Source organism: Triticum urartu, chromosome 3A (genome assembly GCF_056163025.1).
Source record: "Triticum urartu cultivar PI428250 chromosome 3A, HENAU_Tu73, whole genome shotgun sequence".
NCBI classification, from domain to species: domain Eukaryota; kingdom Viridiplantae; phylum Streptophyta; class Magnoliopsida; order Poales; family Poaceae; genus Triticum; species Triticum urartu.
The window spans coordinates 608030924-608101876 of NC_141875.1; the positions used below are offsets into that span (position 1 = coordinate 608030924).

A 70953-nucleotide genomic window follows, 5' to 3' on the forward strand; every position below is an offset into this window, starting at 1 on the left:
ATCATAAAGATCTAAATACTCCGAATTTTTGGAACGCCTTCTAGGTAAAGGAAGATCATATTCAGTTTCATCAAGATTCATATTGCAAAAAAAGATTTGATAGGGGACACATCAATAACTTTTAGATCTTCATCTTGATTTTCATAAGAATTAGAAGAACGCGCTTTAATAAAGGCATCTTTGGAAGCACGCATCCTAGCGGTTCTTTCTTTACACTCATCAATTGAAATTCTCATGGCTTTTAGAGACTCATTAATATCATGCTTAGGTGGAATAGATCTAAGTTTCAAAGCATCAACATCAAGAGCAATTCTATCAACGTTCCTAGCCAAATCATCAATCTTAAGCAATTTTTCTTCAATCATAGCATTAAAATTCTTTTGCGAAGAAATAAATTCTTTAATATTAGATTCAAAATCACAGGGCATCTTATTATAATTTCCATAAGAGTTGTTGTAGGAATTCCCATAATTATTAGAAGGATTACTAGGATAAGGCCTAGGATTAAAATTCCCTCTATAAGCGTTGTTACCAAAATTATTCCTACCAACAAAATTCACATCCATAGATTCATTGTTATTCTCAATCAAGGTAGACAAAGGCATATCATTAGGATCAAAAGAAACACTCTTAGTAGCAAATAATTTCATAAGTTCATCCATCTTTCCACTCAAAACATTGATTTCTTCTATCACATGCACTTTTTATTAGAAGATCTTTCAGTATGCCATTGAGAATAATTAACCATAATATTATCTAGGAGTTTAGTAGCATCTCCTAAAGTGATTTCCATAAAAGTGCCTCCCGCGGCCGAATCTAAAAGATTTCTAGAAGCAAAATTCAATCCGGCATAAAAATTTTGTATAATCATCCACAAATTTAAACCATGAGTAGGGCAATTACATATCATTAATTTCATTCTCTCCCAAGCTTGTGCAACATGTTCATGATCAAGTTGCTTAAAATTCATAATATCGTTTCTAAGAGAGATGATCTTAACCGGAGGAAAATACTTAGAGATAAAAGCATCTTTGCACTTGTTCCAAGAATCAATACTATTTTTAGGCAAAGACGAAAACCAAGCTTTAGCATGATCTCTAAGCGAAAAAGGAAATAGCTTCAATTTAACGACATCGTTATCGACATCTTTTTTCTTTTGCATATCACATAAATCAACGAAGCTATTCAGATGAGTAGCGACATCTTCACTAGGAAGGCCGGCGAATTGATCTTTCATAACAAGATTCAACAAAGCAGTATTGATTTCACAAGATTCAGTATTGGCAAGAGGAGCAATCGGAGTGCTAAGAAAATCATTATTGTTGGTATTGGTGAAGTCACACAATTTGGTAGTATCTTGAACCATCGCGACAAACAAGCAATCTAACACACGAGCAAACAAAAGCAAATGGGCAAAAAGAGGCAAATAGAGAGGGAGGATAGGGAGAGAGAGGGCGAATAAAACGGCAAGGGTGAATTGGGGGAGAGGAAAACGAGAGGCAAATGGCAAATAATGTAATGCGGGAGATAGGGATTGTGATGGGTACTTGGTATGTTGACTTTTTGTGTAGACTCCCCGGCAACGGCGCCAGAAATCCTTCTTGCTACATCTTGAGCTTGCGTTGGTTTTCCCCGAAGAGGAAGGGATGATGCAGCAGAGTAGCGTAAGTATTTCCCTCAGTTTTTGAGAACCAAGGTATCAATCCAGTAGGAGGCCACGCGCAAGTCCCTCGTACCTACACAACACAAAGAGCTCAACGCAACCAACGCGATTAGGGGTTGTCAATCCCTTCATGGTCACTTACGGAAGTGAGATCCGATAGATAATATTTTTGGTATTTTTGATATAAAGATGCAAAGTGAAAAGTAAAAGGCAAAGTAAAAACAAAACAAGATTAAAGTGATGGAGATTGATATGGTGAGAATAGACCCGGGGGCCATAGGTTTCACTAGTGGCTTCTCTTGAGAGCATAAGTTTTCTACGGTGGGTGAACAAATTACTGTTGAGCAATTGACAGAATTGAGCATAGTTATGAGAATATCTAGGCATGATCATGTATATAGGCATCACGTCCGTGACAAGTAGATCGAAACGATTCTGCATCTACTACTATTACTCCACTCATCGACCGCTATCCAGCATGCATCTAGAGTATTAAGTTAAAAACAGAGTAACGCTTTAAGCAAGATGACATGATGTAGAGAGATAAATTCATGCAATATGAAATAAACCCCATCTTGTTATCCTCGATGGCAACGATACAATACGTGTCTTGCTGCCCCTTCTGTCACTGGGAAAGAACACCGCAAGATCGAACCCAAAGCTAAGCACTTCTCCCATGGCAAGAACTACCAATCTAGTTGGCCAAACCAAACGGATAATTCGAAGAGACTTGCAAACATAACCAATCATACATAAAAGAATTCATAGAAGATTCAAATATTGTTCATAGATAGACTTGATCATAAACCCACAATTCATCGGTCTCAACAAACACACCGCAAAAGAAGAAGATTACATCGAATAGATCTCCACGAGAGAGGGGGAGAACATTGTATTGAGACCCAAAAAGAGAGAAGAAGGCATCTAGCTACTAACTATGGACCCGAAGGTCTGAGATAAACTACTCACACTTCATCGGAGGGGCTATGATGATGTAGAATCCCTCCATGATGATGGCCCTCTTCGGCGGAGCTCCGGAACAGGCCCCAAGATGGGATCTCGTGGATACAGAAAGTTGCGGTGGTGGAATTATGTTTTTGGCTCCTGTTCTGATTGTTTGGGGGTACGTGGTATATATAGGAGGAAGGAGTACGTCGGTGGAGCACTGAGGGGCCCACGAGGCAGGGGGCGCGCCCCCTACCCTCGTGACCGCCTTCGGTACTTCTTGGAGTAGGGTCCAAGTCTCCTGGGTCTTATCCGAGAAGAAAATCACGTTCCAAAAAGGATTTTTCTCTTTGTACTCCGTTTGATATTCTGTTTCTTCGAAACACTGAAATAGGCAAAAAAACAGCAATTCTGGGCTGGGCCTCCGGTTAATAGGTTAGTCCCAAAAATAATATAAAAGTGGAAAATAAAGCCCAATATAGTCCAAAATAGTAGATAATATAGCATGGAGCAATCAAAAATTATAGATACGTTGGAGACGTATCACTCAGTTGAGAGGGGCTAAGGCCCGAACTGCAAGATATATGCGGTGGTTATTCTCTCAGAAAGAAAGATAGCATACCTTTACTATTTAAGTATTTTTGATCACTTACAACTCGTTGGAGGGCTGATCCCCCCGCAGACTTTGTGCGGCAAAAGCACCCCCCGAGACAGGGCCCTCTGTGGGAGACTTCTTCTCCCGTTTGGAGGCTTCGGCTTTCGGATCCTCGGAAGCAGTCCTTTCCCTCCCCCTGTTGTCCTCCTTTATGGAGACGCTCGTTCCCTCGGTTGAAACAGGCAGCGATGGGGGCCTGCGTCCGCCCATATTATCCCCCCCCCCCCGGTATCTTCCTTCAAGGGCTCCGGGCAAGGTGCGACCTCGAGCATCTTTTCCAATACCGGATTTTCCAAACCCTCAGGGAGGGGGGCCAAACACCGAATCATCTTCGCCTTTGTTAGCTAGTCCTGGTCAAAAAGCGAACTCTCAGAAATAACTTCAAATAAAAGACAGTGTGTTCGGCTAGAGGATTTCTTACTTGTTCGGCAGCGCGGTTACTGCTCAGGCCCACGTCCTCGGTAATATCCGGACATTCTACTTGAGGTCCGAAGAATGACTTGTACATCTCCTTGTGCGTCAGGCCGAGGAAACTTTGAATGACACATGGTCCCTCTAGGTTGAACTCCCACAAGCGAAGGGGCCGGCGTTTGCAAGGCTGGACTTGACGGACCAGCATAACTTGTATTACCGCAACCAAATTAAAATCTCCCTCGAAGAGATCTCGGATGCGGCTTTGCAGTATAGGCACGTCCTTGGTTGGACCCCAACTCAGACCTCTGCTAATCCACGACATCAGTTGTGGTGGGGGGCCCAAGCGAAAAGCGGGGGCAGCCGCCCACTTGGCACTTCTGGGAGCTGTGACGTAAAACCACTCCTGCTGCCATAATTTGGGCACCTCTAGGAAGGAACCTTTCAGCCATGGAGCTCCTGCCATATTGCCTATTGATGCACCTCCGCACGCTGCATGTTGCCCCTCGACCATCTTTGGCTTCACTTCAAAGGTCTTGAGCCACAAGCCGAAGTGAGGGGTGATGCGGAGGAAGGCCTCGCACACGACAATAAATGTTGAGATGTGGAGAAAGGAGTCCGGAGCTAGATCATGGAAATCTAGCCCGTAATAGAACATCAAACCCCTGACAAAGGGATTCAAAGTGAGGCCTAGACCTCGGAGGAAGTGGGAGACGAACACGACTTCTCGTTGGGTTCGGGAGTAGGGACGATCTGCCCTCGAGCAGGCAGCCGATGCGAAACCTCGGCGGTCAGGTATCTGGCCTCCCTCAACTTCTTAATGTCCTCTTCTGTAAGGGAGGAGGGCATCCATCGGCCTTGAAGGCTGGATCTGGACATGGTTGAAGATCCGGAGCACCTAACCTAGGCTTTGGGTGTTAGAACTCGAAACGGGGGAAGGGTTCGATTGAGCACAAGAGGGAAAAAGCGAAAACCTTGTCCCTTTATAAAGAGGGTGAATATCAAGCGTCCTCTCCGTAGCCATTTAGGACTTGCCTATAATCTAGGAGTCCTAGACACGGTTGGGTTACCCACGACCGCGTTAATGAGAATCCCGTAATTGAGGGAACACGATCTCCGCTTCGGCAAGACGTGTCAAGAAACCGCCTCGCGTTATGTGTGGAGAAACGGTTCGAATAATCACCGGGCCATGACATAACGTCATGCTGCCAAAACAAGCCAGCAAATTAGATCTGCGAAAATATTATTCTCTCTGCGGTGGAATGTGGAACTTAATTTGCAGGGTCGGACACTATCCTCGTATTCAAATTCTTCTGGTGTATTCGGAGAAGGAACCCGCCTTGCAATGCCGAAGACAATACTGCGCGCCGGACTCATCGTCATTGAAGCCTGGTTCAGGGGCTACTGAGGGAGTCCTAGATTAGAGGGTCTCCGGACAGCCGGACTATCTCCATGGGCCGGACTGTTAGACTATGAAGATACAAGATTGAAGACTTCGTCTCGTGTCTGGATGGGACTCTACTTGGCATGGAAGGCAAGCTAGGAAATACGGATATGGATATCTCCTCCTTTGTAACCGACCTTGTGTAACCCTAACCCTCTCCGGTGTCTATATAAACCGAAGGGTTTTAGTCCGTAGGACAACAATCACAATAACAATCATACCATAGGCTAGCTTCTAGGGTTTAGCCTCTCTGATCTCGTGGTAGATCTACTCTTGTACTACCCATATCATCAATATTAATCAAGCAGGACGTAGGGTTTTACCTCCATCAAGAGGGCCCAAACCTGGGTAAAACATCATGTCCCCTGCCTCCTGTTACCATCTGGCCTAGACGCACAGTTCGGGACCCCCTACCCGAGATCTGCCGGTTTTGACACCGACACACCACGTGATGATCGGGTGTGATAAGCTCTACGTTCACATACAACGGGTGCAAGCCAGTTTTGCACATGCAGAATACTTGGGTTAAACTTGATGAGCCTAGCATATGCAGATATGTCCTCGGAACACTCAGACCGAAAGGTCGAGCATGAATCATATAGTACATATGATCAACATAGTGATGTTCACCATTGAAAACTACTCCATCTCACGTGATGATCGGACATGGTTTAGTTGATTTGGATCACATGATCACTTAGATGATTAGAGGGATGTCTATATAAGTGGGAGTTCTTAAGTAATTTGATTAATTGAACTTTAATTTATCATGAACTTAGTACCTGATAGTATTTTGCATGTCTATGTTGTTGTAGATAGATGGCCCGTGTTGTTGTTCCGTTGAATTTTAATGCGTTCCTAGAGAAAGCTAAGTTGAAAGATAATGGTAGCAACTACACGGAATGGGTCCGTAACTTGAGGATTATCCTCATTGCTGCACAGAAGAATTATGTCTTGGAAGCACCGCTAGGTGCCAAACCTGCTGCAGGAGCAACACCAGATGTTATGAACGTCTGGCAGAGCAAAGCTGGTGACTACTCGATAGTTCAGTGTGCCATGCTTTATGGCTTAGAACCGGGACTTCAACGACATTTTGAACGTCATGGAGCATATGAGATGTTCCGGGAGTTGAAGTTGATATTTCAAGCAAATGCCCGGATTGAGAGATATGAAGTCTCCAATAAGTTCTATAGCTGCAAGATGGAGGAGAGTAGTTCTGTCAGTGAACATATACTCAAAATGTCTGGGTATAATAATCACTTGATTCAACTGGGAGTTAATCTTCCTAATGATAGTGTCATTGACAGAATTCTTCAATCGCTGCCACCAAGCTACAAGAGCTTCGTGATGAACTATAACATGCAAGGGATGGATAAGACAATTCCCGAGCTCTTCGCAATGCTAAAGGCTGCGGAGGTAGAAATCAAGAAAGAGCATCAAGTGTTGATGGTCAACAAGACCACCAGTTTCAAGAAAAAGGGTAAAGGGAAGAAGGGGAACTTCAAAAAGAACAGCAAGCAAGTTGCTGCTCAAGTGAAGAAGCCCAAGTCTGGACCTAAGCCTGAGACTGAGTGCTTCTACTGCAAAGGGACTGGTCACTGGAAGCGGAACTGCCCCAAGTATTTGGCGAATAAGAAGGATGGCAAGGTGAACAAAGGTATATGTGATATACATGTTATTGATGTGTACCTTACTAATGCTTGCAGTAGTGCCTGGGTATTTGATACTGGTTCTATTGCTAATATTTGCAACTCGAAACAGGGACTACGGATTAAGCGAAGATTGGCTAAGGACGAGGTGACGATGCGCGTGGGAAATGGTTCCAAAGTCGATGTGATCGCAGTCCGCACGCTACCTCTACATCTACCTTCGGGATTATTTTTAGACCTGAATAATTGTTATTTGGTGCCAGCATTAAGCATGAACATTATATCTGGATCTTGTTTGATGCGAGATAGTTATTCATTTAAATCAGAGAATAATATTTGTTCTTTATATGAGTAATATCTTTTATGGTCATGCACCCTTGAAGAGTGGTCTATTTTTATTAAATCTCAATAGTAGTGACACACATATTCATAATATTGAAGCCAAAAGATGCAGAGTTGATAATGATGGTGCAACTTATTTGTGGCACTGCTGTTTAGGTCATATTGGTGTAAAGCGCATGAAGAAACTCCATTCTGATGGACTTTTGGAATCACTTGATTATGAATCACTTGATACTTGCGAACCATGCCTCATGGGCAAGATGACTAAAACGTCGTTCTCTGGAACAACGGAGCGAGCAACAGATTTGTTGGAAATCATACATATTGATGTATGTGGTCCGATGAATATTGAGGCTCGTGGCAGGTATTGTTATTTTCTCACCTTCACAGATGATTTGAGCAGATACGGGTATATCTACTTAATGAAGCATAAGTCTGAAACATTTGAAAAGTTCAAAGAATTTCAGAGTGAAGTAGAAAATCATCGTAACAAGAAAATAAAGTTTCTACTATCTGATCGTGGAGGAGAATATTGAGTTACGAGTTTGGTTTACATTTGAAACAATGTGGAATAGTTTAGCAACTCACGCCACCCGGAACACCATAGCGTAATAGTGTGTCCGAACGTCTTAATCATACTTTACTAGATATGGTGCGATCTATGACATCTCTTACTGATTTACCGCTATCTTTTTGGGGTTATGCTTTAGAGACAGCTGCATTCACGTTAAATAGGGCACCATCGAAATCCGTTGAGACGACACCTTATGAACTGTGGTTTGGCAAGAAACCAAAGTTGTCGTTTCTTAAAGTTTGGGGCATCGATGCTTATGTGAAAAAGCTTCAACCTGATAAGCTCGAACCCAAATCAGAGAACTGTGTCTTCATAGGATACCCAAAGGAAACTGTTGGGTACACCTTCTATCACAGATCCGAAGGCAAGACATTCGTTGCTAAGAATGGATCCTTTCTAGAGAAGGAGTTTCTCTCGAAAGAAGTGAGTGGGAGTAAAGTAGAACTTGATGAGGTAACTATACCTTCTCACTTATTGGAAAGTAGTTCATCACAGAAACTGGTTCCTGTGACACCTACACCAATTAGTGAGGAAGCTAATGATGATGATCATGAAACTTCAGATCAAGTTACTACCGAACCTCGTAGGTCAACCAGAGCAAGATCCGCACCAGAATAGTAGGGTAATCCTGTTCTGGAGGTCATGTTACTTGACCATGAGGAACCTACGAACTATGAGGAAGCGATGATGAGCCCAGATTCCGCAAAATGGCTTGAGGCCATGAAATCTGAGATGGGATCCATGTATGAGAACAAAGTGTGAACTTTGGTTGACTTGCCCGATGATCGGCAAGCCATCGAGAATAAATGGATCTTCAAGAAGAAGACTGACGCTGACGGTAACGTTACGTTCTACAAAGCTCGACTTGTTGCAAAAGGTTTTGGACAAGTTCAAGAAGTTGACTACGATGAGACCTTCTCACCCGTAGCGATGCTTAAGTCCGTCCGAATCATGTTAGCAATTGCTGCATTTTATGATTATGAAATTTGGCAGATGGATGTAAAGACTGCATTCCTGAATGGATTTCTGGAAGAAGAGTTGTATATGATGCAACCTGAAGGTTTTATCGATCCAAAGGATGCTAACAAAGTGTGCAAGCTCCAGCGATCCATTTATGGACTGGTGCAAGCATCTCGGAGTTGGAATAAACGTTTTGATAGTGTGATCAAAGCATATGGTTTTATACAGACTATTGGAGAAGCCTGTATTTACAAGAAAGTGAGTGGGAACTCCGTAGCATTTCTAATATTATATGTGGATGACATATTATTGATTGGAAATGATATAGAATTTCTGGATAGCATAAAAGGATACTTGAATAAGAGTTTTTCAATGAAAGACCTCGGTGAAGCTGCTTATATATTGGGCATTAAGATCTATAGAGATAGATCAAGACACTTAATTGGACTTTCACAGAGCACATACCTTGACAAAGTTTTGAAGAAGTTCAAAATGGATCAAGCAAAGAAAGGGTTCTTGCCTGTGTTACAAGGTGTGAAGTTGAGTCAGACTCAATGCCTGACCACTGCAGAAGATAGGCATTCCCTATGCTTAGGCCATATGTTCTATCATGTATGCAATGTTGTGTACCAGACCTGATGTGTGCCTTGCTATTAGTTTAGCAGGGAGGTACCAAAGTAATCCAGGAGTGGGTCACTGGACAGCGGTCAAGAACATCCTGAAATACTTGAAAAGGACTAAGGATATCTTTCTCGTTTATGGAGGTGACAAAGAGCTTGTCATAAATGGTTATGTCGATGCAAGCTTTGACACTGATCCGAATGACTCTAAGTCATAGACCAAATATGTATTTTTAATGAATGGTGGAGCTATCAGTTGGTGCAGTTCCAAGCAAAGCGTCATTGCGGAATCTACGTGTGAAGCGTAGTACATAGCTGCTTCGAAAGCAGCAAATGAAGGAGTCTGGATGAAGGAGTTCATATCCGATCTAGGTGTTATACCTAGTGCATCGAGTCCAACGAAAATCTTTTGTGACGATACTGGTGCAATTGCCTTGGCAAAGGAATCCAGATTTCACCAGAGAACCAAGCACATCAAGAGACGCTTCAATTCCATCCATGACCAAGTCAAGGAGGGAGACATAGAGATTTGCAAAGTACATACGGATCTGAATGTTGCAGACCCGTTGACTAAGCCTCTTCCACGAGCAAAACATGATAAGCACCAAGACTCCATGGGTGTTAGAATCATTATTGTGTAATCTAGATTATTGACTCTAGTGCAAGTGGGAGACTGAAGGAAACATGCCCTAGAGGCAATAATAAAGTTGTTATTTGTATTTCCTTATATCATGATAAATGTTTATTATTCATGCTAGAATTGTATTAACCGGAAAATTAGTACTTGTGTGAATACATAGACAAACAGAGTGTCACTAGTATGCCACTACTTGACTAGCTCGTTGAATCAAAGATGGTTAAGTTTCCTAGCCATAGACATGAGTTTTCATTTGATTAACGGGATCATGTCATTAGAGAATGGTGTGATTGACTTGACCCATTCTGTTAGCTTAGCACTTGATCGTTTAGTATATTGTTATTGCTTTCTTCATGACTTATACATGTTCCTATGACTATGAGATTATGCAACTCCCGAATATAGGAGGAACACTTAGTGTTCTACCAAACGTCACAGCGTAACTGGGTGATTATAAAGGTACTCTACAGGTGTCTCCGATGGCACTTGCTGAGTTGGCATAGATCGAGATTAGGATTTGTCACTCCGATTGTCGGAGAGGTATCTCTGGGCCCTCTCGGTAATGCACATCACTATAAGCCTTGCAAGCAATATGACTAATGAGTTAGTTGCGGGATGATGCATTACGGAACGAGTAAAGATACTTGACGGTAACGAGATTGAACTAGGTATTGAGATACCGACGATCGAATCTCGGGTAAGTAACATATCGATGACAAAGGGAACAATGTATGTTGTTATGCGGTTTGACCGATAAAGATCTTCGTAGAATATGTGGGAGCCAATATGAACATCCAGGTTCCACTATTGGTTATTGACCGGAGACGTGTCTCGGTCATGTCTACATAGTTCTCGAACCCGTAGGGTCCGCACGCTTAACGTTCGGTGACCATCGGTATTATGAGTTTATGTGTTTTCATGTACCGAAGGTAGTTTGGAGTCCCGGATTTGATCACGGACATGACGAAGAGTCTCAAAATGGTCGAGACATAAAGATTGATATATTGGATGACTATATTCAGACACACTACTAGGGAAAACCTTATACACACAATCTTAGCAGCAGCGTGGTCTAAAAATAGACGCTACTGCTAATTAGCAGCAACGAGCTTTAGAAAAGAGCGCTGCTAATGACTGAGTAGCAGTAGCGCTCTAGGTGAAAAGAGCGCTACTACTATAATTGCCACGGTGTTGCCTCCAGTCTAGATATAGTAGTAGCGCCCTTCCCGTGGACGCGCTACTGCTAAAGAAATTAGTAGCCGCGGTTTTGCTCAAAACTCGCTGCTGCTAAGTATGACCGCAACTAATTAAGTTTAGTCCCATACTGCTAAGCGAACAAGGTGTTTACCACCTTAAATATGTTGCTTCTCAACCTATCTCAAGCACTTGGTCTTCATTGAACTATATGTGTATGATTTGTGGTTGCAATATGAATCATCGCCTGTACCTATACAGGTACAGTGAGGATTCATGTTGACTATTTAGATTATACACAAAAAGATCAATGATGACCAATGTATATTTTTGATGTTTTTACTAAACAAAAGAAATAACTGCTTCCATTAGCAGTAGCGGTTTTCCCTAAAACGCGTTGTAGATAAGTTAGCTATAGCGTGTTTTCTGTACGTGCGCTACTGCTAGTTCGAGTTAACCACCCCCCGCATCAAAATTTCGCTAAGTCCTCCTTCCCCCCCCCCCCACAGGCCTGTTCCCCTACTCCCTGTCGCCGCCGCCCGAGCCCGAGTGCGCCTGCGCCCTCTGACGAGGACATGTATTGGGGGTAGGGTAACAGGCCTGACCTAAAGGCCCTACCCATGGACACCGTATACTCTGTACTGGGCCCCTGGGCCAGATCGCCGTCCAGATGTACCACAACTTGAAAATCACTCGGACGGCGACAACCACTCGGAGCACGACACTTCACTCGGCGAGCTCATTCCACTCAACCGTGTAACTCACTCGGATATGCAAAGATCAATAGTCAGCATGACGGTTTGTAGCTAGTGGGCAGGCATTATGGCATTGATGCTCCACCGTGTAACATAAGGGGTGAGGGGGTGGCGCACTCTATATAAGCCACCCCCCACCACTAGACTAGGGGGCTCTTTTCTTCCATCTCTCTCTCTTTTTCACCATTAGTCTCAGGACTACAGGGATCTGTTCCCCTCTCATTGTAATCTCCGGATACATACTAAGATAAAACAAAGCCTCTCCGGAGCACGAGACGTAGGGTTGTTATCTCCACCGTGAGAGGCCCAAACTCGCTAAAACCACCGTGTCACCCATATGCATCTCGATAGATCATGCTTCTTTATCCTACCCCTCTTTTATTGTCAGAATCGTTACCACGATAGTTGGCGCCCACCGTGGGGCATGGCATCTATCGAGCCATGATGCCGATGGTTTTTTCATTCATCTATGTTTAGTTTTATGTTCATGCTTATCATATTGTTCGTCTTGCGCAGTACGTAATTGAAGCATCTCAAAAGAAGGGGAGAAGATACATCTTCACCTGACGCTACATGCGTGCATGACCGTTCACAAACGGATCTATCAGGAGATTTCTTTCTGTGCTATCCTCTTATGATCTAACAATCGTCGTGGATCTAAACAAGCCCGTTGTTGTCTTCCCTGTACGAGCAGGCACCCATCCGGATCAACAACAAAAGCTTACTATGAATAGATCAGACAAGAGACGAGAAAGGGACTATGGCAAGGACGCTCTGCGCCAAGGGTTGCAGCCATCGTCCTCACGCACGGCCGCCAGTGTGCCGACCTGCTTTCTCCTCTCCATCGAGCTCGGCCCGCCCGGACTACAGGCGTTGGGCGGTCCCTCTGGCAGCGCTGTAGCTCGCCTGTGGTCGAGGCGATGTGGGCGCAGGACTGGCACAACAACGGCCACCTCATCTCTGCGACGGCCTGACATGGCGCGTTGCAGCGGCGTCCCTCGTCAACCGTGCGGCGGCGACCCCCGTGGTCGATGCGCGGGGTTGTCCACGTCAATAAGATGGGAGCCGCCGGATCGACTAGGCAGTCGGCACCACCTCGACCTCCGCCCGCACGCAGACTCTCAGGAGAACGCCATCCCACGCTCGGACTTGTCGCGGGCCGCCTCACCTCGTGCTGGGTCCATGCAAAAGCCGCCGCCGTCGCCATGGCCGACCAGGGAGCTCTGTGCCCCGCCTTTTGATTCTTCTAACCTTAATTCTTTCCCGATTTATTTCTTGCATGCAGGGGATAAATGTCCATGGGAAAGGGAAACTTCCCTTGCATGCATGGACGGCCTTAACTCCTGCCTAATTATCGCTAATTAACGCTTCTTGCATGCACGTATAGGTTTGGATGTGGGCAACCTCATCAAGCATCGTAACGGCAGACGTTGACGAATCCCTGTGGACTCATGGCCTCCGGCACGACGCCCTGGCGGTTCCTCGGTCCGACGTACAGCAAGAGCTCGCTGATAACCTGTACGATAGAGTCAACAGCACACTGAAGCATCCAATGACGGCAACACCGTCTCAACCGTAAGCTGGCTCCACCCTCACACACGACAACGTCTCCCGCGCTGGAGGTACAAACCCGACGCGGCGTGGGGACCAGGAGTTGGCCATGCCGCCATGCTCAGCAGCTTCTCCCTCCGACCGTCCGACGTCGATGGTTCAGCGTCAGTCTGCGGGCGCTCGGCAGCTTGTCCCTTATGTATCGTCTGCCTCCCTCCGGCATCATCCAGTGGGCAGCAACTCTCTCCAGTCGGCATGGTCGCTCGGATGGGACTAGCTCACTCAGACCAAACCGGATCACTGGCGCTCGGCCGCCCGTGTGTCCTCGCTCGGTTGGACATGTCCGCATCGCTCGGCTGCCCTGCACGCGGTGATGAAGCTGCTCGCGTCATCATCAACTTTACCGACTCGGACGTCTCGTGCGTCGCCACTCCGCGGGACGCCTCTACTTCACTCGGACGCCCCACGCGTCACCACTCCGCTGGATACTTCATCATCAACTTGACCGACTCGGTCGTCCCGCGCGTCGCCATCGGTTGGTCACCTCATAACCACTCAGCCGCTCTGTGCTTCGCCAATCGGTTGGTCACCTCATAACCACTCGGCCGCTCCGCACGTCGCCAATCGGTTGGTCACCTCATAACCACTCGGCCGCTCCGCGCGTCGCTAATCGGTTGGTCACCTCATCACCACTCGGCCGCTCCGCGCGTCGCCAATCGGTTGGTCACCTCATAACCACTCGGCTTCCCCGCGCGTCGCCCTCGGTTGGTAACCTCATAACCACTCAGCCGCCCCGCGCGTCGCCCTCGATTGGTCACCTCATAACCACTCGGCCGCCCCGCGCGTCGCCATTGGTTGGTCACCTCATCATAGGGATGAAAACGGAGCGGAAACGGACGGAACTGAGTGCTATCATATTTGTTTTCATATTTTTTTGCAGAAGCGGAAATGAATACAGAAACCCTGGAAATGAATACGGAAACAGATACTACCGGAAACAGACACGGAGCGAATACAAAGCGGATACGGAAACAGAAATAGACATTGATCGGAACTTAAAAACCCCTTGAATCATAGAGAAATACACACAAAAATAAACAAATTTAATGAGTTGCTAACATGGCTACAAAATAGTATCATTATGTTAGCAACTTAGTGTAGTATTGTAGTAGTACCGGACAATTGTGTATAGGGTCAAGCTGAGTACATGTGTGGTAGTAGAAGTTGGGCCTTAGATCCATTCTACTAATTGTGCCATTGTGTTCTCTTTGGTGGTTGGGCTACAAAGCAGCTATAGGTCTATAGTAAAAACAGAAATTCCATATTCACGGAAACGGAAAGTTCCATTTCCATGCATGTTCCACCGGAAAACACCGTTCCGTTTTTGTTTCCGTTTCCGCATAAAAAATTCCATTTCCGCTTCCGTTTTGCAAATTTCCGTTTCCGTTTTCATATTTCCTCTCCGTTTCCATTTTTCCTCCGGAAAAACGGAAAGTTTCCGCTCCATTTTCATCCCTACCTCATCACCACTCGGCCGCCCTGCATGTCGCCATCGCCAAAATCCCCCAGTGGGTGACTTAGCTGCGAATCTGTTTCGCCTAAGTTCAAGAAATCCTACCGAGTGGAGAGCAAACCTCCCACTTGGGGGCTTAGCTGCAGTTCAAGGACTCGCCTAAGTTTGAAAAAAATCCTACCGAGTGGAGAGCAAACCTCCCACTCGGGGGCTTAGCTGCAGTCCAGTACTCGCCTAAGTTTGAAAAAAATCCTACCGAGTGGAGAGCAAACCTCCCACTCGGGGGCTTAGCTGCAGTCCAGTACTCGCCTAAGTTTGAAAAAAATGCTACCGAGTGGAGAGCAAACCTCCCACTCGGGGGCTTAGCTGAAGTCCAGTACTTGCCTAAGTTTGAAAAAAATCCTACCGACTGGAGAGCAAACCTCCCACTCGGGGGCTTAGCTGCAGTCCAGTACTCGCCTAAGTGTTTGAAATCCTACCGAGTGGAGAGCAGGCCTCCCACTCGGAGGCTTAGCTGCAGTCCAAGGACTCGCCTAAGTAGCCAAAATCCGACTGAGACAAGAGCAAACCTCTAATTCAAGGAGCTGCATCACAAGTATAATGTGCGCTCCATCCCTATCCGGAAGGACACCGAGACGAAGGTCGACTGTCACCATCGCCTCGTCTCACCACTCGGCCACTCGCTTGCCTTCAAACAGCTAAGTCATTTTACATTCTGTTATTTCCGTCTTTCCGAGTGTCCCATAATTCACACATCACGTTCACTTGGAAGCCACGCCACCGAGTGTACCTCTACGCTCGGCTGCTTATTTTCACATACTTGCTTAGTACTGGTTATGAGACTCACGAGTCCATCTTCCATTTTTTCGCATACATCATTCACGAACACCATGTGTCGTTCTTCATTTCAAATTTGCATCAGTCCTCTGGGGCTGCAACTCAGTCGAAACACTACACTTCCACTTTATTTGAGCCAGTATTCCAATGAGTTCCGTCGGATCCGTCGCTTCGACAAGTTCGAACGGATCCTTCGCTCTTTCAGACTCTTGCTGGTTAACCAGCAAGCCCCTTGCACTCCCAGCGGGTGTCTATGGGTGTTATAAACACAAATCATTTCAGCATTCTGACCTCGGGTGTCTATGGGTGTTATAAACACAAATCATTTCAGCACACATCAAATTTCTTCGAGAAATTATTCCGTTGGCTTGCGCCATTTTTTTACACAAGTTACGCGATCACTTGACGGCCTTATGGGCCAACTTCATGCTGCTCGGACTCGGTCACCGTACCGATCCTAGCGCACCACAACACCGACCTTGTCACTCTGTTGACTTCAAACACATCCAGCCAACCCCTCTGTGGAATCCTCTTCATCGTATCAATGATATAGACCTCGTCAGGCATGAGACAGATAAGTCCCTTTTATAATTAAACTTCACACACTTCACTCTTTTGCGAGTTTGCCTCTTTCGAGCATCACTCGGAAGCTTCTCCTCATCTTTACCCGAGTCCGACTCGATGAATTGCAAATCATCCATTCAAAACTATATTTCTCGTATTACGACATGTCCGTTTGTCGAAGCTTGTAGTACGCTCGGGGGCTACGCCGCAATCGGGGGCTGCATCTCATTTGGAATTACACTCTTCTGAGTAGTCGAGTACTTCATCACCAGTCAGATCCTTCACTGCAATAAGTACATTTGATTCGCCACTTTGACAAGTTTTATAACCACCCAGACGCTCTGCACGCCATCTTCATTCCTACTCAGACTCAGTTGTCATGCCGGTCTTGTTGTGTCGCAACCGCACTACGCCGACCTCATCGCTACATTAGCTTCGAAAGCATCCGGCCAAGTCCTTCGAAGACCATTTCAGCCACTTGGCTGGACACTTAGTCCTTCACTCTGCCACCTCGCGCATCCTCACTCGACCGCTCCGTGCGTCGCCACTCGGTTGTGCACGTCTTCACCACTCGGCCGCCCCGCGCGTTGCCACTCAGTTGTGCACGTCTTCATCATTCAACCACCTCGCACATCATGACTCGGCCGCTCCATGCGTCGCCACTCAGTTGTGCACGTCTTCATCATTCGACCACCTCACACATCTCGACTCGACCACTCCGTGCGTCGTCACTCGGTTGTGCACGTCTTCACCACTCGACCGCCCCGCGCGTCGTCACTCGGTTGTACACATCATCGCCCCTCGGCCACCTCGCGCGTCGCCACTTGATTGGTCACCTCATTATCACTCGGCCGCCCCGCGCGTCGCGTATCGATTGGTCACCTCATCACCACTCGGCCGCCCCGCGCGTCGCTACTCGGTTGGTCACCTCATCACCACTCGACTGCCCCGCGCGTCGCCATCGGTTGGTCACCTCATCACCACTCGGCCGCTCTGCGCATCACCTCTCGGTTGATCACCTCATCACCACTCGACCGCCCCGCGCGTCGCCATTGGTTGGTCACCTCATCACCACTCGGCCGTCTCGCACGTCGCCTATCGGTTGGTCACATCCTCGCCACTCGGCTGCCCCGTGCGTCACCACTCGGTTGAACACATCTTCACCACTTGGCCACTCGCGCGCCTTCAGACAGCTAAGTTGTTTTATAGCTAAGTCGTTTACACCCCTAGCACAGGAACGACTAAGTTACTCATATGATCAACTTCATATCACACTCTGTAGCAAGCTTACCTATTTCGAGCATCACTCGGGGCTACGCACAGCCGTTGGCCATGTTTCCCTCAGGGGTTATGCCCATTCGATCAACCCATTGATCGCATCAGGAATATCTTTCTGACCATACATGCTCGTTCCGCCGAAAATCTATAATGGTAGTACTGTCCACTCGGACGATCGCCCAAATCATTTCTTGAAGTCATCTTCAGACTGCAAAAGGGTGAAAATGACACTCCTCTACGGATACACTTGGCCCTTATCCTAGGCCCCAAGGCGTCAGTTTCACAAACTTGGACTCAGAGATGGCATGTGCTGGTGTTCCCCTGGGATAATGAGTGGCATCTCTCCGGAGAGTCAGCCCACACACTAGCCTCGCCACTCGGGTTTCATGGCACGTCCATGTCAGACCACTAGTCTATCTCCTCTGGGAGACATACGAGTGCCACCAAGTTTTTCCTTGCAGTCAACATACCCCGATGAGTTGGGAAGCACGTCCACTCGGACAAATACCCCTTTCACGCAAAAATTTAATAGTCAATATAAGAAGTACTACTGGAATGATTACTCCCTGGAGTGTCCAGCTTTTTTCTACAGTCGTCAGTTTCAAAGCCGATTTCATTCACCATGTTGAGAGCACGAAGATTCAGCTGCTTGACCGAGTTCCAAGCTGAATTTATTCCATACCGAGTGCACGAAGATCAGTCCGACTGACTCAGCTCTAGGCTGAGCTTACTTACCATGTCAAGCGCCTGAAGATGCATCCGATTGACTCAATTTCAGACTAAAAAGATATTTACCGTGTCGATTGCGTGGAGGTTTACCAGGACACTTAAACCCTCTGCCAGGCTCATCTAGTCCGACAGAGGCTCGGAGACTACACCCAGTGGGTGCACTCAGCGTGCCCCCACTGGAAGAGAACTCGGAAAGGAACACTTTGCTCGATGCAAAACCAGCTCCAGAATTACTCGACCTTCGAGTTAGAGAAGAACAAGTTCGATCAGTACCAGCTAAGAAGATTTTTAGTTCTCTCAGACCCCCGCCGACTGCCCGCAGTCGACGGCGGTCTCAGGGACTACACCCAGTGGGTGCACTCAGCGTGCCCCCACTGGAGTAATCTCCACTCGGTACGGCCTGACCAGTTCGAGTGATGAACAACAACAAAAAGGACAGGCTCTAAGACTCCCGCCGACTGCCCGCAGTCGACGGCAGTCTCGGGGACTACACCCAGTGGGTGCACTCAGCGTGCCCCCACTGGAATGGTATCCACTCGGAATGGTCCGCCCGGTCCGAGTGACGGCCAAACAACAAAAAAATACACGTTCCAGGCGTGAAGAAATTCTGAGTAATCAGTTACTCAATGTAGGACCAGCTCCAAATCACTCAAAAAAATTGCTATAAGGTGAGCTTAACGCTCCTCCGCGGACCCGTTTGAGCTCATTTCACTTGGACACCATACAGTCTGGAATCCGTCAAGGCAACATGCGCAGATAAGATCGCCGGGTGACCAAAGGGAGTTCATAAGTGCCTCCGTAGCACTCGACTCATCTAGGAATTCACCTCGACTCGACCCGCTCAACCTCGACCGATTCGGGGGCTAATGACGAGGACATGTATTGGGGGTAGGGTAACAGGCCTGACCTAAAGGCCCTACCCATGGACACCGTATACTCTGTACTGGGCCCCTGGGCCAGATCACCGTCCAGATGTACCACAACTTGAAAATCACTCGGACGGCGAAAACCACTCAGAGCACGACACTTCACTCGGCGAGCTCATTCCACTCGACCGTGTAACTCACTCGGATATGCAAAGATCAATAGTCAGCATGACGGTTTGTAGCTAGTGGGCAGGCATTATGGCATTGATGCTCCACCATGTAACATAAGGGGTGAGGGGGTGGCGCACTCTATATAAGCCACCACCCACCACTAGACTAGGGGGCTCTTTTCTTCCATCTCTCTCTCTCTTTATTTTTTTGGACTCGACTTCGGCGGGCCGGTCCCATCATACCAGCACTAAAGCACCGGATCCCATCAGAACTCCGAAGTTAAGCGTGCTTGGGCGAGAGTAGTACTAGGATGGGTGACCTCCTGGGAAGTCCTCGTGTTGCATTCCCACACCCGGTGGGGTCAGAACCAGTGGGGGCACGCTAAGTGCACCCACTGGGTGTAGTCCCCGAGGCTATGGTGGACTGCTGGCAGTCGACCGTAGTCTTAGTATTTATTGCCTTTGTTGTTTTTCGCTGTAAAATAACTTCTCCCCTTTGACTTCAGAAATCTTGCGATCTTGGAGCTAGCTTTGATGACTTGGAGAAGCAGCAGATTCAACTGAACCTTGATCTGGAGCTGGCCAGGACAGAGCTGCAAAAGGCCAGAGACGGCGCCGCAGGTAAGACTATTTTGTCGACTGGTTAGTTTTAGGCTTGAGTACCCTTCTGCTATTTCTGAATCAATCATCATTTCTTTGCAGAAAAACTGAGAGAAGCTCTAGCGAAAAAGGATCAGGACTTGGCTGCTGCCCGTAAGGAGGCTGACGACAAGACCGCTCTGGCCGAACAGAAGCTGGCTTCGGTCGGCCAGTTAGAAGAAGAGAATACCAGGCTAAAGACCGCTCTAAATGAAGCCAACAGGGAGTGTACATGCTGGAAGAAGGATAACCTCAACCTGAACGAAAAGATGGAAGGCATTGCTCGCAGGAGGGACGATTTGGAGAGCTACTTGAGGAGCCTTGCCAAGAAGTTGTATATCAAGCTTGAAGGTGCACATTTAGTTCCGACTGATTTTTTTTGTGTCGACTCAGTGTATGAAAATTGACTTATCCTTGGATCGTGAATGCAGAGTTTTGCCGGAACTTTGAAGAGGAGACTGGGCGGATCGAACCAGGTTTGGATCCAATCAACTCTCCCATGAAAGATGAAGCTACCATGAATTTGCTCCGACTGGAATCTCGCATTGACGGTGCCGTGGACTACTTGGCTCGACTGAAGGTCGCCATGTCATGGATCGACCCGGCACTTTGGCCAGAGGCTACGCTCCAAAATGATCTCAAGTCTCTGATGACTCGCCTTAACGGAATCCCTGACCGAGTGTAGGAGTGGAAGAAGTCTTCTGCTCGGTGCGGCGCTGATGTGGCTCTGTCTTTGGTTCGTGTCCACTACAAGGAGGTGCGACAAGACAAGCTGGCAGCAATCAAGGTCGCCAACACCCAGAAGCATGACTTCCAAACCTTTATGGAGACTTTCATCGCTGCAGCCACTCGGATAGCCGACGGCGTCGACCTGGATGAGTTCGTCGAGCCTGCCAGCCCTCCTCCCGCGGAGTGAACAAACTTCTTATGTCCCACCTTAAATTTGCCTCAGAATGCCGAGTGGTTTTTGTAACTGTTAAACTTTTTCGGGTCGCATGCCCGAGTACCTCGATCCGTGATCCAGAACCTTTAGGATTTTATCTGAACTTGGTTTACCGTTGAATATCTTTATGAATCTCCTGCTGAGTGAACCCAACCTTTATTCGAGACAACTTTCTGTATTCGCAGCACAGCTCCGAAGGAGGGGGAAGTAGTCGACCCATGCCTTGTATTTGTGGCGAAGCTCCCTAGGGGCGGGCGGCGGTCGACCCACACCCTGTTACTGCAGAGTGGGATGGAGCGCACATTGTATTTGTGGCGAAGCTCTCCAGGAGAAGGGTGGGGGGCAGTCGACCCGTACTTCGTTACTGTAGAGCGGGATGAATCGCGCATTGTATTTGTGGCGAAGCTCTCTAGGAGAAGGTGGCAGTCGACCTGCCCCTCGTCTTCCTTGAGGATTGAGATGTGTTTGGGAGAACTTAGGCGAGTACTGGACTACAGCTAAGCCCCCGAGTGGGAGGATTGCTCTCCACTCGGTAGGGTTTTTTCAAACTTAGGTGAGTGCCTGACTGCAGCTAAGTCTCTAGGTGGGAGAACTTAGGCGAGTACTGGACTGCAGCTAAGCCCCCGAGTGGGAGGATTGCTCTCCACTCGGTAGGATTTTTCAAACTTAGGCGAGTGCCTGACTGCAGCTAAGTCTCTGAGTGGGAGAACTTAGGCGAGTACTGGACTGCAGCTAAGCCCCCGAGTGGGAGGATTGCTCTCCACTCGGTAGGGTTTTTTCAAACTTAGGCGAGTGCCTGACTGCGGCTAAGTCTCTAGGTGGGAGACCTTAGGCGAGTACTGGACTGCAGCTAAGCCCCCGAGTGGGAGGATTGCTCTCCACTCGGTAGGATTTTTCAAACTTAGGCGAGTGCCTGACTGCAGCTAAGTCTCTGAGTGGGAGAACTTAGGCGAGTACTGGACTGCAGCTAAGCCCCCGAGTGGGAGGATTGCTCTCCACTCGGTAGGATTTTTTCAAACTTAGGCGAGTGCCTGACTGCAGCTAAGTCTCTAAGTGGGAGAACTTAGGCGAGTGCTGGACTGCAGCTAAGCCCCCGAGTGGGAGGATTGCTCTCCACTCGGTAGGATTTTTTCAAACTTAGGCGAAACAGATTCGCAGCTAAGCCCCCCGAGTGGGAGGCTGGCTCGCCACTTGGTAGGAAACTGTTTTTACAAACTTAGGCGAAGCGGATTCGCAGCTAAGCCACCCACTGGGGGATTTCTTACGCAAACTGAATCAAGTCTCTGGCCTTTTGTAGCTCTGTCCTGGCCAGCTCCAGATCAAGGTTCAGTTGAATCTGCTGCTTCTTCAAGTCAGCAAAGCGAGCTCCAAGATCGCAAGATTTCTGAAGTCAAAGGGGAGAAGTTATTTTACAGCGAAAAACAACAAAGGCAATAAATACTAAGACTACGGTCGACTGCCAGCAGTCCACCATAGCCTCGGGGACTACACCCAGTGGGTGCACTTAGCATGCCCCCACCGGTTCTGACCCCACTGGGTGTGGGAATGCAACACGAGGACTTCCCAGGAGGTCACCCATCCTAGTACTACTCTCGCCCAAGCACGCTTAACTTCGGAGTTCTGATGGGATCCGGTGCTTTAGTGCTGGTATGATGGGACCGGCCCGCTGAAGTCAAGTCCAAAAAAAAGAGAGAGATATGGAAGAAAAGAGCCCCCTAGTCTAGTGGTGGGGTGGCTTATATAGAGTGCGCCACCCCCTCACCCCTTATGTTACACGGTGGAGCATCAATGCCATAATGCCTGCCCACTAGCTACAAACCGTCATGCTGACTATTGATCTTTGCATATCCGAGTGAGTTACACGGTCGAGTGGAATGAGCTCGCCAAGTGAAGTGTCGTGCTCCGAGTGGTTGTCGTTGTCCGAGTGATTTTCAAGTTGTGGTACATCTGGACGGCGATACTGTCGTGGTAACGATTCTGACAATAAAAGAGGGGTAGGATAAAGAAGCATGATCTATCGAGATGCATATGGGTGACACGGTGGTTTTAGCGAGTTCGGGCCTCTCACGGTGGAGATAACAACCCTACGTCTCGTGCTCCGGAGAGGCTTTGTTTTATCTTAGTATGTATCCGGAGATTACAATGAGAGGGGAACAGATCCCCATAGTCCTGAGACTAATGGTGAAAAAGAGAGAGAGAGATGGAAGAAAAGAGCCCCCTAGTCTAGTGGTGGGGGTGGCTTATATAGAGTGCGCCACCCCTCACCCCTTATGTTACACGGTGGAGCATCAATGCCATAATGCCTGCCCACTAGCTACAAACCGTCATGCTGACTATTGATCTTTGCATATCCGAGTGAGTTACACGGTCGAGTGGAATGAGCTCGCCGAGTGAAGTGTCGTGCTCCGAGTGGTTGTCGCCGTCCGAGTGATTTTCAAGTTGTGGTACATCTGGACGGCGATCTGGCCCAGGGGCCCAGTACAGAGTATACGGTGTCCATGGGTAGGGCCTTTAGGTCAGGCCTGTTACCCTACCCCCAATGCATGTCCTCGTCATTAGCCCCCGAATCGGTCGAGGTTGAGCGGGTCGAGTCGAGGTGAATTCCCAGATGAGTCGAGTGCTACGGAGGCACTTATGAACTCCTTCTGGTCACCCGGCGATCTTATCTCCGCATGTTGCCTTGACGGATTCCAGACTGTATGGTGTCCGAGTGAAATGAGCTCAAACGGTTCCGCGGAGGAGCGTTAAACTCACCTTATAGCAATTTTTTTGGAGTGATTTGGAGCTGGTCCTGCATTGAGTAACTGATTACTCAGAATTTCTTCACGCCTGGAACGTGTATTTTTTTGTTGTTTGGCCGTCACTCGGACCGGGCGGACCGTTCCGAGTGGATACCATTCCAGTGGGGGCACGCTAAGTGCACCCACTGGGTGTAGTCCCCGAGACTGCCGTCGACTGCGGGCAGTCGGCGGGAGTCTTAGAGCCTGTCCTTTTTGTTGTTGTTCATCACTCGGACTGGTCAGGCCGTACCGAGTGGAGATTACTCCAGTGGGGGCACGCTGAGTGCACCCACTGGGTGTAGTCCCTGAGACCGCCGTCGACTGCGGGCAGTCGGCGGGGGTCTGAGAGAACTAAAAATCTTCTTAGCTGGTACTGATCGAACTTGTTCTTCTCTAACTCGGAGGTCGAGTAATTCTGGAGCTGGTTTTGCATCGAGCAAAGTGTTTCTTTCCGAGTTCTCTTCCAGTGGGGGCACGCTGAGTGCACCCACTGGGTGTAGTATCCGAGCCTCTGTCGGACTAGATGAGCCTGGCAGAGGGTTTAAGTGTCCTGGTAAACCTCCACGCAGTCGACACGGTAAATATCTTTTTAGTCTGAAATTGAGTCAGCCTGCCATCCGCGAACTGAATCGGGGAGAATCATGGCCGGAAAGGAGCTTTTTCCCCTCGTCTGGATGCCAAGACCCCCACACATCTGGATCACTTGGGTCCTCTCGTCACTCGGATTAGCCCTTTTCACTGTCTGGGAGCGACAAGTGAAGATATGCTTGAAAAGACCCCAGTGAGGTCGACAACCCAAGAAGTTCTCACACAAGGAAATGAACGCGGCAAGATAAACGATTGAGTTGGGGGTAAAGTGGTGGAGTTGAGCCCCAAAGAAGTTCAGAAACCCTCGGAAGAAAGGATGAGGAGGCAAGGAAAACCACGGTCGACGTGGGTGGCAAGAAGAACGCGCTCACCCTCCCGAGGCTGCGGCTCGGATTCCTTCCCCGGAAGCCGCGCCGCGTCGTAGGGGATCAGCCCCCCTTTGGCCAAGTCGTCGAGGTCGTCTTGGCAGATCCTCGAGTGGATCCAGTCGCCCTGGATCCAGCCCTTCGGCAGGCCAAACCACGAGGAAGATCCGCCCCGGCTGGTCGCCTTCCCCTTCGACTTCGCCGTCGCCTTCTTGGCCCGCTCCAGAGCCACTGTCTTCTCCCTCCCCATTGTCGCCGGCGAGGCGCGTGCGGTGCGGTGGTGTTAGGGCGAGAGCGAGCGCGGCGGAGGGACGTGAGGGAGAGAAGAGGTAATGGGATGCACTGCTCGGGGAACTCCGGTCCATGCGCTTTATATCAGGCCGCTCCCGAGTGGCTGACGGGTAGGCCCAGGCGGCCCTGTCAAATCCCGCAACGACCGCATGAGCGATACGTGGCGAAAAAGGTGGCACGGGGATCAAGGCGGCTCCGCTCTATCTCGTCCAATTACTGCGGCCTCCCCCGTCCCGCGCGCTTCCCAAAATTCGGATCCCACTAAATCCGCGGGCAGCGAATAACTTGTCAGACCAAGGATCTCCTCCACACCATCACTCGGAGCCTTACAAGTAAAGAAACCCACTCGATGAGGAATTAAGAATGGATCAAGGCGACTAGAAAGGAAGTTGCTGCCATCACTCAGGCCCGTTGATCTGAAACTAGATATGCTCACGACATGAAAAACGAGTCAGAGAAGCTCTCAAATCCTTCCCCACTCAAACCTCGATCCATTCGGGGGCTAATGATGAAGCTATGTACCTAGGGTAGGGTCATGGACCTGTCCTACCTACCCTACCCAAGGACATCTCTAGAAGAAATCACCTTTCAATCGACTTGAAGGTGTTCCACTCGACAGACTCGAAGACACTCGACCAAGAAGCAATCACTTGACCAAGATCCAACCACTCGACGGCCAGGAGACCTAAAGTCACTCCGCACGCTAACGGTCGGTCATTAAATAGCTTTTTATGGTCATCATAGCACTTTATTACTAGCGTTACCAGTAATGCCTCGCCTTAATGAACATTGAACCCTTGGTAACGTGGGCTGGCCGGGGGCCTGGCGCACTCTATATAAGCCACACACACCCCCTCCGAGACAAGGGTTCGCACCTCTGTAACTCATACACGCATAATCCAGTCGACCGCCTCCGGGCTCCGAGACGTAGGGCTATTACTTCCTCCGAGAAGGGCCTGAACTCGTAAACCTTGCGTGCTTACAACTTCTCCACAGCTAAGATCCTGCCTCTCCATACGTACCCCCCTACATCACTGTCAGGCTTAGAACCACGACACCCTCACCGCCGCCGCCGCCCGCCCTCAACCTCACCGCCGCCGCTCTCGACCACACTGTCGCCGTCCTCGACCTCACCGCCGCCGCCCTCGACCGAGCCCACCGAGCCCGCCGCCCAGGACCGCCGCCCTCCCGTTCCCGAGCCCGCCCTCGCCGCCCCTTCGTCGCCGAGCACCTCCCCGCCACCGTCTCTCCCTCTGTAAGCCCCCCACCCCTCCCCAACCCCCTCTCTCTTTGCTTAGTTAGTAGATGATTTTAGTAGTAGTAGATGTTAATTTAGGGTTCATAGATAATGATTTTTAGAAGTAGTGGATATTAATTACTAGTAGTGATGGTAAACTAGTTGTATAATTAGCAGTAGAATATGTTAATTAGTAGTAGATGTAGTAGTTAGATGTTAATTAGTAGTAGTAGATGTGCTAGTTTCTTTCTATTTATAGTAAGTTTATATTTAGTAAGAACTAGTTGAATTAATAGAGCTAGTTTAGTTTTAATTGAACTAGTTAAGTTTTAGTTGAACTAGTATAGTAAGTAAATTAATAACTAGTTGAACTACTTCATTTTTAGAAAGAGCTAGTTTTTTTCTTTTTATACTAAGTTTATATTTAGTAAGAACTAGTTGAATTAATAGAACTAGTTGAATTAATAGAACTAGTTGAACATGCCATATTTGGTGTTATTTTTTAGTTTAAGCAATTATTTCATGTTTTGGTTACACCTCCGAGTGGCCTATGTTTTTCCGGAGTGTTGATTAATTTCCGTTCCGGCAAATTTCAGGCGCTCGATATGTCCTTTTTTAGCAAAGGTCATGCCGGATTTTTCCGTGAATTCTGGCATGACTTGTGCTAGAATATGTACAAGTTTAATCTTTGAATTATGAACGTAGGAAATGTCGTACTCGGACGACGACAGTCTCTCGGGGGAGTGCAGTTGGTGCCACGATGATCGAGGTATGTGCGGCAGGTTCATTCAGCTGGATGAAGATCGGCGCTTCAGCATTAAGCTCGAGGAGACCTTCGATGTTGAAACGGTACGCAACAACGACAAGTGTTTTTTTCGTAATTAAGCATGACTTCAACTATTTCAACGTTTAATTTTCATCTTTTAAAATTTGACTAGTTTATCCCATGCCATGCAAGACGCTATGTCTTGGAGAGGATGGGTTTTGAAGACCATGAAAATTTTCAAACAAAGAAAATATACCTAAGGATCCATCATGATATCGATTTTGAAGTAAATCTGTACAATTCTCAGAGCGTAACCCATTTTGGTTGCCAAAATTGGGAAGCACTTTACAAAATGTATGGTTTTTATGAGGGTATGATTGTCAACATGGATCTTGGTGATCCTGACATCGAGCAAGACAATATGGACATTTGGGTCCTTGTTGATACGCTTCCGATTCTACCGCAATGTGAGTTTCTCAAACATAGTTATTAACTAATTTATATTGTTTATTTCAAAATAGTTGACAGCTTATTTCCATTGACAGCTTATTTTGAATCTTCAAAGAATGTGCAGAAGATGGTAGACAAAACCCACTACACTGATGGCTCCGAATTAACTTATAAGGAGAAAAATCATTTGATTGCTTATTGTACTTTTTTTGAGAATTACAATACCTATTATCGAACTCCTCCAAATTATGGTGAATACGTGCCACTAGTGCACGTGTTGAACCACGATAACTTCTATGGAGATACCCTGGTAAGATATTTTACTATTACGACATCCGTGCATCTTTTACATACTTCTAAAACTAGTACATCATTGCTAACTACGAAGTTATTACTATGTTTTTCAACAGAAAATCCCGATGGATTGTGTGCCTCATCTGATGTATTACAATGGTCGCCTTGAAGTTCTGAACCTACAGCCAGGTCATCCTACGGATCTCACATGTGCATATCGAATTTCTGAAACCGGTGAACACATGCTAATCAAAGAGTGGAAAAAATGTTTGGACATTCGTAAGGAGGTTCTTGGAAGCAACATTAAGCGAAAGGCAAGAATTGGAGACGGGATAATCTGCATTCTCCATAATGGAGAGCGAGGGGCTATCTTGTTTTTTGCTATTTTACCTTAGAGAATATAGTAGGTCCTATGAGGTACAATATGTTTATTATGTGATACAATGTGTTAGAGTTGAAGATGTGAGGAGTACTTGTGATTACGACTAGTGACCAATGATATGATGATGATGATAAGTTGTTAATGATATGATGATGATGATGATATTTATTATATCATTGGGTGAAAGAACCGCGGATTAGTTTCAAGTGGATGTCCATCCACTTGAAACTAGTCCACACGGTTCTTTCACCCCGTGATGTAATAACTCATTATGATGTAAAAACAATTTGTAAATTCCCGTTGTATGAAAATTTGTGTAAAGGTGTACGAATACAACATGAAATAAAAAAGAAATAAAATATGAAATAATAGTAGCAACGCGGGCAGAGAGAAGTGCTACTACTAATTATGAGCAGCACACTCCTGGAACTCGCTGCTACTAAGTCGATTTAGCCGTAGCATGGGTGGAGGCACGCTACTGCTATTCGTTAGCTGTAGCGCCTTATCAGTAGCGCACCACCCCGCGCTACTGATAGGTCTAAAACCCGCGCTGCTGCTAGCCTTTTCCCTAGTAGTGACACCGGATGAGTTCCGGGGGTCACCGGATAATTATCGGAGTGCTGGGGGTTATCGGAACCCCCGGGAGGACTAATGGGCCAACATGGTCCTTGTGAGAGAGAGGAGGGGGGCATAGGGCTGGCCGCCCCCCTCCCCCTTGAGGAGTCCGAATTGGACAAGGAGGGGGGCGGCGCCCCCTCTTTCCCTCCCTCTCTCCCTCTCCTTCCTTCCCCCTTCCTCCTCCTAGTTGGACTAGGAAAGGGGGAGTCCTACTCCTACTAGGAGGAGTACTCCTCCCCTCCTTGGCGCGCCCCAAGGGCCGGCCGGCCTCCCCCTTTCTCCTTTATATACGGGGGCAGGGGGCACCCTAGAGCACAACAACAGAAATTGTCTTTGTCGCGTGCGGTGCCCCCCTCCACCATAATCCACCTCGGCCATATCGTTGCAGTGCTTAGGCGAAGCCCTGCACCGGTAGCTTCATCATCACTGTCATCACGCCATCGTGTTGACGAAGCTCTCCCTCGACACTCAGCTGGATCGAGAGTTTATGGGATGTCACCGAGCCGAACGTGTGCAGATCGCGGAGGTGTCGTACTTTCGGTACTAGGATCAGTTGGACGTGAAGACGTACGACTACATCAACCGCGTTGTCATAATGCTTCCGCTTACGGTCTACGAGGGTACTGGACTACACTCTCCCGCTATGCATCACCATGATCTTGTGTGTGCGTAGGAAAATTTCTGAAATTACTACATTTCCCTTTGGGATCTACGTGTGAAGCGGAGTACATAGCTGCTTCGAAAACAGCACATGAAGGGGTCTGGATGAAGGAGTTCATATCTGATCTAGGTGTAATACCTAGTGCATCGGGTCCAATGAAAATCTTTTGTGACAACACTGGAGCCATTGCCTTGAAGAAGGAATCCAGGTTTCACAAGAGAACCAAACACATCAAGAGACCCTTCAACTCCATTCATGAAAAGGTCAAGGATTGAGACATAGAAATTTTCAAAGTACATATGGATCTGAATGTGGCAGACCCGTTGACTAAGCCTCTTCTGCGAGCAAAACATGATCAGCACCAAGACTCCATGGGTGTTAGATTCATCACAATGTAATCTAGATTATTGACTCTAGTGCAAGTGGGAGACTAAAGGAAATATGCCCTGGAGGCAATAATAAAGTTGTTATTTTATATCTCCTTATTCATGATAAAGGTTTATTATTCATGCTAGAATAGTATTAATCGGAAACCTAAATACATGTGTGAATAAATAAAGAAATATTGTGTCCCTAGTAAGCCTCTACTAGACTAGCTTGTTGATCAAAGATGGTTAAGGTTTCCAAACCATGGACATGTGTTGTCATCTCATAATGGGATCACATCATTAGGAGAATGATGTGATGGACAAGACCCATCCGTTAGCTTAGCATAATGATTGTTCAGTTTTATTGCTATTGCTTCCTTCATGTCAAATACATATTCCTTCGACTACGTGATTATGCAACTCCCGGATACCAGAGGAATACCTTGTGTGCTATCAAATGTCACAGCGTAACTGGGTGATCATAAAGATGCTCTACAGATATCTCCGAAGGTGTTTGTTGAGTTGGGATAGATCAAGATTAGGATTTTCACTCCGAGTATCGGAGAGGTATCTTTGGCCCCTCTCGGTAATACACATCACAAGAAGCCTTGCAAGCAAAATGACTAATGATTTAATTAGAGGATGAAGTATTACAGAACGAGTAAAGAGACTTGCCGGTGACGAGATTGAACTAGGTATGAAGATACCGACGATCGAATCTCGGGCAAGTAACATATCGATGGACAAAGGGAATTGTGTATGTTGTCATAACGGTTCGACCGATAAAAATCTTCGCAGAATATGTAGGAGCCAATATGGGCATCCAGGTTCCGCTATTGGTTATTGACCGGAGAGGTGTCTCGGTCATGTCTACATAGTTCTCGAACCCATAGGGTCCGCACGCTTAACGTTCGTTGATGATATAGTGTTACATGAGTTATATGATTTGGTGACCGGATATTGTTTGGAGTCCTTGATGAGATCACGGACATGACGAGGAGTCTTGAAATGGTTGAGAGGTAAAGATTGATATATATATATATATAGGACGATAGTATTCGGACACCGAAAGTGTTTCAGAGGGTACCAGGTACTTATCAGGTCACCGGAAAGGAGTTTCGGGCATCCCCGGCAAAATTATGGGCGTTATGGGCCAAGTGAGAGAACACACCAGCCCACAAGGGGCTGGTGCACCCTCTATAGGGGCCGGCCCTATGGGGAGGGAAAGGAAAGTGTGGAGTTGGACTCCCACTTCCTTCCCTCTCCCCCCTCTTTCCTTTTCCCCTTGTCCATACAAGGAAAGGGGGCCCACAAGGGGTTGGTGCACCCTCTATAGGGGACGGCCCTATGGGGAGGGAAAGGAAAGGGAGGAAGAAAGGAAAGTGTGGAGTTGGACTCCCACTTCCTTCCCTCTCCCCCTCTTTCCTTTTCCCCTTGTCCATACAAGGAAAGGGGGCGCAAGAGGGCAAGAGCCCTAGGGCCGGCGGCCAGCCCCTAGGGCGCACCATGGATGCCCTGGCTGCCTCCCTCTCCCCTCACACCCATATATACATGGGGAAGGGGTACCACACAGGGGCAGAGCCGTGTGCGGTGTCCCCCTCCATCGTTTACACCCTCGGTCGTATTTTCGTAGTGCTTAGGCAAAGCCCTGCGGAGATCACTTCACCATCACCGTCACCACGCCGTCATGCTCCTGGAACTCATCTACTACCTCGCCGTCTTGCTGAATCAAGAAGGCGGAGGACGTCACCGAACTGGACGTGTGCAGAACGCGGAGGTGCCATACGTTCGGTACTTGATCGGTTGGAGCGCGAAGAAGTTCGACTATATCAACCGTGTTGTTAAACGCTTCTGCTTACGGTCTACGAGGGTATGTAGGCACACTCTTCCCCTCATTGTTACGCATCTCCATGGATAGATCTTGCGTGTGCGTAGAATTTTTTTTGTTTTCCATGCAATGTTTCCCAACAGCTGACATGTCCCCGTTGTATCTATAATTTTTTATTGTTCCATGCCAATATTATACAACTTCTATATACTTTTGGCAACATTTTATATTATTTTTTGGGACTAACATATTGATCCAGTGCCGAGTGCCAGTTCGTGTTTGTTGCATGTTTTTTGTTTCACAAAATATCCATATCAAACAAAGTCCAAATGCAATAAAAATTTACGAATAATTATTTTGGAATATATGTGATTTTTGGGAGGGTGGAATCAACGCAAATGGAGGCTCACGGCCTCCACAAGACACCAGGGCGCGGCCAGCCCCTAGGCGCGTGGTGGTGGGTGGTGGCCACCTCGTAAGGCGGTTGCTGCTCTACTTCAAGCGCAAGGAAGCTTATATCCGGAAAAAAGATTGTGTTAAAATCTCAGCGCAGTCGGAGTTACGGATCTCCGGAAATATAAGAAACGGTTTTCGGCTAGAAAACCGGAATGCGAAAAAGAAGATAACAGAGAGAGAGATCCAATCTCGGAGGGACTCTCGCCCCTCCGCCTCCATGGAGGCCATGGACCAGAGGGGGGACTCTCCTCCCATCTAAGGGAAGGCCAAGGAAGAAGAAGGATGAGGGGGCTCTCTCCCCCTCTCTCCCGGTGGCGCCCGAGTGCTGCTGGGGCAAGGATCGTGACGACAATCTACATCAACACTCTGGCTACCGTCAACACCAACTTTCTCCCCCTCTATGCAGCGGTGTAACACCTATTCTAACTGTTGTAATCTCTACTTAAACGTGGTGCTCAACGCTATATATTATTTCTCAATGATCTATGGCTATCTTATGATGTTTGAGTAGATCCGTTTTGTCCTATGGGTTGATAGATGATTATGATTGGTTTGAGTTGTATATTTTATTTTGGTGCTGTCCTATGACACCCTTCGTGTCGCGAAAACGTGAGGGGTCCCCGCTATAGGTTGTTGCAATACGTTCATGATTCACTTATGGTCGGTGGCGTGAGTGACAGAAGCACAGACCCGAGTAAGGGGGTTGTTGCGTATGGGATAAAGAGGACTTGATACTTAATGCTATGGTTGGGTTTTACCTTAATGATCTTTGGTAGTTGCAGATGCTTGCTAGAGTTCCAATCATAAGTGCATATGATCCAAATACGGAAAGTATGTTAGCTCATGTCTCTCCCTCGTATAAAATTGCAATAATGATCACCGGTCTAGTTATGGATCACCTAGGGACAAATGACTTTCTTGTGTGACAAAAGCTATCTACTTTTATTATCTTGCAATTTATTCGTAGTTTTATTTTCGCAAAGTACTCCTAGTTTTATTCTTATTCTAGGTAAAGCAAACGTTAAGTGTGCGTAGAGTTGTATCGGTGGTCGATAGAACTTGAGGGAATATTTGTTCTCCTTTTAGCTCCTCGTTGGGTTTGACACTCTTATTTATCGAAAAATACTACAAACGATCCCCTATACTTGTGGGTTATCAATATACCAGGGTCTCATAAGGACATCAATGTGCTGCAGTGATCACCGTTGTTTGCGAGGCCGACTGAAGGAAAAGCTCCTCCTTGCCACTATACTGTCAATGGACATGAGTACAATATGGGCTACTATCTGGTTGATGGTACCTATCCTTCTGGGCTACCTTTGACAGCACCATTTCTAACCCAATTGGCCAGAAAAAGGCTCACTTTGCCCAAAGGCAAGAAGCAGTTAGAAAGGATGTCGAGAGGGCATTCGGAGTTCTGCTGGCCTGTTTTGCAGTTGTTCGTGGCCTTACTAGACAATGGGATTCGAAGACCTTGTGGGAGGTGATGACATGATGTGTGATCATGCACAACATGATCGTCGAGGATGAGGGTGACGATGTTGCCGCAGCTCTAGAACTTGAGAACATGGGTGATCCTATCCAACTTCCAGACCAGAGTCCGACCATATTTGAAGAGTTTATTCAAATGCATCAACAATTTCGGCATTGACCAACTCGTGAGCAATTGAAGGAATATCTGATTCAGTATCAGTGAGCGGTTAAAGGGGAAACAGTGTTGGGATGTAATATTTGAACTTTTTAAAATTTGAATTACTGCTACATGCGGCTATTCGAATGTTTACACCCTTTGTATGCTGCTATTTGATCGTGCGGCTCAAAGAAAATTGAGGAAGGCTGGATGTATGCGGCTACGGTAGGGTGGCGTCATCCGACATCCATGTCCGTGGACTGGTCCCCCTGTCTGCGGACGGACGAGAGAGGAAATTTACGGGTTGTTGTTGGAGATGCCCTTATAATAACAGAAAAAAAAAGGTTAGGCTCCACCGCACGCAAGTACAAAGGCCACGTCAGCCGCCGGCGTCCCCACCAGCCACGACATCCGACGTGGACTTGCCGGATCACACACCGAAAGTTCCGCGCTGCAGCCGCCCGCGCAGTGGAGACACCATCGGACGCACACTGCGTTTCCCCACTGACCCGGACCAGGTCGGCCAGGAGCACGATGTTGTCCGGGTCGTCGTTCCGCTTGAATGCCTGCGCCGTGCCGTGCCGTGACATGGATGGTGGCGTCAAGCCCGGCCAAGAACGCAGCGGACACCCGAGCTACCGAGAGCCAGTCCAAGCGGAGCAGGCGGGCGGCCCGCAGGGCATATAAAACTGCTCCCCATCCACCTTTCGTGTTGCTTCGTCTCCTCTCCCATTTGCCCCCGCCTCGCTCTCACGCCGCTCGCGTCACTCCGAGCCCCCCCAATCCGTCAACGAGCCCGCCCGAGCAAAGGTATGATTTCCTCCCCCTCCTCCCTGAACCGATTTGGTCCGTAGTTCCGATGGATCGTTCTCATAGATCGCCGCGCGAGGTGTTGGCTCGTAGTTTTTCCGGTGGTTTTCTCGCTGGCATGGGGGTTTGGTGGTTGATAGTTGGTACGACGCGATCCATGGTGGTCGTCCATGGTGTTTGATCATCGGATTGGTAGGATCCTTAGCTGGTAGCTTGCGCGACAGCCGTTGCTGGTCAAGTCGATGATACACGAGTTCCCTTCCCTCGTGACCGCTGACCACGGGCTGCAGTATCTTTTCTGTTGACCGCTTCGTGTTCGGGATGACCAGTGAATCGTGAACTAGTACTATCTTTCCTAATTAAACACGTGATTTGCGAAAGATTGGATCAATTTCTTGATATATGTATGTTGTACTTTTACCGTGATTGTAGCTGATTAAGAGTCAAATCCCCCGCTAATCATACCATGTAATACCTCGAGAAATCCTGCGTGATGGCCGGCAAACTATCCGTTTGTTATCACGCGTTTGTCTTGGATCCATCTGTATATATGTGAGCAAAAAATATTGTTGTGATGCTCAATACCATGCCCTGATCTTTTATTATCGAAATTGAAGAAACAGACTGAAAAATAGAATTCTTCTGTCGCAGAAAACCGCTTGAGAAATGGCTGAAGAGGATGTCCAGCCGATTGTGTGTGACAATGGCACCGGAATGGTCAAGGTCAGTTCCCCTGTCATGGTGTCAATCCCAAATTCAGTTAGCATGTTGTAGTGCAGAGTACATTTCAGCGTTCGCGCTAACTGAACAACCGTCCTTCGTGTCAAACTGCAGGCGGGGTTCGCCGGCGACGACGCGCCGAGGGCCGTGTTCCCGAGCATCGTGGGCAGGCCGCGGCACACGGGGGTGATGGTGGGCATGGGCCAGAAGGACGCGTACGTGGGCGACGAGGCGCAGTCCAAGCGAGGCATCCTGACGCTCAAGTACCCGATCGAGCACGGCGTGGTGGGCAACTGGGACGACATGGAGAAGATCTGGCACCACACCTTCTACAACGAGCTCCGGGTGGCGCCGGAGGAGCACCCCGTGCTGCTCACGGAGGCGCCCATGAATCCCAAGGCCAACCGGGAGAAGATGACCCAGATCATGTTCGAGACCTTCAGCTGCCCCGCCATGTACGTGGCCATCCAGGCCGTGCTCTCCCTCTACGCCAGCGGCCGGACCACCGGCATCGTCATGGACTCGGGCGACGGCGTCAGCCACACCGTCCCCATCTACGAGGGCTTCACGCTCCCCCACGCCATCATCCGGCTCGACCTCGCCGGCCGCGACCTCACCGACGGCCTCATGAAGATCATGACCGAGAGGGGCTACTCCTTCACCACCACCGCCGAGCGGGAAATCGTCAGGGACATCAAGGAGAAGCTCGCCTACGTCGCCCTCGACTACGAGCAGGAGCTGGAGACGGCCAGGACCAGCTCCGCCGTCGAGAAGAACTACGAGCTGCCGGACGGCCAGGTGATCACCATCGGCGCGGAGCGGTTCAGGTGCCCCGAGGTGCTCTTCCAGCCCTCCATGATCGGCATGGAGGCCGCCGGCATCCACGAGGCCACGTACAACTCCATCATGAAGTGCGACGTGGATATAAGGAAGGATCTGTACGGCAATGTCGTGCTCAGCGGGGGTTCCACCATGTTCCCTGGGATCGCCGACCGCATGAACAAGGAGATCACCGCGCTCGCGCCCAGCAGCATGAGGGTGAAGGTCGTCGCCCCGCCGGAGAGGAAGTACAGTGTCTGGATCGGCGGCTCCATTCTCGCCTCTCTCAGTACCTTCCAGCAGGTACCCATTTTTCCCCTACATGCTACTAATGCTTGCTCTGTTACTGCTCGTTTCACCCTGCGAGATTAATGGCGTGCCTCCATTTGTGTCGCAGATGTGGATCTCCAAGGCAGAGTACGATGAAACCGGCCCGTCGATCGTCCACATGAAGTGCTTCTGATCAGTCCGAGGCTGACCAACCTGTACCTGTCATTCAGTTGCTTGAGGTCCAAATCGCAGATGCTTGAATGTGCCATGGTTTCCATGGCGTCGTGGTTCGCTGAAAGTGTTTTGGTCATGGAACAAATTTGAAAGGTAAGGTCGATTGATGGTTTCGAACAATTCTGTAGGACGTCGGGTCAGTTTCAGTGGGTTCACTGAAGCATGTAGTCTGGGACATTTATTTTGGTTTCGGCGATTCAGCTCATGCGTGTGCTGGAGACCTGAAACAGAGTGTCGTTTGTTTGCACCACCCCGGCGAGGGTGTTGATTCTTGTACCTTTTGTAGCGGGGGTTTCTTGTCAAACCACCTGGTCAGTTCTCGCATGTAGAAGCTTATTTTGTTGGTACTTCAGCATTTGTACATTTTGAATTATTATTGAAGGAAGTTTATGTTTGTTATGTGTTGTTGTGGTACTCGTTGTTGATCCGGTTGGTGTGTTATGACTCTAGCAAGCGTCACAATCCCGTGCGAGGGAAGTTTGCAACAGGTTCATGTATACTCTCGAAAGCTAAACAACAATGTATTTGTGTGCGTATGGCCTTGGATACATATCGTCAACCTCAAATCGTGTCGGTGGCTGATCTGTCCATACGACATCCTTGGTGATTGTCGATTCGAGTCGGGCGATCAGAGATGAAATTGCTCAAAACCCACCATTCAAATGGAAGTTTGAGACTCAAGAAAATCTTCTTCCGTGTCCGTTTTCAACTGGAAATCCAATGCTCAAAGAAAACCTTCACCCGAGTCTGTTTTCCTAATAATCACCTCAAATAAGCCTACAACACGCCTTTTAGTGGTATCACTTTGCTCAACAAGAGATGACTTACAAGTGATCTACGGTGTGCCTTTTATAGGCTCTTGGTAGTGTAGAAATGACCACCAATACTCTCGTGGGAGAGAAAAGTAAGGTCAATACCCTCAAAAAGGAGAAAGGAAAACATGTCTGATGTACTTGGTCTATAAAAGGGGCTTGCTTTGGTCCATGAGGGATGTTCATGGACGTACTTGATAGATTTCATGTTTCTTGTGAACCTCCCGTACTTGGATTGTCTTTGACTTCTGCTTATGTTTTATTATCCTATAAGGGTCAATTCTTTCGTGGTTTATTTGTGGTTGTGGAAATAAGCTGCCTCATATCCAGCTTATTCTAAAAGTCCAGCCTAAAATTTTAGTTTATAAGCCTACTATTTAAACCTTAATTAGTAAGATTCTAAAATAAAAGTTTAGGTTAATAGGCTTCTAAAATAAAATTTTAGGTTAGAAGCCTACTAATTAAGGTTTAAATAGCTCCTCCGAATTCAAGATCCAACCGAGGGGTTGGCCTCGACCTCCTCCACCGATAGCCACAAAAACCATAATGAAAATACCTCTCCTATAAAGGAGAGAGGCCACATTAAGAAGAATGAGGAGGGCCCTAATACATGTAACCAACAAGGCTAGTGAGATTGAGAACCTCACTAGAAGTGTTGGAGACCAAGTGAAGTGCCTTAGTCAAGCCTCGGGGATGAGAGGAAGATGGCCCGATAACTGCCCCCGAGTCGCTCTCCTAGGCGACTAGGGCGGTCACCCATCCCCGCCGCCTGTAGGATCAAAAAGAGGTGTCTAGAGGGGGTGATTAGACTCTCAACAAGGAAAAGTAGCAGTTTTTAATTTCTTTAAGTTAGGATGGAGTTTTAGCACAAGGTTAAACATTCACAGTACATTTCAAGCAAGCATGGCAAGAGTATATGAGCAGCGGAAAGTAAAGCATGCAACTTGCAAGAAAGTAAAGGGATGGGATTGAAGTGTGCAAACATAATTGGAGACACGGAGATTTTTGGCATGGTTCCGATATGTGGTGCTATAGTACATCACGACTCAGAGCCTCCAGTCCTTGCCCGCCACAACCCAGAGCCCTCCGCCATGCCCCGTCACGACTCAGAGCCCTCCTCCATGCTTTGCTCCTTAGCAATTTGTAAATCTAAGAAGTCAAAATGAACCACTCATATAAATCTTGCTGTGAAGTTGCTTCTACACATGAACATAAGAAAAATGGGTACCATAAACTACAATTAGGCAAAACTTGTGAACCTTCTTAGTCTCATACCTGAAGCTACAAGGCCATTGTGGCACCTGTCAGACAGTATACCATCAAATAGGATCGGCGGTCACGACATTCCCGGATGCACAGTTCCTCCGCTCCTTCCCCGCCACAATCCAGAGCCCTTTGTCATGCGCCGCCGTCACCCAGGGCCCTCCTCCATGCTCCACTCCTTAGCAAAATCAAAGAAGGCAAAACAAACCACACATATAAATTTTGTTGTGAAGTTGCTTGTACACGTGAACATAAGAAAAAGGGGTACCATAAATCAAGGTTGGAAAAAGCGCTAGGCGGTAGGCGGGCAGTGACCCTCTGCCTAGCGCCTTGCCTGCCTAGGCGTAGCCTAAGCGGCCCAATGCGTTTCGTACGGTAGCAGGTTAGGAGGATAATTATTTGGGTAGATTTTGTACCATAGCAGGTTAGAAAAGACAATGTGGTGATAAAAAGGATAGACTTTGTACCATAGCAGGTTAGAAAGACAATGTGGTGATAAAAATAACATACATCAGGCAATGTGAAGAACTAAATATGGTCTATTCAATGGGGCAGCACGCCCATAGAAATATCAAATATTCAAATAGATTAGAGGCAAACATCACCCAAACCCAATTGGCATAGCATTATAAATTATGAGTTCAACAGTTCACACATCAAAATGAAGTTCTTTAATTCCTAGAATCTTATTGGGAGGACTTCTCTCACAAGTCAAAAAGGGAAATTCCACATGGACGCACACACAAATGGTTTGACTCAATGACATAAAGATATAATATATAAAAAGTACTTAAGAAAAGACACCCGTTCATTTGGGTCTCCTCAATTATCAATAGCCATACTCCTCATCCGAATGCATCTCCTCCTCATCATCAAACTCCTCTTCTTCAGAATCAAATTCTTCTTCTTCATAAAGTTGTCTTGGTCTCGCACTTCTACGTGGCTCGAGCAGTTCATCGCCTCCCATTGCTTCTCCAATGCCACTCCCTGACATCCCTGTACTATTCATCTCCTCCTCATCTTTATCCATATAGATGACTTCTGCATAATCATATCCGCCCTCAAAAAGAAAACCTTGAGCTTCAGTAGTTTCAGCGGATAAGAGGACATCAATGATCTTCTTCTCCTTGACCATTTGTTTCTTGGCCATCATTCTCGAGTTGAATTGTATGAACACAAGAGAGTTTAGACGTTCTGTAGTTAGCCTATTTCTTTTCTTCGTATGTATCTACAACAGGAAAAAAACATAAGGATTAAGAACAGGGAATGTTTTGACATGTGACGGACTAATCAAGCTAGATGTGAGATTAGAGAGTCAGGAGACTAACATTTTCGAAGGTACTCCAATTCCTTTCACAGACTGAAGAACTTGATGTCAATGAGAGGATTCTCACAGCCATCCTTTGTAGAGCTGGTGCTTCAGTTCCATAGAGCCTCCACCAAGATGCTATGAATTAAAGCACAGAATCAAGTTAACAATGTATTGCATAAATTCTGAATATATACTGAATAAATTAGACTTCACAAAATCAGAATGCATACCTGCATTATAATCAAAATTTTGACAACTCCTCGCAAGCTTCTTTGCAAATGATCCTTCTTTAATTCAAAATTGACAGCTTGATCTTGTTTGTCATCGTCACCATAATAAAAGGTCTCCACACAGCTAATGAACCCTTTGACATTAAACTACAATTAGGTAAAAATTGTGAGTCTTCTTAATCTCATACCTGAAGCTACAAGGCCGTTGTTATCATCAACCATTGCTGCTGTATGTGTGTATATTGGTATTCAACCTCAATTCCTCACAATTTGTAAATCAAGCACATACCAGTAGCAGCCTCGTTGATCGTCTTTGTCACCGTCTGCTCCCACGAGGTCACCACGAGGCAGCCGTTACACCTCCCCATCATCCATTGTCTCCATCTTTCTCGGGCCCACGGTCTCGAGCAGGATGCCAACGACGGCCAGAGGGGCGGCGACGCGCATGCCGACAGGGGGAAGGAAGAACAGGGGCGGCGATGCTCCCTCCTGAAGGAGGGAGGAGTAGGGGCGGTGGCATGTGCGCTGGGAGGAGGCCGGGAGGGCATGGGCGGCCGGGAGTGAGGGAGGAGGTGGGGGCGGGGCGGCGCCCGAATCCAGGGAGGTTGGGGGTCGGGCGGCGCCGGGAGTGAGGGAGAAGGTGGGGGCGGGGCGAGCCAGGATCTGGGGAGGAGATGGGGCGGCCGCCGAGAGGAGGTCGGGGGGCTTTTTTTTTTTGAGGGATATGGAGGAATCGCTAGGTCAGGAGGAACGTCGGGGAATCGCTAGGTTTTTTTTCGCGGGAGGGTTGCGAGTTAACGGAGGTGGGAGGATGACGAAAAAAACCAGCGAAATTAAACCGCACAGACTATTCATCAAGTCATCCATTAAGAGTAGAAATTTATTTTGGAAAAGAATTAAAAACATTTCTATGGACACCAAACTACCGTGGAAAAGAACGGTACATGTACACACAGATGTCCACTATATGCATACAAATTTCCACCAAATATGTATTTTCATACGTGATATATGAAAAATGTGTAGATCAAATGAGCTCATCTTTTGTTGTTTCTGGAGCACTATTTTTCTCGTTGTAGCCTACAAACCAGTGATCAGTAAAACTTTTAAGATAAATTTTGAGTTCTTGTTTGAAACTCCCAGGAACCAATATGACGCTGGGAAAAAGGTCTGGACCCACTCGTCATTCACTATAAACGCTACCACGCCACAACTATTTAAAAAAAAAGAAAGAAACGCTACAGCGTACTACAAGACCCACAGTCAGATCATCCAGTCGGAACCGAGGAACCTCCAGCTGAAAAAAATTAAAATTTTCGAGGAACCCGGGCCAACGATCCGCGTGACTCCACCGCAGCCAATCAGAAATCTGCAATCCCCTTCCCACGGATCGCACCCCACGATCCGCGTGCTCCACCCCAAGACCCAATCTCGGCCGTCCACCCGCCACCGATCGAACGCCCCAAATCCATCTTCCCTCCACTCGTCCCCGCCGCAGCTCCCAAAATTTCCCAGTCTCCCGCCGGCTCCTCCCCTACATAACCACCCCCATCCTCTCCATCCCATCTCACCCAGCTCCCAAATCCCCCAAGCAAGCAAGCAAGCAGCCTCCGCTCCCCTCCCCGACCCCGAAGCAATGGCGCGCACGAAGCAGACGGCGAGGAAGTCGACCGGCGGCAAGGCGCCGAGGAAGCAGCTGGCGACCAAGGCCGCCCGCAAGTCGGCCCCGGCCACCGGCGGCGTGAAGAAGCCCCACCGCTTCCGCCCCGGCACCGTCGCGCTCCGTGAGATCCGCAAGTACCAGAAGAGCACGGAGCTGCTGATCCGCAAGCTGCCGTTCCAGCGGCTGGTGCGGGAGATCGCGCAGGACTTCAAGACCGACCTCCGCTTCCAGAGCTCCGCCGTGTCCGCGCTGCAGGAGGCCGCCGAGGCGTACCTCGTCGGGCTCTTCGAGGACACCAACCTCTGCGCCATCCACGCCAAGCGCGTCACCATCATGCCCAAGGACATCCAGCTCGCCCGCCGCATCCGCGGGGAGAGGGCCTGAGCAGCGGTCGTCGTGTGCGTGCGTTGTCAGAGAGTCGTGCTGTGATGTTCCGGTCTCAGAGCTTGGTGGTGTAGCTAACATGTTCCTGTCCGCTCTCGTCGTTGCCTTGCCATATGTAGCCCCTTGCTGCGATGAATTATCAATGAAGAGTGCAGTTATCCTCATATGAATCTCGTTTCAGTGTTTGTTTTTCTGAATCTCATTTCTGTTGGATGTGTACTGTCTTTCTGTTCTTCAGTTTCGTTGTCTAGCTGTATGCTGTTCGTGCTGTGAAGCAGAGGAAGAGCACCACTGCCGCATAATAACCTTCATCCGTTGATTAGCCCCTTCCGTCATTGGATTGCGTCCTTCGTCTTCCACTCTATTTTAATTCTGGATTTTTTTTCTTAATCTTCGGATGGTGTTACGCTGATGGAGATGAAGAACAGGATCGCCGCGTCATGATTTTCGTCTCACCGTGGTTATGTTGTTCCATATTGAGATATCTTCCATATCTGTTCCCCAGATTTTGTTTTGGAAGTTTCCAGGTTCTCCGCGTCTGCCTCTTTGCCGCCTCCTGTTGGTGGTTGGCGGAAGGAATCCAGTAGTAGCTGTAAACCAACGCTGGCCGCCCAAGGCTGGCCCGCTGTCATTGACTTGTCGACGTCGTGGGGGTGAGACCGAATCCAGCAAAGTAGGAAACGGGAGGGGAGAAGCTTCTTTTACTTCCGCGCGGCGATCTCCCGTCCAAACCCACCCATCCAACCCACCGCCCAAGGTCGCCGCGGATCTAGCAGCCTCGTCGGAGCGGAGATGAAGATCACGGCGCTCGTCGTGCTGAAGCCGTCGGCCGGGGGCGCCGGGGGCTCCTCCTCCAGCGGCGGGCAGGGCTCCGAGGCGCTCGTGCTGGCCAACGCCACGGACGTCAGCCACTTCGGCTTCTTCCAGCGCGGCGCCGCCCGGGAGTTCATCGTCTTCGTCGCCCGCACCGTCGCCCAGCGCACTCAGCCCGGCCAGCGCCAGTCCGTCCAGCACGAAGGTAAACGCCCCTCCTCAGATCTGCTTGCCGCTGCTCTCTAGGTCTAGTTTACTTTGTGATCCGATGCTCAGATCCGGGGTCTGGGTTTGGACTGATTTTTCCGGCGGTCAGTCTTCTGCCACGGGTCTTACGGTAGTTTGATTCCTAGAGCAAGGCCAACATAAGTTATGATCTCTGCAAAGTAGCCTGTAGCCCTATCTGGTAGTTCATCCGATGTGCTGTAGGATTCGCACTTGCAAAGTGATTTTGTTGCTGAAGAAGCGCTGTAGGCTTGTGATTCTCTGTCCATACTGATTCATGATTATGTGACAATATCGACAATTTGCATTTGGTGGATTTGACCTAGTATTTCGGTGCTTACGGCGTAATTTAAGCCCCACCTGCTCCTATTCCTTGTATCTCCAATTGATTGCTGCTCCTTTTCGTTTTAGTGACTTTGAGCAAATTCATTTTCGCGTATGTAATTGTGAGGTCGAATCATTCAAACACTTTGCCGTTTCTTTGCAGAGTACAAGGTCCACTCACACAACAGAAATGGCCTCTGCGTGGTGGCATTTATGGATGATCACTATCCTGTACGAAGTGCATTTTCTCTTCTGAATAAGGTATAGATCGTTGTTGTTGAAACTCATGTATTATGTATTTCGTGATTGGCCTAGTATCAATTTTTACCAATGCAGGATTTGATCTTCCTGTTCTATGTTCTTATTCTGATGAATGCTTCCAGATACAGACTTTTTGAAAATTATTAACAGAAAGCATGCAAGTGTTGACGTTACGCATCCATGGTTGCACACTGTATGCTATAAGCTCCCGCTAGGCTGGTATATATAATTGCCCTCAACATTAGAGAAGTGCTTTGGCATTATTGAAAAGGAATCCCTAGTGAGTGGCGGAGCTACAAAGAAACATCTGGACGGGCCGCGCTAGCACAATTTTTCTTAGAATTCTTAATCATACTACTTCGATAGACATACTCGGTACCTTGTGTAAGTCAGGAGATGCATACATATACACGTTGTTGTCATGCAGTTTGCTTCCTCGCTGATAAACCATGTACTCCCTCCGGTCCTTTTTAGTTCGCATATAAGTTTTGTCCCAAGTCAAACTATTTCTACTTTGACCAAATTTATAGGAAAGAGTACCAACATTCATAATACCAAATCAATATTGTTAGATTCATTATGAAATGTAGTTTCATAGTATATATATTTGATATTGTAGATGTTGGTATTTTTTAACATAAATTTAGTCAAACTTTGCAAAGTTTGACTTGACAGAAATCTAATATGCAGAGTAAAAAGGACCGGAGGGAGTACAGTCTTTGCTAAACAAATATATTTTTCTCCTGAGTCCTGACATACATTCATGCGTGTAGTTAGATAATAATCATGATTTTATTGGGGTCATGCAAATATTTTCTGTACTGTCATAACTGAATAAGTTCCATAGAGCAGTTCTTCCATAGTAGTGTTTTTGGGTGATACTTAGCTGTCGATGCGATGTTTTTTATGAAGGTACTTGATGAATACCAGAAGGCTTTTGGGGATGCTTGGAAAGCCGCCACAGCAGATTCCACTCAAGAGTGGCCTTTCCTGATGGAAGCTTTGACAAAATTTCAGGTATAATCATCTATGGAAGGTTTTGTATGCTTGTGTGTTCATTGCTAGGAGGTAACATAATGCTCTATGTTTACTACTGGTCTATTTATCCTATATACTCTACAGAAAGAGAAAATGAGAGAGAGGGAGGGTGCAACTACAGTTGTAATAAGTTGTCTATTTTACAATTCTGCTATATCCATTGTATCGTGTCATGTATCGTTCTCGCCTTCTTGTTTTATGATGAAAAACATGGCCAGATACAAGTTTGGTGTGCTGGGGTGGCTTCTAATTTTCTAAGGAATGGGCTGTATCTTGTGGTTGTATGTCTGTTTTTGAAAGAAAAAGTAGCTGGTGCGGTGTTCCGTGGTGGCTTCTCTGGGATGGGTTCTATGTTCTCCACACATTTGGTTCTATGTTTGGACATATTAGTGTAATTTTGCAATTTGCAGTGTGCTTTTACTCTACTTGTCATTTTCACTGTGGAACTTGCCATAACCCATGACAAACTTGTTCTCATTAATAATGAAGCATCCCATTTTGTAGGATCCTGCAGAGGCTGACAAGTTAACAAAAATTCAGAGGGACTTGGATGAAACAAAAATTATCCTAGTAAGTGTTAATTATCTGATTTTTCTACGTGCTTAGAGATCTACAGATTTACCATCTTACTTGCACCATACACAATGGGTGCAAGGCCAGCCTTTCCCTGTAAAGATGATCTTCACCATCCCATCTTGTACTGGAGATATCATGCTATTTTGTGTGTGGTAGCAACCCATTGCTGATATGCTCTGTATATGCTTGAATAATTTTAACAGCATAAAACTATAGAGAATGTCCTTCAAAGAGGAGAGCGATTGGATAGCTTGGTTGAAAAAAGCTCAGACCTGAGTGCTGCTTCACAGGTAAGCATATATTTATTTTATTTGCTATTTACCTGAGGGGTCCTTTTTTACTTAAGACATGGTGAAAAATTGCTACCAGTTACTGTTATTTATCTCCAAGCTACAACGGGCATTGTCTTTCAGCCTGCACATTGTTTTACTACAGGCGCCTCCACTAGATTGTAAAGTTTACTTGTCTAGTACGAAGGGATCACTGCCATGGATATTTATTTCTAGTCATCTGCTATATGTGATGCTAATATTATCATGTGTGGTTTGTATAATAAGATAAATCTTGTTATTACATCATTCACTCACCAATTTCTTTACGACAATGCCCGAAACTGCTCTAATGCTGCACTTGCAATATCTTGCCTGTAATATTGAATAATTTCCTGAATGCTGTCCAGTTTCCAGAATGCTTTTTGTTAAAGTATATAATGTACATATTTGCAAAGGGCTCTTAAGGCACTTCTTTTCTTTTTACATAACCAGGTCCTGTTCTTCTAGGCTTTACTGTTTTTTCAGTCATAAAACAGACGTGCCCTTGTAACTTGCTGAAAATCACGATTTTAGTGTTACGGATCATTTCAATGCTTTGTCTTATTGAAGTTATCACTATGTTTGTTTTCCTGATAGATGTTTACCCTGTCCTTTTCAGATGTTCTACAAGCAGGCGAAGAAAACAAACAGTTGTTGTACTATACTTTGAAGCTTGAACTGTGATCCTCCAATCTTTCTTGGAAGGCTCCAGGTTAATGCTGTTTTCCAACAAAGATGCTGATACCCTCATACATGCTCCTTGTACCTTTAATTACACCTGCATAATTCTCAGGACACTTTTTACTCCTTTTTTCAGAAAGAAAATCAACCCAATATCGTTGTGTTGTACCGTAAGTCCGATTGCTCATGAAAACGTGCTGGGATCAATACTGTAAATCTGTTATTCTTTGGTGGTGCCTTTGAATAGCAACTAACATCACTTGTCGGACTAGATGGTTTCTCCCTGCGCTATACTCCTTAGCAATGGCCAACATCAATTGTCTTCTGCAATAGATTGTTGATATCTCAGTTCTCAAGTAGTATGTTGGAGCACCGTTGCTACTCTTAATTTAAGTATGTTGGAACACTGGTTGCTACTTGTAATTTATGTTCGATTGAAGATTGTTTGTACTATGCTTCCTTGATTTTATTACAAGTTTATTTATGTTGGAGTATTTTCTGCTAGCGACATGCATATACCGTGTCAAATGGTCAACATGCATGCCGTGTCAAATGCAAATGCCTTTGCTGATTTCCTGGACGCAACTTTTATTATTGTATGTAAGCAACGGTATAAATGGCACGTTATCTCCGTTGACATAAGTTATCGACAGCGTCAAGTTTACGCTAGTGGCTTCTGCAAGTCTTGACTGGACCACGAAAACGCATTCGAATCCAGGACCTGAAGTCACATAGCAAAAAGCAGCTATTCCCCTGACCAGGCTAGCGTTGAGGCCAAGCGGCAGCAGCCACTTGGGGCTGAGCCTGGTAGGAGTATATACCACGTATATGGTTGAAAAAAGTTACTCCAGGATATTTCACGTTTTTCAATATAAAAAAGGCGCTACGATATTCCACGTACTACGCGTGAAGGGCAGGCCATCAAGCAAAGCTCCTCTTGTGTGGTTATTGAACGCAATAACAGCTTCCAACACCCCAAGCTTTGCTTGGTGCGAACTGCCGCTGACGACCGTGGCAAAACCGTCTCGCCGTCACGTCGGGGTTCAGTTTACGGCTAAACGTCGTCACTGTCCCGCTGATCGCTCCGCTTGCGCCGGGCGTTGGCGCCTTGCTCCGGCGGGACGGTAACGTGCGTGCGCGGGACAAAGCCCTGCCCTCCTCTCACTCCCATCACCTCACCACGCGACGGCCACAGACGCACACGGCCACCGTGCTACCAGCCATCGCGGATAGAGGGGATAGGCCTGGGCGCTCATTCCGTTGGAGCCCCAAGCCCCTCCGCTCCCAGCCTCACTTTCTCCCCGCGCTACCTACCAAAACACCACGCCGCGCGTCACGTCACGGCTCGCAGCCGGCCACTTCCCGCGCCGTACCTCTCGGGCATAGATAGATCGCTCACTTCCGGGGCCTGCGCTGCAAGCAAAGCCCGCAACACGTACCAACTCTCCTACGAGCTGAGCGAGCGAACGGGAGAGAGGGTCGGCGTCGGAGAAGGAAGATGGATCACGCGGCGGACACGTTCCGGACGGACCTGATGACCATCACGCGGCACGTGCTGAACGAGCAGAGCCGGCACCCGGAGTCGCGCGGCGACCTCACCATCCTCCTCTCCCACATCGTCCTCGGCTGCAAGTTCGTTGCCTCCGCCGTCAACAAGGCCGGCCTCGCCAAGCTCACCGGCCTCGCCGGCGAGACCAACGTCCAGGCAAGCTGTTTTTCTTTTTCTTTTTCCTTTCTTTTTTGGTTCAAATTTTCTTCTGTGAGAATGAAAGTATGATGATGGTTGCCTATTGGCGTGGGTTCCTCAGGGGGAGGAGCAGAAGAAGCTGGACGTGCTCTCCAACGAGGTGTTCGTCAATGCCCTCGTCAGCAGCGGCCGCACCGTATGAGTTATCTCTCGTCCCATTTCCTTTTTTTGCCGATTCGTTCTGCTTTGTGACGCTTTGCTGTGCGAACGACCGGATATACGCAGTGCGTTCTTGTGTCCGAGGAGGACGAGAAGGCGACGTTCGTGGACCCTAAGCTCCGTGGAAAGTGCGTAAAAAACTTCCGACTCCTCCATGCTCTGCTCACGTACCTTTGATGTGGTCAAGGAGCAAATTTTCCTCTGTTTGTTTCTGATGAAATGCGCGGATCTTCATTTTCCATCAGGTACTGTGTCTGCTTTGACCCCCTGGATGGATCCTCCAACATCGACTGCGGCGTCTCCATCGGAACGGTAAGGGAAGCACACAAGAAATTTCATCAAACCCAAAAAGTTGTTCGGAACACGCACAATTATGGGAAGTCACATTTTACTTTCCTTTTTGCCCTTTCAAAGTCTCAGCCTCGCAGGGAATATGCTCATAGAAACATGCTACATGGACAGTTTATTTCTTATTCTTACATGGATTTTCTTGCTCTACAGATCTTTGGGATCTACATGATCAAGAACCAAGACACCGTGACTCTGGAGGAAGTACTGCAGCCTGGGAAGGACATGATTGCTGCCGGATACTGCATGTATGGGAGTTCCTGCACGGTAACTAATCGAAGTTCCCTGACCTCGTGTTGCACAAGCAAGATAAATCGTGTGTGACTGTATCTGAATTGGCCTGTGTACGCTAATTGTCTGCAGCTTGTCCTGAGCACTGGAAATGGTGTCAACGGCTTCACGCTTGACCCCTCTCTCGGGGAGTTCATAATGACTCATCCAGATATCAAGGTATTGTGTGACACTGCTAATAGGATTCATTTACTTTTCTGAAAATTCACCTAGAGGCATACTACTCAAAAGATCTGTATGCTCTGTTGTTTCAGATACCGCCGAAAGGAAAGATCTATTCGGTTAATGAAGGGAACGCCAAGAACTGGGACACGCCTACTGCAAAGTGTGTGATCTTTTATGTTTCGGAGTAATATTACTTCCTTCAGATACTTAAGCTCCAGCTAACATGTCACAAAATATTTAACAGGTACGTGGAGAAGTGCAAGTACCCCACGGATGGTTCATCACCTAAATCCCTTAGATACATCGGCAGGTGAGTGAATCTTCAGTTTGCTTGCCTGACGAAACAATTTGCCTCACATACTTAAGCTTCTCCCTAACAATGAATGTAGCAACCACTTGTATAATTCTTGTCACAACATATAACACTGCATTCCTGATGGTTCACAGCATGGTTGCTGATGTGCACCGCACCTTGCTATACGGCGGCATATTTCTGTACCCCGCGGACAAGAAGAGCCCAAGCGGAAAGCTCCGGTACGCCAGCGCCTACGCGCACAATTCAAGCAGCGCGTCCAATTGCACGCAATTCTTTTGAAGTTGCCTGAATTTGCTGTGTTTGCAGTGTGATGTATGAGGTGTTCCCCATGTCATTCCTGATGGAGGAGGCTGGAGGCCAGTCTTTCACAGGCAAAGGACGGGTATGTGTTGTTGTAACATGCAAACATCTCTGTTTTTTCTTTCGCTGGCCAGAATTTCATGTCCGGCAACAGACAGTATGTATGTTTTTTTTTTTGCGGGAAAGACAGTATGCATGTTGACACTTGGTTTTCTGCGTTGTGAATCGATGCAATGCAGTCGCTCGACCTGATCCCCACCGACATCCACGAGAGATCGCCGATATTCCTCGGCAGCAGCGACGACGTGGAGGAGATCAAGGCACTGTACGCGGAGGAGGCCAAGAAGGCAGGGTCTGCATGATGATCGGCGGCCGTCGCGTGTGAATCGATGGCGACCCATGGGCCTTTGCTGGCAATGTGATTCGTATGTCAGGCATTTCTTTTCTATACGTCCGTGTCATTCAGTGTAATATAGCGTGTGGAGGCCTCGAACAGCTTCATTCATGAGCAGCCAAGGCTTCTGCCTCTCACAACAATCCACTGATGATGGCACGTAATATACCTCCATAACTACATGTTTCCAGCTGACCAGCTCAAGAGGACCAGTTGCCGCAGGTTGTGCAGGACGTATTGCATATACATGCAGGACGTGTTTGGTTGCATGCATTATCTCCAACCAGGCTGGGTTGGGCCAAAAAAACACGTTTGGTTGCGAATAGGGTGGACCGACTCGCATCGGCATGAACCTTAAAGCAGTTCAGAGCCTGGCTTGCTGGAAATCCTCGAATCGGCAGTTTCCAGCGAGCCAGGCTAAGTGCGGCGCAAAAGGGATGTAGCGCGCACGTGACAGTGCAAGGCGAAATCAAGTGGAGATGATGAGGGATGGAAATCGGTCGAGGCGGGATGGTGTGAAATCTAGCCTCACCGTCCCATTTACTCGGCCACCGGTAGCTCTAGGACAAGCACTTCCTCTGTTCTTAGCACCGACGACGACGATGACTCAGATCTATGCAAGCGACGGCGACGGAGGCGGCAACATCACTCTCCAGCCGGCAGCAGGAGCCGCTTCCTCCCTTACTCTTGGCCACCATCCGGTCCTCCTCGACTCAGCCATGGCCTCCCCTTCCCCGTCGTCATCTTCGAAGCCGCTAAGCAACTTGGAACCCCTCCCCCTATGTTAGGCAAGGTGTAGGATCGATTTCTCCATTGCTCACCGCACCATTGATGTCGCCTAGGTTATGGACGAACGGGCAAAATTGGTAGTTCAGACAACAACGCTGATAGCCGTGGTTCAGACATGCCTCATGTTGATCCACAAGAGAGATGTTCGTCGTGGTGACAAGCCTGTCATTCGTTATGCTCCCATGTTAACCCGATATCAGGAGAGGATGGCGAATCTGAACTACATTTACAATTGTAGTGACACAAAGGCTCTGTGGATGCTAAGAATGAAAAGAGCACCTTTCACCAGGCTTGTGCAAACCTTCAGGAGCAAGGGGCTGCTACGAGATAGCATCTACACTAGTGCGAAAGAGCAAGTTGCCATGTTCCTCCATGTTGCCGGCTATAACCAGAGGTTCAGGTTTATCCCCAACACGTTCAGGGGATCAATGAAGACCATTTCTTGGTACTTCAGGCAAGTGTTGTATGCTGTTGGGGAACTCAGAGGAGAGATGATCAGGTCACCAATCGGCCGGACTCCTAGCAAGATTCGCAGTAGCCCAAGATGATATCCATATTTCAAGGTGAGCACTGACAGCATGGTTCATGCCTTGACATGCTTCTATTGTTCTCCTATAGCCATAACACCATCTTGTAATGCCATTTCAGGATTGCATCGGGGCAATAGATGATACTCATGTCACTACTAGAGTGCTCAGGTCACAATCTGCAACATACAGGGGGAGAAAGCACTGCACAAGTCAGAATATTCTTTTTTTGACCCTGTGACTGTAGAACAATTATTCTACGACATGATTTCATTAACAAGGATATTTACAAGTACATAGGGGGAGGGGGTTGTTGAAACAACTAATCAACCAACACCAGTTCTAGTAGGCATTTGTCAAGTAATTACAAAATTTTATGAGATGCTTTCTAAGAAGCTAAATATGAAAGGTTACTTTGACTCCTTGACTATGTATTGGAGTGAAATAAAGTCCTCTTTGAATCTAGTAAGCTAGGACGTGGTGCTTGGAGATATACTTCTGAAATCTTTATTATTTCTTTCTTTCCAGATACTCCATGCAGTTTGGAGGAATATTTTCATGAACATTGGTCTGGCTCAAGTAGATTATGTCTCTTCAATGATGGAGAGTCTTGATCCAACACCCTGCCATGTGATGTTGATTTTGTCCTAGCAACTCTTGCCGAATTTGCAGTGGAATATCATATGTTCAATTGTTTCCTCGGTTGCTTGTCCACATAGAATGCGGTTGTAGTTGTTTCCAATGTTGCGGTGTCTCCGTTTGAGCATGTTTCTAGTATTGACTCTAAGTCAGAATGTTCTTGCTGCTATTGACTTCGATCTGAAGTTCACATATGTGTTGGCTGGCTGAGAAAGATCAGCACATGATGCTAACAATCTAAGTTCTAGCATACTAGACTTGATGGCATCAATATCGCCGATGGCAAGTTCTACCTAGGAGATGCTGCCTATGCATGTCGGCTAAGTGTTCTCCCACCCTTCAGGAAAACCAAGTACCATATGAATGAGTTCTCTGGTAGGAACTATCCTAGGACTCCACATGAACTGTTTAATCTCAGACACTTCAGCCTTAGAGTTACTGTTGAGAGGACATTTGAAGCTCTAAAGAATATGTTTAAGATCCTGGATAAGAAGCCACACTTTCCCCACCCAGGTTAAGCTTGTTCTTGCAAGCATTCTGTATAACTGGATCTTGCAATGGGGTTGCGATGAACTAGTGCCGGAGGAGTAAGAGGTTGAAATGGCATATTTCTCCCTAAGTGGTTTTCGTGATTGATGACAATGCTTTTGCGGACCAATCGTGTGCATTGAGCATTTCAGATATCTCATGTCTAGACACTTGATGTTTCGATGCCCCTCAGAGCCTATCAAAGACGGTGGTTCTATACGGTTCTTTTCGGTGGATTTGAGTCGTAGGAAAGCCGTACTATTAAGAGGGGGTCCACTTCGGAAAGGTATGGGTGGAATCAACACGTACACAACCCCATATGCACCCACAACCTCCTTTCCGTTCTCTGGAGCCTTTCCAATGTTTTATGTGCTGTTTTCAGCATCTTACCAGCGGTAGTACCGCTAGTGCCCATGGTAGTACCGCTTATGCGGTAGTACCGATGGTACTTCCGTGGCACTACCGCTTAGGGTTCCCCCGAGCTTGCAACTTTCGGTTGTTGATCTGTAATTCACGGTATTAGGGCGGTAGTAGAATGGTAGTACCGCTCCGCGGTACTACAACTCATACTACCGTCTCCACTACCGCTTGTGGGGTTTTCTTCTGTGCAAGGTTTTGTTCCCACTTTGCCCCAAGCGGTAGTAGAGCGGCACTAGGACGGTAGTACTGCTTGGCATGGTACTGCCGCCCCTGGCACCATCTACTACCGCAGCCTCTCCAGGTCTAAAACCCAAGGCGGTAGTACCGCCCGGGTCAGCGGTAGTACCGCTCCACCGGCACTACCGTAGACACACTCTGTGTATTTATAGGCCTGTGCGGAGTAGTACCGCCTAAGCGGTAGTACCGCTTAGCTGCAGGACTGGGCAGAAAATGGTTGGATTTTGGTTCCCCTATATAAGGGGGGGGGGTCTTCTTCTTCCTAGGTTGATCTCTTCCCCCAAGCTCCATTGCCTTCCAAAAGCTCATTCTTGCCCGATCTCTCTCCCTAGCCAATGAAACTTGTTGATTTTCTAGGGATTGGTTGAGAAGGCCCCGATCTACACTTCCACCAAGAGAAATTCGATTCCCCCCACTAATCCCTTGCGGATCTTGTTACTCTTGGGTGTTTGAGCACCCTAGACGTTTGAGGTCACCTCGGAGCCATATTCCATTGTGGTGAAGCTCCATGGTTTTGTTGGGAGCCTCCAATTAGGTTGTGGAGAGAGCCCCAACCTTGTTTGTAAAGGTTCGGTCGCTGACTTCAAGGGTACCAATAGTGGAATCACGGCTTCTCGCATTGTGTGAGGGCGTGAGGAGAATACGGTGGCCCTAGTGGCTTCTTGGGGAGCATTGTGCCTCCACAACGCTCTAATGGAGACGTACTTCCTCTCAAAGGGAAGGAATTTCGGTAACACATCCTCGTCTCCATCGGTTCCACTCTTGGTTATCTCTTACCTTTACTTGTGCAAGCTTATGTTGTGTTGTATCCCTTGCTTGCTTGTGTGCTATTTGTTGTTGCATCATTTAGGTTGCTCACCTAGTTGCATATCTAGACAACCTATTTTGATGCTAAGATTAATTTGGTAAAAATCTAAAAATTGTTAGTTTCCTATTCACCCCTCCAGTCAACCATATCGATCCTTTCAATTGGCATCAGAGCCTCGTCTCTTTATTAAGGACTTTGCCGTCCGAAGAGTATGGTTGACACCACAAATGAGGTGGAGGAGCACCCCGGTGCGAGTCCCCCTTTGTCTGAGGCCGATGGGGGATCTCGGTATCTTGTGAGGAGTTCAATGTGGCCTTGGACACATTGAGAACCTCCATGACGGCGAGGTCAAAGGCATGCTTAAGAATTTTCTTGACGGTCTTAAAGTTTCCGCCGCACCTTTGGAAGTGGTCGATCCCACTAACAAGGTGACAGATGCTAACTCCAACAAGGGGGAAGCTACTAGTGATCAAGTTCCTTTGACTAGTGGTAGAAGTGGAAATGACATCTTTGCCCATGTTGAACCTCCTATTACTTATGGAGGATCGGTTCCCTCCATGCATACGAATCATGTTGGTCCTCCTCCCAAGCTTGTGAAAAATGAGGATTTTTCCGCTTGGGTCTATCGGTTTAAACGTCATTTAAATCATAGTTCTACTAATCTTTGGAGAATTATTGAGCAAGGTTTCTACCCGCACGACCCAAGCAACTTCACTCCTAGAGAAGCCACGAATCATCAATTCAACGAGTCCGCTCTCTTCATTCTCTAAGAAGGAATTCCGCCCAAAGATATTGCGCATCTCCATCCTTTCATCGTGGCCAAGGAAGCATGGCAACATGTTGTTTCCATTTACAAGGAAAGCGCAAGTATTCAAGATCAAACTTTGAAGTGGTGCAAGATGAAGCTGATTAGTTTGCAATGAATGAAGATGAAGAACCTCGAGAGCTTTACCGGAGATTAACCACTCTCGCGGTCTCACTCCGAGATCATGGGAGCAATGATACGGATGACAATTGGATCAAGCGCAAGTTTCTCAAGGCCATTATGCCTTACCACAAGGCCATGTCCTCCGTCATCCGTCAAAGACCGGACTTTCACGCCTTGTCCTCAAGTGAAGTGTTGGATGAGTTTGTTGCAATGAGGATCTTGGACAAGACCGCTGACAATGCGGTGTTGCATTCTCAACGAGCAAAGAAGCCCAACCTTGCTTTGAAGGCCAAGGCTAGTGTGGAAGAATAGGGTGAAGAGGAAGAAGAGGAGTGTTGCCCCGAAGATACCAAATATGCTTATCATGAGCACATGGCTCTCGCTTCACGGCAATTTTGGAGAAAGAAGAACTCAAGGCCCAACTTCAACAAGAACAACTCAAGCGGCGCCAAGGGCAAGCAACGTGTGAGGACATGCTATAATTGTGGCAATGTGAGCCACTTTGTTGCTGAGTGCCCATACGAGAAAAGGGAAGACAATGGTGGCATGCTTATCCGAAAAGACAAGGCCAAGTCCTTCCCAAACAAGAACAACTTCACCAAGAAGACTCCTCCCAAGGGGTTGGTGGCACAAGAAGAGTACAATGAGGATGATAATGATAATGAAGATGGTGAGACAGTTGACATGGCTTCCGTTGTGAAAGTGCGTTATATCGACGAGAGGGGGGGGGTGAATAGGCGATTTTTATGAAAGTCTTCAAAACGTGGGAGTTATGAAGACAAACGATAGAAATAAACCTAATACCCTGCAGCGGAAGGTAGACTACACTAGGCAAGCCATAGTCAAGTATTCAATAGAGTGAAAGCACAATGACTAATAGCAGCAATGTAGTAAGGATCAGGTAGGAAGATATTGTGAAGCCAGACAGAACACGCAGTCACTCAGTGAAGACAAAAGATAGTGCAAACATACAATGACTTCACAAGGAGTAACAGTAAGTAAAGGGAAGGGAAGATGAAACCAGTGACTCGTTGAAGACAATGATTCGTTGGACCAGTTCCAGTTGCTGTGACAACTGTATGTCTGGTTGGGGCGGCTAGGTATTTAAACCTTAGGACACACAGTCCCGGACACCCAGTCCTGAACACGCAGCTCAGGACACCCAGTCCTCACCGTATTCCCCTTGAGCTAAGGTCACACAGACCTCGCCCAATCACTCTGGTAAGTCTTCAAGGTAGACTCCCAAACCTTCACAGACTTCGTTCACCGGCAATCCACAATGTCTCTTGGATGCTCAGAACGCGACGCCTAACCGGCTGGAGGATGCACAGTCCTCAAGTGTAATAAGTCTTCAGATCACACAGACAAGAAGACTTAAGTGATGCCTAATTCTCTTTGGCTCTGGGTGGTTAGGGCTTTATCCTCGCAAGGAATTCTCTCTCAAAGGCTTCGAGGTGGGTTGCTCTCAAACAACAAAAGCCGTACTCTGAATCTGAGCAGCCAACCGTTTATGGTTATAGGGGGTGGGCTATTTATAGCCACTTGGCAACCCGACCTGATTTGTCCAAAATGACCCTGGGTCACTAAGGAACTGACACGTGTTCCAACGGTCATATTTCAAACTTACACGGCAACTTTACTTGGGCTGCAAGCAAAGCTGACTTGTCTGACTCTGGACAAGATTCGCTCTCATAGTCTTCACTCGAAGACATAGGTTTTGGTTAGGCATCACTTCAGTCATTCTGACTGGTTCTCTTGGACCCCACTTAACAGTACAGTGGTTCCTATGACTCAACACAAAAGAAAGAGAACTACGAAAGATCTAAGTCTTCGATCTCCATAGGCTTCATGTGGTGTCTTCTATTGTCATAGTCTTCAATGTGAATATCTTCATATACCACCTTTGACTTCAATGTCTTCATATATTTTTAGGGGTCATCTCTGGTAGGAAAAACCGAATCAATGAGGGACTTCTACCTGTGTTATCCTGCAATTCTCACAAACACATTAGTCCCTCAACTAGGTTTGTCGTCAATACTCCAAAACCAACTAGGGGTGGCACTAGATGCACTTATAATCTCCCCCTTTTTGGTGATTGATGACAAACTAGTTGAAGTTTTCAACGGGGAATATAATCTGTGGAATTGTAAAGGATAAGGAATTGTCTTCATAAGTTGCAAGGGCTCCCCCTGAAGATGTGCATATAAGTAATTTGCTTTTGGAATGCAAATGCACATGGCAGGTTGTACTTGTGGAGATCCACTTCAACTTATGATGACAATCCACTATGCATGTGAAAGTATATGAAGATAATGACATGCATAATGGAAAATGGACGTCTGCAGAATGATCTAAATGCGGAATTTATCGTCGCACATGCGGAATTTATCATCGCAAAACAAGGTGGTAGATAAGTAGCAGACGACCATCGAGTTTAAGTGTTACAACTCAAAGAACCAAATGTAGAAAAACGAGAGTTGTAAGCATGAAGCAAAATATAAAGCACCCGCCCATATAGACCCGCTTGAAGACTATCAACCTCATATGCTTCTCCCCCTTTTGTCAGTAAGGACCAAAAAGGTTTGAAGACATAGAGCATCTACTCGTTCCCATGAGGAGTAGGTGAAGTAGCAGGGTCGTTGGTGGTGTTTGGCGGTGCTGAAGAGCTTGGAGCAGAGTCGAAGCGTGCTGAAGGAGGTGGCGGTGAAGTAGCATCGTCTTCATCCTCGATAACTCTGGCAGTCACAGTTGCAGCAGAGGAAGAGAACTCAGAGTCTTCAAGGGAGGGAGTTCGTCGCAGCACAGCCCTTCGAGGAGGTGTGGAGTCAAACTTGAATCGCTCAGTGAAGCCATCCTCTTGAAGATCATCTTCAGAACACATCATCGTTAGCCCTTTCCATGTGCGGCGAGAGGTTTCATGAGCAACAAAAGCATTCTTGGTGGCAAGATTGTGAATGCGATTAACATCCACCAAGAGGCTTTGCATCTGACGCTTCAGCCAGTCATGATGCCTATCCTGTTTCTGATGAAGAGCCACATGAAGCTCTTGGTTGTTGAGAACACGAGTGCGCTTCTTGGGTCGTTGAGCAGTTGTACTATCAGTGGCTTCAGTGGACGCAGGATGTGGTGCACGTGTAGTGCCAGCCAAAGGATACACACGTGTGACTACTTCAACTCCTTCAATGTTCCGAGAGAAACTCTGATGCTCTGCATTCTGAAGACTTAGAGGTTCTTTGGCAGGCTCAGGATAGACGGCTTCAATAGAGATATCCACATCAGGCAGAAAAATCCGATGATTGCGAGCAGATGGCTGATATGAGATAGCGGAGTGAAGTTTGATTAGCCGCATTACCCATGGGGCATAGAACTTCAAGCCAAACAGATCAGATCCTGATGCAGCAAGTTGGCGAATGAATAAGTCCTGTGCATTGAAGCATTTTCCATGAAGAATATAGAAGACCAAAGTCTTCATTGCACCCTCAAGCTTGGCATTTGGAGAGTGCCCTTTGATGGGCCAGAGAGTTCGCCTGATGATGTGATAGATGGTTCTTGGCAGATACTCAAGGTCTTCAACGAAGAACTCCGTGGGATAAGCAGCATCTTGGGGCAATGGCTTCATCATGCTGAGCATCTGACTCATATCAGGTTCAGGCTTCTGAAAGATGCTCTCAATAGCTTCACTATGAAGCTGACAGCCATGCTCGTAGAGATCGCCAGGAGTGGGCAAACCAGTGAGCTCAATGATGTCAAATGCATTGGCTTCATGATGAACGTTTCCTGTCATCCACTCCAGGACCCAAGTCTTCGGATCTCTGCTGTACCCGCGGATGTGAAGTGTGGCATAGAATTGGAGCAGCAACTCTTCATTCCAATGCTCTTGGTCAGTAACGAACGGCAGCAGTCCAACTTCCTTGAAGCAATCCAAAGCTTCTTCCAGACAGCGCAGACCAGCTATAGCTTCAATGTCAAGGCGCTTGTGTGGGAAGATGCGACCTTGGTTGTAAAGAATGCATGAGTAATAGCTTCGTTGCGGATAGCTCCAGAACCGATCAGATGATATCCTTTCCCTTGAGTAGGGGTTCCTGGAGCTATCGAAGAATGTGTTGTCTGCTCTGAAGCCATTGATATTGAAGGAGCCAGGTGCTGAAGCAGGACCTGGGAACCTTGGCAATCTTGGGATTGGCTTCTGTACCTGAGGCCTATGCTCAACATGATAGTCGAACTGGGGACCGGCAGCAGACTCAGGAACAGAAGTGGCGGGATCAGTGGCTTCGCTGTCTTCTGATGCTTTTGTTGGGGAGGGCTCCACATTAGCTTCATTGGTGGTGGTGGCAGCCGCAAGATTTTCATCCTCCACTTGACGAGCTGGAGGGTCGGTCACAAGCACGTTCTCCTTGAGAACTGCTTCTTGGTGGGACAGGGGAGTGGGAACTTGTGGGACTTCTTCTTCCGCGGCTGATGCAGCCGGAATGTCTTCAGCAGAGACTTGAGGCCTTGGACCTTTGCGAAGCCTGCGCAACACAGGCGACGCCTGTGGAGTTGGAGTTGGCTGGGCCTCATAGTCTTGTTCCTCTTGTGGGCGATCCGCCCATGAAGCATCCTGTGCAATTGGCGTCAGTGGACGACCAATGCTGATGAGTTCGCTGTTCTCGAGCTGAGGAAGGACTGCACCATCTTCAGCAGCGATGGGATCAGCTGCTGGAAAGTCTTCAGCTTCATGAGCCTCTATGGAAGCAGGCTCATGGATTGTCAGTTGGCGTTCAACTTCAGGATAGACCATAGAAATTGGTTCAACTATCAAAGGCTCTGTGGGAGCAGCCCGATCTTTCTTGGTCTTCCTCTTCTTCTTGGAGGGGGCAGTAGGAGAGGCTTCAGGATGTTTCCTCTTCCTGGCTTCAGCCTCAGTAGTCCTCGTCTTCTTGAGCTCTGAAGCGGTTGACCGGCTTTTTGGCTTCGAGCCAGTCATTCTTGTTGGGAAGACAATAGGAACTGCTTCCTGCCTTGGTGCGTCGGGTTCAGCCGTAGCAGGCTTCTTCTTGTTTGCGGCCATCCTGGGATCGATGCCAGGACGCCCAAGGGCCTTCCGCTTCTCAGCCTCATTGTAGGCTTGCACACATCTATCAGCCAGAGCCTTCATGCGCTCACGCGAACCCTGAGCTTCTGCATGTTTCTTCAGAAAGGCTTCCTTGAGCTCGTGCATCATGATCTTGAAGTTCTTCAATTCTTGCACACTGAGCTTGGCCATATGCTTCTTGAACTGAGCCTTTTCATAGTCAATCTTTTGCTTCAGTTCAACAATGCGCTGGGCGACAGCTAGCTCTGAAGCAATGGCACCTTGGAAGGCGACACTGAGGCCAATGGGAAGCTGCAGATCTTCAAAGCTGATGTTTGGCGTGTCAAACCATTCGTCAATGAAGTTGTGGATGATGGTTACATCAAAGAGAGGCAGATCATTGAAGATTTCTGCTTCTTCTTTGCTCTTGATGAGTTGATCAAGAGCGTCATCTGCAAGATCTTCATCACTTGACAAATCAATGGCATCATTGCGCAGAATGGCAGCAGCTGTTAGCTCTTGGCCGGTGTGTGGCAGAGGCATCTTGGCCTTCTGGGACTTGGAGATGCGTGATAAATCTTCGGACTGCACACTGTCTTCAGGAGGTGCAGTTGCCAGTGGCTTCGCCCGTGAGATTTTTGGTGAAGGGGCAGGCTTTGAAGCTTTAGGCTTCTTCAGCTTCTTTGTCTTCGGCGCTGCAGGCGCTTCATCTGATTCAGCGTCAGCTGCAGGCTCATTCACTACAGTCCCTTGAACCAAGACATGGGTGATGAGGCCTTCAAGGTTGTAGAAAGGACCGATGACATTGGGTTCTGCATCTCGTGTGCCATCAGCCCTTGGAGCTGAGGGACCAGGGTTGAAGTCTAGTCCCAAAGTCTTCTTGTTTTGCTTCGCTGAGTTCTGGGCAAACTGGAAGTTGCGCTTGAACAGATTGTCGTCACGACACCATAGTAGTGACGATGGGTGTGCATCAGCATGCTGTGGCCCACGGACCATGCAGGGATAGAAGCCCTATTCAATGGCTTCATCTCTGGACCTCGGTAGAAGATTCTTGTATAGGATGTCTCCCCACGGTCTCTTGATGCCGTTTTTCTCAGCATATTCCTGGGTTACAAATCGGTATTTGAACCATTGTTCTGCCCAATATCTTTGAATCCATTGGATTCGGGTCTTGCGCTGATTGTAATCCTCTTTAGGATCTGTCTTGTACAGTTCTGAGAGGTCATCTGGCAGATCTCTGGATGTTTCTCCACAACGCTTTCTGCCACCCTTCCTTGCTGGTTTCTCTGAAGCCATAAACTTTAAACTGAAAGGCTTCAACACGTTCAAAGGCTTCAAAGGTTTTCGCTTGCTGGACAAACATGAACTGGCTTCGGGAGAATTTATGTGATGCTGTAAGAATTCTGCAAATGAATGCAGACTATGAGAACCAAAGGATTCTCCCACGGACATGTACCTGTGACAGCATTAAGGTGCGAGGGAAGGGGAAGAGGTCATATGCATTCTCAGAAGATTTTGAAGATAAATCAGTTTAGAAGACATTGACCTCATCGTGCGAAGACACTCATTCATAGATAAGAAGTTTGTTCCAGATTTGTACGAATCCACAGATTAGTACAAGTGAGGAATCTAACTACTTTGTGAAGCACAAGTGAATATACTAGGCATGTCATGAGATGCAGTATGAGAGAGATCTAACTTGTGTGAATAGAAACTGCTTGTGGTAGAAAGTGACAAGGCCATAGGATCAACGGTGCTGTAAAAAGGAAGTTTTATTTACCACACTTAGAAATGCTAGACGGAGTGGAAGATGAGGCCGAGCAGTTCGATCTTCCGTGCCCTAACTTGGCGACGGAGGACACCTACGGCGACGGCGGAGAGGACGATGTCCGCGGTCGGCGTGAAGACGGCGTCGGAGAGGTTGCGGCAGCGAAGCGCTTCGTCGCCGGCGTCGTCGAGGGCTAGCGGTGGCGCTAGGGTTCGTGCGAGAGTGGAAGAAGAGATAATGACCGCTGTGAAGTGTGTATTTATAGGCAGGGGCGGCACTGCGTTATTACACAGGTGCCCCTGGCGATTCGCATCTGAGGAACACGTGGCCATTATGCGGAATTTTGGGGTTTGTTCCACGTCCCACGCACGCCTGGATTGTCGGGTGGTCATTCCTACTTCTCCGGGTTTCATGTGGAGGAATGAGCATTGAAAACGGACTTAATGGTTGTCTCTATATCTTCTGCTGACAAGGACGCAGAGAAGACATTCGACAGTTTCAATAGAATGCATATGATTTGGAGAGATAGAATTTGAGATAGAAAGCATAGAGAGGTTAGGGTCCGATCACATTCACTTAGTTCAAAAGATCCAACAAGAAGACATAGCTATAAGTGAATGCTGTAGAGGACAGAACACTAGTAGATATATATATCTATATAATCAACATAGTGAAGATAATCATGAAGATATGTTGAGATTGAAGCCAAACCAAATGTGAAGACATTGCAAGGTAACGCCATGAGTGAAACACTTCAAAAATAGAACGTTTGGTGGTGGCGTTACCCACCGTATAGGAAGTATTAGACCCAGACACGGCGCACAATTATCGTGGCACTCCGAAGTCAAATTCCACATTAATGTATTCACACTTAGAATGTATGTCTTCATTGATTGAAGATATACTTTACTTCGTGTGTTGCACATCTAAGTCATCAATATGCATAAGGGTTAGGATGTGTACCTGATCACAGGACATTTGAGGATTCTAGGATATTTAGCTCACACCATAACTTGCAAAATCTCTTCTCATCCAAGGGCTTGGTGAAGATATCTGCCAATTGCTCTTCAGTGTTGACGTGTATGATATCAATATCTTCCTTCACAACATGATCTCTGAGAAAGTGATGACGAATTTCAATGTGCTTTGTCTTCGAGTGCTGAACTGGGTTGTTGGCAATCTTGATGGCGCTTTCGTTGTCGCAGTAAAGTGGCACTTGCTTCAGATGAATGCCATAGTCCTTGAGTGTTTGCTTCATCCACAGAAGCTGAGCGCAGCAAGATCCAGCAGCAATGTATTCAGATTCAGCAGTGGAGAGAGATACACAGTTCTGCTTCTTTGAAGACCAACATACAAGTGATAGTCCCAGAAAGTGACATGTGCCTGATGTAGACTTGCGATCAACTTTGTCACCAGCATAATCAGCATCCGAGAATCCAACCAGATCAAACTCTGAGCCCTTTGGATACCATAATCCTAGAGTTGGGGTGTGAGCCAAATATCTAAGAATTCGCTTCACAACTAAGTGATGCGACTCCTTTGGTGCCGCTTGAAATCGAGCACACATGCAAACACTAAGCATAATATCTGGCCTAGATGCACATAGATAAAGTAAAGAACCAATCATGGAGCGGTATACCTTTTGATCGAACTCTTTACCATTGTCGTCGGGACCCAGATGATGTTTGGCTGGCATTGGTGTTGTGAAGCCTTTGCAGTCTTGCATACCAAACTTCTTCAGGCAATCTTTGAGATACTTCTCTTGAGATATGAAGATGCCGTTGTGTTGTTGTCGTATTTGAAGACCGAGGAAGAACTTCAGCTCTCCCATCATGACATCTGATATTGCTCTTGCATCATATATCCAAACTCTTCACTGTACTTCTGATTGGTGCAGCCGAAGATAATGTCATCCACATATATTTGGCACACAAACAGTTCACCATCATATGTCTTCGTGAAGAGAGTGGGGTCTAGGGAACCAGGTATGAAGCCTTTGCTCTTCAGGAAGTATTTGAGTGTGTCATACCAGGCCCGAGGGGCTTGTTTGAGGCCATACAGTGCCTTGTTGAGCTTGTATACCATGTCAGGATGTTTTGGATCTTCAAAGCCAGGCGGTTGTGCAACATACACTTCTTCTTCAATCTTGCCATTGAGAAAAGCACTCTTCACATCCATTTGATATAGAAGTATGTTATGATGATTTGCATAGGCCAGCAGTATACGTATGGATTCAAGTCTAGCCACAGGAGCAAATGTTTCATCGAAGTCAATGCCTTCCACTTGAGTATATCCTTGAGCAACGAGACGAGCTTCATTTCTGACAACTTGACCATGCTCATCTTGCTTGTTGCGGTATATCCATTTGGTGCCTATTATATTGTGCTTCCGTGGATCAGGACGCTTAACCAGTTCCCATACATTATTCAGCTCAAACTGTTGAAGCTCTTCTTGCATGGCTTGAATCCATTCAGGTTCCATGAAGGCTTCTTCAACTTTCTTGGGTTCTGTTATTGAGACAAATGCGAAGTGCCCACAGAAATTTGCTAGCTGAGTTGCCCTTGAACGAGTGAGTGGACCGGGTGCATTGATGCTATCAATTATTCTTTCAATCTGCACTTCATTGGCAACGCGAGGATGTACAGGGCGAAGATTTTGCTCTTGCTGATCATTGTCGTTGTTAGAAGGAATGTCTTCAGGCTGAGCATTGTCTTCATGTTGATCAGGTGCTGAGATGATAAGTTCTTCTTCAGGATGAGCTTCAGAAGGTATAATTTCTCCAGTTCACATTAGCTTGATTGATTCACTGGATGGAACTTCATCTAGCACATTTTGCAGTTGCTCTCTTTGTGAACCGTTGGTCTCATCGAACCGCACATCCACTGTTTCAACCACTTTGTAATGAAAGAGATTGAAGACTCTGTAGGAGTGCGAATCCTTTCCATATCCAAGCATAAAACCCTCATGTGCTTTTGGTGCAAACTTTGAGGTGTGATGTGGGTCCTTGATCCAGCACCTGGCTCCAAATACTCTGAAGTAATTGACATTTGGCTTCTTGCCAGTAAGGAGCTCATAAGATGTCTTATTCAGAAGCTTGTGAAGATAAACACGATTGATTGTATGGCATGCAGTATCAATGGCTTCAGGCCAGAATTTTCTTGGAGTCTTGTATTCATCTAGCATCATTCTGGCCATCTCAATGAGTGTTCTGTTCTTGCATTCTACGACGCCATTCTGCTATGGTGTGTATGGAGCCGAGAATTCATGTGTGATGCCCAAGGTATCAAGATATGTATCAAGTCCAGTGTTCTTAAATTCAGTGCCATTGTCACTCTGATGTGCTCTATCATGGTGCCATAATTGTTCATAGCTCGATTGGCGAAGCGTCTGAAGACATCCTGCACTTCAGTCTTGTAAAGGATTATGTGCACCCAAGTATATCTAGAATAATCATCAACAATGACAAAGCCATAGAGGCAAGCAGTAGTAGTAAGAGTTGAGTAATGAGTGGGACCGAAAAGATCCATGTGAAGCAGTTCGAAGGGTCGAGTAGTGGTCATGATTGTCTTCGAGTGATGTTTGTCCCTCATCATCTTTCCTGCCTCACAGGCACCGCATAAGTGATCTTTCTTGAACTTGATGCCCTCGATGCCTATGACATGCTTCTTCTTTGCAAGGGAGTGGAGGTTCCTCATGCCAGCATGCCCTAGCCTCCGATGCCAGAGCCAGCATTTTGAAGCTTTTGCTAGAAGACATACGGCAAGCTGTGGTCCTGCTGAGAAATCTACCACGTACAAATCATCTTTTCGATACCCTTCAAATACCAGAGACTTGTCAGATTCCATTAGTACAAGGCAACGATATTTTCCAAATATTACGATCATGTTCAAATCGCAAAGCATTGAGACAGACATTAAGTTGAAGCCAAGGGATTCAACAAGCATGACTTTATCCATGTGTTGATTCCTTGAGATTGCAACTCTACCTAGACCCAATACCTTACTTTTACCAGTGTCAGCAAATGTGATGTGGCTCTTGTCGGATGGACGTAAGGTTGAGTCCATAAGAAGGCTTCTTTTGCCAGTCATGTGATTTGTACACCCACTATCAATAATCTATTCTGAAGACGCTGGTGTCGTACCCTACAGTGCAGTTAGGGGGATAGGCTTCACCAAGAGCATTGTGAAGCAAAAACATTTGACGAACCAGTGGGTTATGAAAGCTTAGATCCAGATTAGGACTAATAGGGAGAGTAGCAAGCGATTCAGGAACGAAGTACATAGTAAGACCATTCGGGCATTTGATCTTGCGCCCTACAAGATGTTTAAGGTCCCCAGCAATAGCGTCAGACGATTTTGGTTTTCTGCTGGAGACCTTTCCCTGCAAAAGAGAGTTAAGCTTTCTTAGCCACCCACATCTTCAAGGGTGGCTTAGAAGCAATAAGTCTAAGTGCAGCATCTGAGAACTTTGGCTTTGGAGCCCTAGCAAACAGTCTTGCAGGCGGACAATAGTACTCATAAGAATAAGCAGAATAGTTCTTGGTCTTATGAACATGGAGGTTTGACGAACCGCTCTCATATTCATATGCCTGAGTATGGTTTCCCTACAAAACATTTGCGTTAGTGCGACTCAGGTGAGTCCTCTGTCTGTATGAAGCCTTTGGACCGTATGAAGCCTTTGGTCTGAGGTTTGTCTTCTTCACGTGAGGTGTCATGATGACATTCACAGGAAGATTCTCCAGACACCTTTTCGGAACCCAGATCTTCTTCGTAGGCGGTCCATTCCTGCAGTTAGTACCAATGTACCTGGCAAACACTTCACCATTCTGATTCTTAAATAGTATATAGTTTGCATCAAAGGATTCATCAATGATAATGGGGTTAGCACAAGTGAAGCCAGATAGATTGGATGGATCTGCTGAAGGTTCCTTTGCAACAACCCACATGGTTTTGGGGTACTGCTCAGGTTTCCAGTAAGAGCCATCAGCATTCATTTTCCTTACGAACCCAACACCCTCTTTCCTCGGGTTTCGGTTCAGAATCTGCTTTTGGAGGACATCACATAGTGTCTGATTCCCTTTAAGACTTTTGTACATCCCTGTTTCAAGCAATGTCTTCAACCTGGCATTCTCATCAGCAATAGCGGTGGTATCCTCAGCAGAGGGGTTAGTTACCACATCAACAGTTGAAGATATTGCAACAGCAGTAGCAGTAGAACATTCAGCAACAGAAGTAGCATTATCACGCTCAATGCATTTAAGACATGGTGGTTCAAATCCTTCCTGAGCGGAACTGATCTGTTTGGCGCGAAGTGACTCGCTTTCCTTTTGAAGATCTTCATGAGCCGCTCTCAATTTCTCAAGATCTTGCTTCCTTTGAAGATAATCATAGGAAAGCTTTTCATGAGTTGTTGAGAGAGTTTCATGACGACTTGCAAGTTCCTGATACTTAACGTGAAGATTTTTTATGTCTTCAATTAAGGATTCAGATCGAGTCATTTCAGCACCTAACAGATCATCGCTTCTGTCTAACAGTTTTTGAATATGTTCCATAGCTCTCTGTTGTTCACTTGTAATTTTAGCAAGTGTTTTGTAGCTGGGTTTTGAACCACAATCAGAGTCATCGTCACTAGATGTTTGATAGTGAGTAGTGCGTGTGTTTACCTTGGCACCGCGTGCCATGAAGCAGTAGGTAGAAGCGGAGTAGTCCTTGTCATTTGCATCGGTGTCGGTGATGAAGTCATTGTCTTCAGTGTTGAAGATGGACTTGGCAACGTATGCTGTAGCCAGACTTGCGACGCCTGAATCAGAATCCTCCTCAGACTCCACCTCTGCCTCCTCAGAAGCGGACTCCTCCTCTGAATCCATTTCCTTGCCAACAAACGCACGTGCCTTGCCAGATGAGCTCTTCTTGTGTGATGAAGACTTTGAGGAAGACTTGGAAGAAGACTTTGAGTATTTCTTCTTCTTCTTGTCGTCAGAGTCATATTCCTTGCTCTTCTTCTTCTTTTTGTTCTCATTGTCCCACTGTGGACACTCAGAGATGAAGTGGCCAGGTTTCTTGCATTTGTGACATGTTTTCTTCTTGTAGTCGTGAGCAGAAGCTTCATCATTCCTTGAGCTTGATCGGGAAGACTTTCTGAAGCCTTTCTTCTTGGTGAATTTTTGGAACTTCTTCACAAGCATAGCAAGTTCCCTTCCAATGTCTTCAGGATCATCAGAACTGCTGTCAGATTCTTCTTCAGATGAGGAGACAGCTTTTGCCTTCAAGGCATGAGTTCGCCCATAGTTTGGACCGTAGATATCTCTTTTCTCAGAAAGCTGAAACTCATGTGTGTTGAGCCTCTCAAGTATGTCAGACGGATCGAGTGTCTTGAAATCAGGATGTTCTTGAATCATCAGGGCTAGGGTGTCAAACGAACTATCAAGTGATCTCAGCAGTGTCTTGACGACTTCATGTTTGGTGATCTCAGTAGCGCCAAGGGCTTGAAGCTCATTTGTGATGTCAGTGAGTCGGTCAAATGTGAGTTGGACATTCTCATTGTCATTTCGCTTGAAGCGGTTGAAGAGGTTGCGAAGGACACTGATTCTCTGATCTCTCTGGGTTGAGACGCCTTCATTGACCTTGGAGAGCCAGTCCCAGACTAGCTTAGATGTTTTCAAAGCACTCACACGGCCATACTGTCCTTTGGTCAGATGGCCACAGATGATATTCTTGGCAGTAGAGTCTAGTTGAACGAATTTCTTGACATCAGCAGCAGTGACACCTTCTCCAGCCTTGGGAACGCCGTTCTCTACAACATACCATAGGTCGACGTCAATGGCTTCAAGATGCATGCGCATCTTATTCTTCCAGTAGGGATATTCAGTTCCATCGAAGATGGGGCACGCAGCGGAGACTTTAATTATCCCTGCAGTCGACATAGCTAAAACTCCAGGTGGTTAAACCAAATCACACAAAACAAGGGAGCACCTTGCTCTGATACCAATTGAAAGTGCGTTATATCGACTAGAGGGGGGGTGAATAGGCGATTTTTATGTAAGTCTTCAAAACGTGGGAGTTATGAAGACAAACGATAGAAATAAACCTAATACCCTGCAGTGGAAGGTAGACTACACTAGGCAAGCCATAGTCAAGTATTCAATAGAGTGAAAGCACAATGACTAATAGCAGCAATGTAGTAAGGATCAGGTAGGAAGATATTGTGAAACCAGACAGAACACGCAGTCACTCAGTGAAGACAAAAGATAGTGCAAACATACAATGACTTCACAAGGAGTAATAGTAAGTAAAGGGAAGGGAATATGAAACCAGTGACTCATTGAAGACAATGATTTGTTGGACCAGTTCCAGTTGCTGTGACAACTGTACGTCTGGTTGGGGCGGCTAGGTATTTAAACCTTAGGACACACAGTCCCGGACACCCAGTCCTGAACACGCAGCTCAGGACACCCAGTCCTCACCGTATTCCCCTTGAGCTAAGGTCACACAGACCTCGCCCAATCACTCTGGTAAGTCTTCAAGGTAGACTCCCAAACCTTCACAGACTTCGTTCACCGGCAATCCACAATGTCTCTTGGATGCTCAGAACGCGACGCCTAACCGGCTGGAGGATGCACAATCCTCAAGTGTAATAAGTCTTCAGATCACACAGACAAGAAGACTTAAGTGATGCCTAATTCTCTTTGGCTCTGGGTGGTTAGGGCTTTATCCTCGCAAGGAATTCTCTCTCAAAGGCTTCGAGGTGGGTTGCTCTCAAATGACAAAAGCCGTACTCTGAATCTGAGCAGCCAACCGTTTATGGTTGTAGGGGGTGGGCTATTTATAGCCACTTGGCAACCCGACCTGATTTGTCCGAAATGACCCTGGGTCACTAAGGAACTGACACGTGTTCCAACGGTCAGATTTCAAACTTACACGGCAACTTTACTTGGGCTGCAAGCAAAGCTGACTTGTCCGACTCTGGACAAGATTCGCTCTCATAGTCTTCACTCGAAGACATAGGTTTTGGTTAGGCATCACTTCAGTCATTCTGACTGGTTCTCTTGGACCCCACTTAACAGTACGGTGGTTCCTATGACTCAACACAAAATAAAGAGAACTACGAAAGATCTAAGTCTTCGAGCTCCATAGGCTTCATGTGGTGTCTTCTCTTCTCATAGTCTTCAATGTGAATATCTTCATATACCACCTTTGACTTCAATGTCTTCATACATTTTTAGGGGTCATCTCTGGTAGGAAAAACCGAATCAATGAGGGACTTCTACCTGTGTTATCCTGCAATTCTCACAAACACATTAGTCCCTCAACTAGGTTTGTCGTCAATACTCCAAAACCAACTAGGGGTGGCACTAGATGCACTTACACGTTGCCATTGCAACAACTCCACGGGTGTCCCTCTTCGATTCACCCAACGAGAACATCACCGCCGAGTGCCTCATGGCTAAAGCCACCAACAAGGTAACCCCCAACATCAAAACTACCATCACTACTAATCCTTCCTTGACGGATTGCATTGATGAAAGTGAGGGGTCGAAGGAGGAAGAAAATGAATTTTAGTCTTTCATGAGTAAGCTCAAGGGTAAACCCAAGAAGCACTTCGTTGCTCTCTTGGAACAAATTGGTGAAGCCAATGGCATGATTGAGGCTCACAAAGATACCATCTCTATGATGGAAGGGCATAGTCGTGACTATGCCGATGAGATATCAGATCTCTCTAATGCACTTGAGGAAGAGTGTGGTCATTGTTTGGCTCTTGAGGAGTCACACAACGATGATCATGCTAAATTAAAGAAAGATCTTGATCATGCTCTTGTTGTATCTCGTGTGCTCAACTCTGAGAAGGCTAAACTTGGGTTTGACCATGCTAGACTTAAGGAGGAGTTTGATATACTTGACAAGGCTCACAAGGCCTTGAAGGATGCTCATGCTAGCCTCAAAGAGTCTCATGATCAATTCCAAGTGAAGCTAACCAAGGAGAAAGCCCCATTTCCTCATATGGTTTTAATTGATAATGAAAATGCTACTAACCCGTGTTGTGAGCATGTGCATCTTGTGGAGGAGAATGCCAAGTTGAAGGAGCAACTTGAGAAAGGCCTTGTGTCTTGCATACAAGGTGAGAAGAACCTCAACGACCTT

General features: G+C 47.1%; 4 protein-coding genes and 2 pseudogenes across 4 annotated transcripts; 5 read left to right on the top strand and 1 right to left on the bottom strand.

Annotated features, from left to right (window-relative positions):
* Positions 1–19586: 19586 nt before the first annotated feature.
* On the top strand, positions 19587–19705 carry LOC125549625 (5S ribosomal RNA; annotated as a pseudogene).
* A 2776-nt stretch (positions 19706–22481) lies between these two features.
* Positions 22482–22600, bottom strand: LOC125549737 (5S ribosomal RNA; annotated as a pseudogene).
* Positions 22601–34286: 11686 nt separating this feature from the next.
* LOC125545367 (actin-7) lies at positions 34287–36905 on the top strand. The gene is made up of 4 exons (XM_048709281.1): positions 34287–34463; positions 35115–35186; positions 35298–36305; positions 36400–36905. The coding sequence occupies exons 2-4, from the start codon at positions 35130–35132 to the stop codon at positions 36463–36465; spliced, it is 1131 nt and encodes a 376-aa protein (XP_048565238.1). The 5' UTR covers positions 34287–34463; positions 35115–35129; the 3' UTR covers positions 36466–36905.
* A 4765-nt stretch (positions 36906–41670) lies between these two features.
* On the top strand, positions 41671–42334 carry LOC125545370 (histone H3.2). Its single transcript, XM_048709285.2, has one exon. The coding sequence runs from the start codon at positions 41760–41762 to the stop codon at positions 42168–42170; it is 411 nt and encodes a 136-aa protein (XP_048565242.1). The 5' UTR covers positions 41671–41759; the 3' UTR covers positions 42171–42334.
* A 457-nt stretch (positions 42335–42791) lies between these two features.
* LOC125545369 (VAMP-like protein YKT61) lies at positions 42792–46430 on the top strand. The gene is made up of 6 exons (XM_048709283.2): positions 42792–43188; positions 43696–43793; positions 44706–44810; positions 45336–45401; positions 45611–45697; positions 46338–46430. Exons 1-6 carry the CDS (start codon positions 42963–42965, stop codon positions 46386–46388), a joined length of 633 nt encoding a protein of 210 aa, XP_048565240.1. The 5' UTR covers positions 42792–42962; the 3' UTR covers positions 46389–46430.
* A 1309-nt stretch (positions 46431–47739) lies between these two features.
* LOC125545368 (fructose-1,6-bisphosphatase, cytosolic) lies at positions 47740–50301 on the top strand. Its single transcript, XM_048709282.2, has 11 exons — positions 47740–48104; positions 48208–48282; positions 48372–48433; positions 48551–48617; positions 48807–48920; positions 49017–49103; positions 49199–49269; positions 49354–49419; positions 49557–49643; positions 49732–49807; positions 49965–50301. Exons 1-11 carry the CDS (start codon positions 47898–47900, stop codon positions 50085–50087), a joined length of 1035 nt encoding a protein of 344 aa, XP_048565239.1. The 5' UTR covers positions 47740–47897; the 3' UTR covers positions 50088–50301.
* The last annotated feature ends 20652 nt before the right edge of the window (positions 50302–70953 follow it).

Bases quoted from the DNA above. Each gene is read 5' to 3' on its own strand.
- LOC125545367 (XM_048709281.1), top strand. From the start codon at position 35,130: ATGGCTGAAGAGGATGTCCAGCCGATTGTGTGTGACAATGGCACCGGA. The intron at 35,187-35,297 runs GTCAGTTCCCCT...GTCAAACTGCAG, and splicing joins ATGGCACCGGAATGGTCAAG to GCGGGGTTCGCCGGCGACGA. The intron at 36,306-36,399 runs GTACCCATTTTT...TTTGTGTCGCAG, and splicing joins CTCTCAGTACCTTCCAGCAG to ATGTGGATCTCCAAGGCAGA.
- LOC125545370 (XM_048709285.2), top strand. From the start codon at position 41,760: ATGGCGCGCACGAAGCAGACGGCGAGGAAGTCGACCGGCGGCAAGGCG.
- LOC125545369 (XM_048709283.2), top strand. From the start codon at position 42,963: ATGAAGATCACGGCGCTCGTCGTGCTGAAGCCGTCGGCCGGGGGCGCC. The intron at 43,794-44,705 runs GTATAGATCGTT...TTTTTTATGAAG, and splicing joins CATTTTCTCTTCTGAATAAG to GTACTTGATGAATACCAGAA. The intron at 45,402-45,610 runs GTAAGTGTTAAT...TAATTTTAACAG, and splicing joins ATGAAACAAAAATTATCCTA to CATAAAACTATAGAGAATGT.
- LOC125545368 (XM_048709282.2), top strand. From the start codon at position 47,898: ATGGATCACGCGGCGGACACGTTCCGGACGGACCTGATGACCATCACG. The intron at 48,105-48,207 runs GCAAGCTGTTTT...TGGGTTCCTCAG, and splicing joins CCGGCGAGACCAACGTCCAG to GGGGAGGAGCAGAAGAAGCT. The intron at 48,434-48,550 runs GTGCGTAAAAAA...ATTTTCCATCAG, and splicing joins GACCCTAAGCTCCGTGGAAA to GTACTGTGTCTGCTTTGACC.